This window comes from Amblyraja radiata, chromosome 37 (assembly GCF_010909765.2).
Source record: "Amblyraja radiata isolate CabotCenter1 chromosome 37, sAmbRad1.1.pri, whole genome shotgun sequence".
NCBI lineage: Eukaryota > Metazoa > Chordata > Chondrichthyes > Rajiformes > Rajidae > Amblyraja > Amblyraja radiata.
This window is the reverse complement of record NC_045992.1, coordinates 1,117,188-1,189,276: the sequence shown is the minus strand read 5'-3', so window position 1 is coordinate 1,189,276 and position 72,089 is coordinate 1,117,188. Positions and strand designations below refer to the sequence as shown.

The window sequence follows — 72,089 nt, the reverse complement described above, 5'->3', positions numbered from 1 at the left end:
TATGAACTGACTTGTATCAGCTGATTGTCACATGTTGATTGTAAATTGACAATCGCGGCTCATTCAAGGCTTTGGTTTGTATTTGCACTGAAGATGATGTCGCTGTGCTGGGAGGCTCACTCCACCCTCTCCAACAGAGTGACAACTCTACATCACTGAGGATTAGTGATTGAAGGGACATTGTGAACAGTAGAATGACATGCACACTCCCAACACTGGACGTCACTATAAAATCTGACATTGACACCAAACTAATTACATTCTATCAAGGTAACATTAGAACAAGGGGTGTCTTTAATTCTGTGAATTGTCATAACATCTTACCCGTTAAATCGTTTTCATAGATGTGCTTCTTAATCATGTAAATCTTTATTACGAGAAATGTGACAACTAGAAAAATTCCTATTCCCGCTCCCATCAGCGCATACTTGAGGTCTGGAAAAGAGGAGAAAGCTGTGAGTGCTCATAAACTGTGAACCGGGAGACACTATTCCAATCACGGAGGGAGCTTTAAACACACAGGTCACCAAGGAGACAGACATTTGTACAGCACCGAAACTGGCCTTTCTGTCTGTCCTCTCCACGCTGACTGTTGGCCTTTTGGGAAGCTCCCATTTACCCACATTTGGCACATATCCCGAGAAAGCCTTCCTGTCCACATATCTGTCTTAAAATGTTTTCAGAAAGTCATTATAGCATCCGCTTCTATGAGGTGGGAGATTGCAATCTTCATGTGGTCCGCCCTGTTTCGACGAATGCAATCAACCCGGCGTGCACAATCAAATAAGATCAAATAGAACAAGTTGTCCTACAACTTTAGGCTGTGCACGCCATACGCAAGCTTCCCCTGGCAGCTCATTGCAGATACGGACGGCCCTCTGAGTGAAACATTCGCCTCTTACATCCCTCTTAATTCCGTTCCCTCTCACCTTATGCCTCTGCCCTCTAGTTTTAGAATCCTCTACCCTGAGAAAAAGACTGTGATCGTTCACTTTATCTATGGCCCTTATACAGCTCAGTAAGGTCACCCCTCAGCAGCAGGCTTGGAAGTTCATCAGCCTCTGTAAATTGTTCTTAGTTTATTGGGAATGGGGGAGGGAGTAGGATACCATAGAGCTGGTGTGAGCAGGTAATTGATGGGAGACGTGGACTTGATGGGGCGAAGGGCCTGTTTCCATGCAAAACATAAACTGAAAATATCTGTGCACAAATTTTGGACTCAGAAAGATTCTGACCCTCGAACACTTGTACAAAATGCACAAACCCACAATAAACCTGGAGGTGCAGCTCGGAAGCTGAACAGATCAAACATTACCCACCAACTTCATCTCCATCTGTTCCAGTGGCAGATACCTTTGTCGTAAAATAATCTGCAAAACAAATGTGAAGACATTGATTGAATCACAGTGTAACGCACACACAGTGAAGCCCCTGTCCCACTGTACGAGGTAATTCAAGAGTTCTCCCGAGTTTTCCCCTGATTCGAACTCGGAGAATGTCCGTAGCGGGTTGGTAGGAGTTCGTGGATGTCTTGTAGCGGCTCGTAATGCTAACGGGACATCCGGTAAACACGTGACTTTTTTCATCCATGTAAAAAATGTCCATGAGTAAAACAATACTCGTGATGAAAAACATTGTTACTTTTTAAGGTACACACAATTGCTGGGGAAACTCAGCGGGTGCAGCAGCATCTATGGAGCGAAGGAAATAGGCGACGTTTCGGGCCGAAACCCTTCTTCAGACTGATGGGGGGTGGGGAAAAAAAGAAGGAAAAGGGGAGGAGGAGGAGGAGCCCGAGGGCGGATGGGAGGGTGGGAGGAGACAGCTAGAGGGTTAAGGAAGGGGAGGGGACAGCACGGGCTAGCCAAATTGGGAGAATTCAATGTTAATGCCATAAGGACGCAAGGACCCCAGACGGAATTTTTACTCTTTACTTTTTACTCGTACGAGCCGCTATAAGACATCCACGAACTCCTACGCATCCTACGGACATTCTCCGAGTTCCAATCAGGGGAAAACTCGGGAGAACTCGTGAATTACCTCGTACAGTGGGACAGGGGCTTAAGTACAAGGGCTAAAGATAGACGCAGCGTGCTGGAGAAACTCAGCGGCTCAGGTAGCATCTCCAGAGAAAAAGAATGGGTGATGTTTAGGGTGGGGACCCTTCTACATACCCTGGGGTGACATGAAAATCCAACGACACAAATTCTACCTTACGTTTAAAAATCTTTATTCAAGCTAGTAATATTAATAATAAAACGATTCCTGGTATTCTAGACTGATACAGTATATATTCCATTAGTTTAATTATAGATAGTTAGGATGAATATTCAATGAGACATAAGAATTGGAGCGTGTGTGTTGAATGATATGAAATGGACAGCTATAAAAACGGATGTTTCTGACTTACAGACAAAGCATGGATAAAGTGACAATAATGCTGGAGAGATGCAGGGGGTGAGGCAGTATCTATACTTACTTACTGCCTATTATTGCCTCCCGGCATGTAGGGCAGCAACGAAGGTCCTCCACTCAGTGTTGACTCCTTCAGTTGCTGTTTCCGTAACATATGTGTTTTACGAGCCAGAGTTGTTAGCCCTGTGCTCAACCCCCAACCTGGAGGACCAGTGGATTGCTCTTCGTCTCGCCTCTACCCTTAGACCTGTTCAGCATGGGAGACCCTAACAGGAGACGAATCTCCCGCTGGCATAGCTCTAGGGGTCACTGAGACACACAAGCACCCCGACCACGACAAGCTTGCAATCCAACTGGGAGGAGGCAGCATCTATGGAGCGAAGGAATGGGGATGTTTCGGGAAGGGACTCACCCAGAAAATAATCCTACACCTTCGCTCCATAGATGCTGCCTCACCCACTGAGTTTCTCCAGCATTTTTGTCCACCTTCGATTTTTCCAGCATCTGCAGTTCTTTCTTAAACATGGATAAAATGATGCTCACAGTCTTTTTCCCATTGTAGATGATTCTAAACCTAGGCTTAAGATAAGATGGGAGAAATTTAAAAGGGAGTTCAAGGGCAACTTTGTCACTCAGAGAGGCACCTGTACCTGGAATGAGCTGGGAGAGGAAGCTATAAAATGGGTAGAATTATGACTGGAAAGACATGTGGACAGATGTATGAATGGGACGGGTGCAGAGGGATGTTGGCCAAATACAGGCACAAGACCCTAGCCCATTGCACCAACTTGTTTGTGTGGACAAGGTGGACCGAAGGGCCTGTTTCTGTGCTGCACAGCTCGATGACTATGATCCAAGTTAGCTTATGGAGAGGAATCTGTTTATAATAAACTGCTTGTATTCATTCATCATTTTCTTGACAACGATAACACTGCAGCTTAGAGTCTCTAACATGCGACGTCATTGTACAGCACCAGGAAGTCTAAACAAGTATCCAATTTAATGAGTTTGAGAAATCCTCACAGGCAATAATCGGACCCACGGTCTGTATCGGACAGCACGGTGGCACGGCAGTGGAGTTACAGCCTTACAGCGCTTACAATACCAGAGACCCATGTTCAATCCTGACCACGGGTGTTGTTTGTACGGAGTTTGTACGTTCTCCCCGTGACCGCGTGGGTTTTCGCCAGGATCTTCACTTTCCTCCCACGAGGTTTGTAGGTCAATTGGCTTGGTATAAGTGTAAATTGTTCCAGGTGTGTTAATGTGCGGTGATTGCTGGTCAGTGTGGTCTTGGTGGGCCAAAGGGCCTGTTTCCGCACTGTATCTCTAAACCAAACTAAAAACATCCAGACTGGGCGGTACCGTCCACAATAACCCTAGTAACGTCGCGGTGGGAGCTGATAATGAAACTGCTGTCACAGAACAGTCAGACCTGCTTCACTGCTACTCAAAGGAGACCAAACCAGACCAGTCTGAAATCTGGACCCTCCTGTAGTTACCCACCACCCACCTACAATATTCAGGGACAGTGTCTTCCCGGCTGTTATCTGGCACCTGAACCATCCTATCACCCACTAGAGAGTGATCCTGAAATACTATCTACTTCAATGGAGACCTTCGGACTACCATTGATCGGAAAGGGTTTCGGCCCGAAACGTTACCTATGTCCTTCGCTCCATAGATGCTGCCTCACCCGCTGTGTTTCTCCAGCAAGACTGTTAACATTGTTGTACAGAGGGATCTTAGAATCCAAGTCTATAACTCACTGAAAGTGGAAATACAAGTAAAGAAGGCATATGGTATACTTGCCTTCATCAGTCAGGGTATTGAGTATAAGAAGGGTCTCGACCCAAAATGGCATCTATCTTATTCCTGCAGAGATGCTGCCTGACCCGTTGAGTTACTCCAGCACTTTGTGTCTATCTGCAGTTCCTTGCCTACTTCCTTGCATTCACTCTGCTAGTTTACCAGTTCTGGCTCTGCAGAACACTCACATTTTTTACTCGGAGAATGGCAACCAGTTGGAACCTTCCATGTCACCCCAACCCCCAACCATGATCCGGCTGACAACGCACATTCACAGCCTCTGAAATCTGACTGAAGAATCAGTGAAAACTTTGGACACATTTTAATTCTCACCTCAGGTTAAATGTGCCGAGATATTTGTAGACTTCTAACACAACATGACACCTGGGCTTTGTCTTGGGTCACAGCAGGAGACGTGGCAGGGAGCCAGCTACTTTCCTATGCACTGACCTCTTTAGTGAGAACCCAGCATTGTTCACAGTGCTGGCAACCAGGGATGAATGCTTCCTCAGGGGGGACTATGCACTGGACAATTCCATGGCATGAAGTGCAGATGCTGGACTCATGCCTGAACACCAAGTGCTGCAGTAACTGTATGAGATATTCTCCACGTGATGCCCCCAATCTGAGCCATAACCCAGAGGTTGACTGGACCCCACGCGCAAGCCAGAGTCAGGGTGCAAGTAAAGCTCTCGTTTCTCTCCTATCCTCTCCATCATCTTTACTAGCTCTGTCAGTTATTGCAGCATCAGCAGTTGTATGACCCTGGGATGGTCCGCAGTTGATTTCATGGTCAAGGGCAACAAGGTCAAGGTTTAGTACTGTATTCGCAGTATACTCTCATAGCATGGAAACAGGCCCTTCGGCCCAACTTGCCCACACTGACCAACACGTCCCATCTACCTGCTTTTGGCCCATATCCCTCTAAACCTGACCAAATGTTTCTTAAACTTTGTGATATTACCTTCCTCAACTACCTCCTCTGGCAGCTCATTCCATGCACCCACCACCCTTTTGTGTGAAAAACTTACCCCTCAAGTTCCTATTAAATATTCCCCCTCCCCCCCACCTTGAACCCATGTCCTCTGGTTCTCGATTACCCTACTCTGGACAAGAGACTCTGTGCATCTACCCGGTCTATTCCTCTCATGATTTTGCTACAAGGACTGGTGCTGCAAGTATGGTCAAGTTCTTCTTCACTGTAGAAAGGTCCTAACCCAAAACGTCACCTATCCATGTTCTCCACAGATGCTGCCTGACCCACTGAGTTACTCCAGCACTCTGTGAAACATCACCTATCCATGTTCTCCACAGATGCTGCCTGACCCGCTGAGTTACTCCAGCACTCTGTGAAATGTCACCTATCCATGTTCTCCACAGATGTTGCCTGACCCGCTGAGTTACTCCAGCACTCTGTGAAACGTCACCTATCCATGTTCTCCACAGATGCTGCCTGACCCGCTGAGTTACTCCAGCACTTTGTGAAACATCACCTATCCATGTTCTCCACAGATGCTGCCTGATCCACTGAGTTACTCCAACACTCTGTGAAACGTCACCTATCCATGTTCTCCACAGATGCTGCCTGACCCGCTGAGTTATTCCAGCACTTTTGGACTTTCCATGTCAAGAAGCTTGTGAGCTCTGAACAAGCTGAATTTCTCAAATGTTATGAAATTCCTTTGCCAAATTGATTATCTTTAGTTTTCTTTTCCTAATTTGACCATCAATTTACTCTCCAGTTGCCAAAGTTAGGAAGCAACGCTAATTGGTTGTTTTCCACCTGAAGGTAATACAGGTGAGGTGACTGCACTCACCTCATCTGGAGATGATTCACCAGCATGTCCATAGCACCACCGTATTCAGGAGCAGCTTCTACCCCACTGTTATCTGGCTACTGAACTGTCCTCTCATAAGATATGGATGTAGTTCCGATCTTCCAACCTCGGCTAGTCTCCCCCATCTGTGGGAAGATGTTTCCCACTAGTGGGAGAGTCTAGGACCAGAGGGCACAGCCTCAGAATTAAAGGATGCATCTTTAGAAAGGAGAAGGGATTTCTTTATAGTCAGATGGTGGTGAATCTATGGAGTTCACTGCCACAGAAGGCTGTGGAGGCCATTTCAATGGATATTTTTAAGGCAGAGATTGATAGATTCTTGACTACCCATCTACCTTTATAGAGACCTTTGGACTGTCTTTGATTAGACGTTACTGGACTTTGTCTTGCTCTAAATATAATTTCCTTTATCCTGTATAAGTACACTGTGGGTGTCTTGATTGTAATAATGCCCAGTCTTTCTGCTGACTGGATAGCACACAACAAAGCAGTTTTTCACTGTACCTCGGTACACATAGCAATAAACTCAACTAAACTAGCATCATATAAACTCAGATTTAAAAGACTATCTCTGTCACTTAGAAGACAAAGTTATTAAATAAATGAAATATGTTTTTAAGGTAAATAAATTAAACAAGAACATATAACAGAAAATACAATGTATGATGAATGCAAATTCCAGTATTCCTGACCATCGTTTATCCTTCCGCTAATTCCACCATAATTAAAACCCTTGAATAGTTTATAGAAATACAAATAGCTTCCATTGGTTGAAGGTCTAATGAGGAGGGATTTACTGTCCTTGGCAAAAGAACGTGAGGCGAGATGAGGAAAATATTCTTCACATCGCCTGTGGTTAGGATTTGGAATGAACTGTAAAATAGACCTTGGCAGTAGATTTAAAACTAAGTCATTAAACAATTGTGATAACTACTTGGAAGAAACATAGCAGAGGTTTCGGGATGGACGGGAAGGCTTGTTGTGTGCGGACATTGAAAGAGGCAACAGACTCAGTGGGTTGAATGGTTTTCTCCATTGCCGTTCTTTGGTTCAATGGTTCTAACACTCACTGACTAAGGTCATAAGGAATAGGAGTAGAATTAGGCCATTCGGCCCGTCAAATCTTCTCCGCCATTCAATCATAACTGATCTATCTCTCCCTCCCAACCCTATTCTCCTGCCTTCTCCCCATAACCTCTGACACCCGTACTAATCAAGAATCTATCTATTTTTGCTTTAAAAATATCCACTGACTTGACCTCCACAGCCTTCTGTGGCAAAGAATTCCACAGATTCACCACCCTCTGACTAAAGAAATTTCTCCTCATCTCCTTCCTAAAAAAATGTCCTTTGATTTTGAGGCTGTGGCCTCTAGTCCTAGACTCTCCCACTAGTGGAAACATTCTCTCCACATCCACTCTATCCAAGCCTTTCACTATTCTGTAGGTTTCAATTAGGTCCCCACTCATTCTTCTAAACTCCAGCGAGTACAGGCCCAGTGCCGACAAACGCTCATCATAGTTTAACCAAGGTTGCTGAAGGGTTGGCTCCAGAAGTGATGCAGGCTAAATCTATAAGGTATTCAGTGGCCATTCACCCCAACCAATGTCTGGCTCTTCCGGGCAATATTGTCCATCAGTGAGATCCTGGGGCAACAATGTCCTAGTTCATTGTAATGTCCCCTTTGCATTATAGTGCTGGTGATGAAAAGCCAGCAGTCAAAGTGCTGAGTCATCTCCCATTACCAGTCTGTTGCCTAAACAGGAAGTCCGAGCATTTAATTAGAGGCATGGCTGACCTTCAAGAGTCTTCAGATTCCTGTCCACATGTCATTGCTAAACTACAAGGATTCCTGATTGGGAAAGCAAGTTCTGTTTTTATAAACAACTACAGGCCTTGTGTGTTTGTTGCAGGCTGTTGCTGTCATTATTTTAAGACTGCTCTTGCAATGATGCTGGGGATTCTCACAGATCATCACAAGATATAGTGTCCACGCACTGGACCCTGGTAGGAGGGAGACACAAAGATGGTGTACGCTCACAGGAAGAATGATTTGCATCTGTGTCGCATTTTTCTCATTGCCTTCAATCACCTTTTAAAATCTTGAAGGGTCATGTTGAGGTGAAACTATTTCCGCATTTAATAACTAGGTCGGGGCGGGAGATTGCAACCTTCACGTGGTCCGCCCTGTTTTGACGAATGCAATCAACCCGGCGTGCACAATCAAATAAGATCAAATACAACCAGTTGTCCTACAACTTTAGGCTGTGCACGCCTTATGCAAGAAGAAAATAACTGGGATTTAAAAAAGGTCGACACAAAATGCTGGAGCAACTCAGCGGGTCAGGCAGCATCTCTGGAGAAAAGGAATAGGTGATGTTTTGGGTTGGAACCCTTCTTCGGACTGACTGTAGTAAAGGGGAGAACTCTTTACTACAAAGGGGAGTAACAGAAACAGGCCCTTCAGCCCAACTTGCCCATGCTGACCAACCAAGTCTGAAGAAGGGTCTCGCCCCGAAACGTCACCCATTTGCACGTTCTCCCTGTGACTGCGTGGGTTTCCTCCGGGTGCTCCGGTTTCCTCCCACATCCCAAAGACGTGCGGGTTTGTAGGTTAATTGGCCCCCCGTAAACCGTGAGTTGATGAGAAAGTGGGATCACATAGAATTAGTGTGATTGGCAGTCGGCTTGGACTGGGTGGGATGAAGGGCCTGTATCCATGCTGAATCGCTGAACCAAAACTAAACTAAAACACAAGGGAGGCTGTTGTTCAAAACCACATCAAGACCAGTCTGGTCATCACAGGTTCTACAGGGCACATGCCGAAGGAAAGTGACAATAGGAAGAGGCCAAGCGGGAAATACTTGAGTAACAGGAACTGAAATGTATGTTTCACTGCCCGGCAGATCCATTGCACAAGAACAGCAACCAATGTCTTCTTGCGTACAGCGTGCACAGCCTAAAGTTGTCGGTCAACTTGTTCTATTTGATCTTTTGTTTGTGCACGTTGCGTTGATTGCATAAAGGCCCTGTCCCACTGTACGAAGTCATTCAAGAACTCTCCCGAGTTAAAAAAAAAAAATCAAACTCGTGGTAAGCACGTAGAATGTACGTAGCGGGTACGTCGGAGCTCGGGGACGTCTCTTAGTGGCTCGTAACGCTAATGGCAGGTACTCGGGAAACGCGGTAAGCTCGTGAAGATTTTTCTACATGTTGAAAAATGTCCACGAGAGCCCCGAGTACCTACGAGCGGCCATTACCGTAATTCTCCAAGTTTGAATCAGGGGAAACTTGGTAGAACTCTTGAATTAGCTCGTACAGTGGGACAGCCCCATTAGTCGAAACAGGGTGGACCACATGAAGGTTGCAATCTCCCACCCCGAGGCCAACCGTATAATTAAAGGAGTCAAGGTCAGAGATTCTTTAGTGGTTATAGGGTGTCGGCGTACGTATCTATTAAAGAGTAAGCTACATTTTTTCAACAATATTTTTTCCAGCTACCGGGTGACACAGGAATGCAGCGGTAGAGTTGCTGCCTCACAGCGCCAGAGACCCGGGTTCAATCCTAACTACGGGCGCTGTTCTCCCCGTGACCGAGTGGGTTTTCTCCGAGATCTTCAGTTTCCTCCCACACTCCAAAGACATGCAGGTGTGTAGATTAATTGGCTTGGTATAATTGTAAATTGTCCTTGGTGTGTGCAGGATAGTGTTAATGTGTGGGGATCGATGGTCAGCGTAGACCCGGTGGGCTAAAGGGCCTGTATCCACGCTGTATCTCTAAACTAAACTAAACTAAATATCCATAATGTTGGGGACACTTTAAGGGCATGAAGAATAGGAATAGAATTAGGATATTTGGCCCATCAAGACTACTCCGCCATTCAATCATGGTTGATCTATCTATCCCTCCTAACCCCATTCTCCTGCCCTCTCCCCAAATGAGTGGAGAAGCCGGGGATTGAACCCAGGGCTTCATACATGCAAAGCGTACACTCTAGCACTGAGCTACATCCCCTGCCCATAGCTTGCAATGTAATAACTGAACTCCAAGTTTAAACCAGTACATTTTCTCATTCATTCACTTAAGTTATTCATTAGCTAAGCACGATTAATAGGGATGAGCACACAAGCTGAGCTTGATGAGGTGATGCTGTTGAACGCTGAGCTGTAGTCAATAGGCTGACGTACTTGTTGCTCTTGTCCAAGTGGTCCAGCTTAAAGTGGGGGGCCAGCGAGATCGCACCCGCTATTGATGGTTGTTGTGGTCAAGAGTGTTTGATTGTCATATCTCCCAGATAGAACAAGAAAATTCTTACTTGAAATGATAACTGAAGTGGGTTCAGATCTTTAATAAGGCAAGTTGACTTGTGTTGTAACAAACCTCTCAAAGCACTTCATCACAGTGGAGATGAGTGGTCATTGAGGCTTGTCACCTTACTCCTGGCCACCGGTATTATCAATAACTTTTCTAAAGTAGGCAGGAACCTTGAACCGTGGCAGTAAGAGGTTGAGGATGTCCGCAAAAACTCCAGACCAATTGCTCTGCAAATGTTTAACATCAGAATTTGGGAGATCCAAATATAACAAAAGTCTGCAGGAAACAGGAAGCCAAGATGTAGATGGTTTGTCCTGATGTTTTAAATGTATGTTCAGCCCCGACACAAAACTGCAAGAATTGGCATGGTAAAAGAAAACACAAAGAAAGCGCTGGAGTAACTCAACGGGTTCGGCAGCATCTCTGGAGGACATGCATAGATGACATTTTGGGTCGGGACCATTCTTCAGATTTGGCAGAGTCCTTCTCTAACCCAGTGGAGGTCTAGACTTTCAAATGTGCGAGGTTCCTCAGGAGTCCCCCGTTAATTCTAAACATGTTTGAGTACAACTACTTAAAACTTTATTTTTTCTCTGTGCAAAAGTTCTCAATTAATCTCAGTCTGTTACTGGGAAGTAAGTGGCTGATTGCGGAAAGTGCTGAGCCATCGGAATAGTGTTACTGATCCCAAGTGGGCAATTAGGACCACGTGTCTGTACCCAGGGCCGAGAGAATATTTGACTCTGGGCTGAATCCCGAGAGATTGCCATTTGGTGTTTTTCCTTTGTGCAGCGCTGATCGTAACAGAGTGAGCAGTGAACATTTCTAGCCCCGCTGTTTAATTTGGCAAACTTATTCAACTTAAACATCCAATTCTACAATTCCGTACAAAAGCCTCCTGTGATCATTTGACATCTGGTGAGGTTACAAATCCCAGCATCAACTAAATCATACAAAATGTTCTCCACAATGCATGCCTTTTGACATGTCGATCAGATTTATCTATTCCATGTGTACTGCCTAATTCCCATTCCCACACACAACAGCAATCACACATTTGGCAGCATAAATATTCTCAATGCAGACCCCCCTCCCCCTGCTCTCTGTACCATATGCACCAGGCAGCTGTGGAGGCCAAGTCAGTGGATATTTTTAAAGCAGAGAAAAATAGATTCTTGATTAGTACGGGTGTCAGAGGTTATGGGGAGAAGGCAGGAGAATGGGGTTAGGAGGGAGAGATAGACCAGTCATGATTGAATGGCAGAATGGACTTGATGGGCCGAATGGCCTAATTCTACTCCTATCACTTAGACCTTATGACCGTTTGTAACAAAACCATCTCCTTATCTCTCCATCACATTATTAAAGCTTTCTTTAGTTAGATGAAATATACATTAAGCAACTTGATTTGCTCAGCCTCTCTCTGTTTTCTCATCGATAGATTTCTAACTCCCCCTAGTTATAGAATTCCTTTAAATAGCGTTCATGCAAATTTTGCATCTTGTCTGAAGCCTTAGTGTTAAATTTCACCTGAAGAAACAGCACCTGGTATCTCCACAGCAAAACGTTCAACATGGTTGTGAAGCAGTTTGTTTAGGCACACAATATTACTTGTGGATAGGACTGTGTAGGAAGGAACTGCAGATGCTGGTTTAAACTGAAGATAGACACAAAATGCTGGAGTAACTCAGCGGGCCAGGCAGCATCTCTGGAGAGAGGAATGGGTGACGTTTCGGGTCGAGACCCTTCTTCAGACTTGTTTGGTCAGCATGGGCAAGTTGGGCTGAAGGGCCTGTTTCTGTTACTCCCCTTTGTAGTAAAGAGTTCTCCCCTTTACTACAATCAGTCTGAAGAAGGGTCCCGACCCGAAACATCACCTCTGCACATCCTCCAGAGATGCTTCCAGACTTGCTAAGTTACTACAGTGCTTTGTGACTTTGTGTGTGATGCATCTTCTGCTGTTCCTTGTGTCTGCAATGATGATAGAGTAGTCTACACACCACACACTTGAAATAAATATATTCTAACTGCTGGTTAAATCCAAACCAATGATATTGAATGCTACTTCATGAGTAAAAAATCCTTTATTTATCTAACGTCTTTCAGCACATTACTCTTTCTTGTTCTTGGCTCTTATCTTTCTGCAAGGTATCTACAGAAGAATTCCTCTCCACGTCACTGACATTTTGTTTGTTGAATAAGTGGTTCATCAATGTGCCAGGCTTACTTCCCTTAAAAACAACTTCTGTATTTACACAAGCACTCTGAGAGATTTACTCCAAGCTGTCAGGAATATTCCCTTTTTCAAGATTTTATTTTTTGGCAAGATCTGTCAGGAGTATACTAGTTCCAACTAAGTGCAGTGTCGTCTGGAGTTAGGGGTGTCTGCCAACATTCCGTGGTTTGGTTTAGTTGAGCCCAACCTAGACAAACCCAGCCAAACCAAATGATAGCAACATTGCTGGTCGATGAGAGGAGGCTGCATACTTGCAAGAAATCCAATATGGGATCTTTTCCTTCAAGATTACAGGGCAAAGCACCGGCAATGCATCGCTGAATAGCTTGCCTCTGCAAAAAATAGTCCTGGCTGAATTATGGCTGTATCAGCAAAGGTTCACCCTGACTAAGCTCCTCAAATCTGGGCTGGCTCTGAGTGCTGATTGTCAAGGATTAAAGGCCCAGACTTAATTCTGTCAGCAGCTTTTCATCACTTGGCAGGATCATACTAGTACTCCCCGAATAACGGCAGGCTCAAGGCAAGCTCTATTCTACCTGCACTCATCTAAAAGTAACACTGAGAAGCTCTCATTTCTACGTTGTGTTTGGGACATCCCATGCAGTTCAAACAGCTAAAGAACGTTCATAGTGTAAATCACTGGTATAACACAGGACATAAAGCCAGCTGCCACTGCAAACCAAACTGCTCCAAGCAGTGGAGGTTGGCCCAGTGGAGAGATGATTTGCTGAGTTCTTCCTGCTATTCACAAGCAGCATCATTTTGCTTCTTAAACCTTCAGGAACCATCGAGATAGGTGAATTACCCCAATATTGGAAGGACGTGGAGACATTGGAGAGGGTGCAGAAGAGGTTTGCCAAAATGCTGTATGTGTAGGAAGGAACTGCAGATGCTGGTTTAAACCGAAGATAGACACAACATACTGGAGTAACTCAGCGGGTCAGGCAGCATCTCTGGAGAAAAGGAATAGGTGACGTTTCGGGTCGAGACCTTTCTGAAGAAGGGCCCTATTCCTTTTCTCCAGAGATGCTGTCTGACCCACTGAGTTACTCCAGTATTCTCTGGTGAGTCAGAGGTTAAGGGAAGACCTGATAGAAGTAGGAAGAGTCATGAGCAGCAGAGAGAGGGCAAACAGTCAGAACCTTTTTCTCAGGGTGGAAATAACAAAGACCAGAGGGCGTAGTTTTAGGGCCAGAGCAGGAAAGGTTGATAGAAAATGTGCACAGCAAGTTTTGTATACGGAGAGAGGTGGGTGCCAGGGTTTAATCATGGCAGAGACTGATGCAATAGTGGTGTTTAAGAGGCTATTAGATAGGTACATGTATATGCAGGGTATGGAGGGATGTTGATGATAAGAGTTGGTCTTGGCATTGTGTTCAACACAGACATTGTGGGCTGAAGGGCCTGTTCCTGTGCTGTCCTGTTGTACATTCTGGGTGATTTTATCCGTGCTGGAAGAACAGGAGGTGGTGCTGTTCCCCTGATTTGTTTGTTGCCCATGGAGATGAATGGATGGATGGAACTCCAGAAAGGAGATGTGAATGTTCCCCAAATGTTTCACACATGCTGTCACTGTGCAGCGGAGCACGTTGTGTGTGTGACTGGAAGCAAAGTCTAATGTGTCAATGTAATACCTGCTCACATCGGCACGATGTTACATACATGTCGTGCTAAAGAAAGAAGGCATAACATGCTGGAGTAACACAGTGGATCAGGCAGCATCCCTGAAGAACAGGGATAGGTGACGTTTCAGGTCGGGACCCTTCCTTGGATTTTGTGTTTTGTACATTTTATGTTGCTTATTTAAAGAACATGCACTGACATATTTTCTGAGATGCTTTTTCATCCATATCATCTGTAACTCTCACTAAGTTCATTGTTCATTCATTTAATTGGTTTGATTATTTTTGGTTTTACTTTTTTTTGTAGTAACTCTAACTATTGAACATCCACTATACTGTGCAGCTGGAATTTCCACTTGATTGTGCCGGTCTTTTACATAGGTACATAGATACATAGACAATAGGTGCAGGAGTAGACCATTCGGCCCTTCGAGCCAGCACCTTCCTTCACTGTGATCATGGCTGATCATCCACAATCAGTACCCCGTTCCTGCCTTCTCCCATATCCCCTGACTCCGCTAGCTCTAAGACATCCAGGGTTGTAGGTAACTTGCCCTCTGAATTTGCCCTTGCATTTAAGGCAGAACTAATGTATGAGTGATCGCTGGTCGGCGCGGGCTTGGTGGGCCGAAGGGCTTGTTTCCATGCTGTATCTAAACTAAACTAAAACACTCTCAAATATGATCCACCATGCACCTGGCTCAGGCTGTACTATGACCTTCAGTTTTGCACCATTATGGTCTGGTTACTGAATATTGATGATTATTAAGTGATTGTATTCTAGATTAAGAATAAGGAGTAAGCCGTTGATAACGGAGATGACGAAATACCTTTTCACGCAGAGAGTTGTGAGTCTGTGGAATTCTCTGGAGGCCGGTTCTCTGGATACTTTCAAGAGAGAGCTAGATAGGGCTCTTAAAGATAGCGGAGTCAGGGGATATGGGGAGAAGGCAGGAACGGGGTACTGATTGGGGATGATCAGCCGTGATCACATTGAATGGCGGTGCTGGCTCGAAGGGCCGAATGGCCTACTACTGCACCTTGTCTATTATTGTGTATTTATCTGTATGCTATTACATTAATGGGACTGTAAAGATGCTGCAACCAAGAATATAATTGTTCCACTCGCACTGTAAGTGACTATTATACACTCTTGACTTTTGGTCATGATAAAACCATGCTCAGACATATTACAAAGTCTTTACTAAGACAGACCACACCAATTCAAATATCAACATTAAAAATTAAATTTTAAATTGCCGACTTCCTTTATCAATTACACGTAGATTTTGCATTTGGTGATGTGTGAACTGGAAAGAAAAAATGTTTTAAATTACAATTTCGAAAACCAAAGTACTGGAGGAACTCGCTGGGTCGGGCAGCATCTATGGAGGGAGTGATGTCTATTCCCTCCACAGTTACTGCCTGGTCCGCTGAGTTTCTCCAACACTTTGTTTTTTTACTCAGGACTGCAGCATCTGCAGGTGCTATGTCTACAGTGCGGATATGACCACTCCGATCAAAGCAACCACATCATGTGCCACGCCCCTGCCCACCCCATCTCAGGCTTCTCAGAAACCAGCTCACATTCATTGGTTTATTATAGAACTCCATGGCATCTGGTAAAGCTCATGGTAATTAATAAGATGCCATTTTGATATATTTTTGTAATGTTCTGTTACATTTCTAAACCAACATGATTTTATCTAACCAATTGTGCCATTTAGATTGGTTTAATTGAGCTAACTACCTCCTTACAATTATTAAATGAAACTATTACAACTTTCCATTGCAATTCAAGCATGTAATCTGAAGCAGTAATCCACAGAAAATGTAAAAACGTAATTATGGTTGAATGAAGATTTAACAGCAATTGTTAATTTTGGTGTTGGCTTCCTATCAACTTTACTAAATCAATCCTCGTATCACAGCAGGGCTGTTGAACGTAAAGGTATGTTCAGAAGACAGGAGAATTCTCCATGGTGTAGACTAGAGGGTCAGACCCAAACAATAGCTAACAAGCAATATTTAGTGTTTAAGAAGGAACTGCAGATGCTGGAAAATCGAAGGTACACAAAAATGCTGGAGAAACTCAGCGGGTGCAGCAGTATCTATGGAGCGAAGGAAATAGGCAACGTTTCGTCCCGAAACCCTTCCGGGTTTCGGCCCGAAACGTTGCCTATTTCCTTCAGGGTTTTGGCCCGAAACGTTGCCCATTTCCTTCGCTCCATAGATGCTGCTGCACCCACTGAGTTTCTCCAGCATTTTTGTGTACAAGCAATATTTAGTGTGTACCACGGATTTCATCTCACCAATTCTACAATATGTTTCTTTTGAATTTGTATTTAAGAATGTGAACCATACTGTGATGGCCATGGTGGGGTTAGTTACATCAGAGAAACTTGGTTGTTCATTTCACAAAGTGCTGGTGACATTGGAATTCAGAACATAGAAACATAGATAGAAACATAGAAATTAGGTGCAGGAGTAGGCCATTCGGCCCTTCGAGCCTGCACCGCCATTCAATATGATCATGGCTGATCATCCAACTCAGTATCCCGTACCTGCCTTCTCTCCATACCCTCTGATCCCCTTAGCCACAAGGGCCACATGGAACGGTATACCCTCTCCCCTGACTCTCTGCCTGAAGAAGGGTCTCGATCCAAAACAACACCTATTCCTTTTGCCCAGAGATGTGGCCAGACACACTGAGTTACTCCAGCATTTTGTGTCTATCTTCGGTGTAAAACCAGCATCTGTAGTTCTTTCCCACACATACCAGAAGGTCAATAGGTTGTGCCCTGTAATTCAGATGAAATAATAGAATAGAATAGAATAGATAGAATTTATTTGTTATCATTTGAACCTCTTGAGGTTCAAACGAAATGTGGTTTCTGCAGTCATACACACAAGAAAAAGAACCAAGACACAACACAATTGACACAAACATCCATCATAGTGAATCTCCTCCTCACTGTGATGGAAGGCAAAGTCTTATCTCTCCCCTGCACTCCTCCCGATGTCAGAGTCAAAGCTCCCTGAGTCAATCTGATGAAGCAAGATAAAGTCCGATTACAGGCCCCCAAAGAGGTAGATGGGAGGTCAGGACTGGATTCTAGCAGGTCCGATGGTTCAGTTGCCTGATAACAGCTGGGAAGAAACTGTCCCTGAATCTGGAGGTGTGCGTTTTCACACCTCTGTACCTTTTGCCCAATGGGAGTGGGGAAAAAAGGGAATGGCTGGGGTGAGACTGGTCCTTGATGATGCTGCTGGCCTTGCCGAGGCAGCGTGAGGTGTAGATGGAGATAACGGCAGGGAGGTTGGTTTGTGTGATGGTCTGGGCCGTGACCACACACTCGATTATTACTTGCGGTCTTGGATGGAGCTGTTCCAAAACCGTGTTGTGATGCATCCTGATAAAATGCTTTCTACAATGCATCTGTAGAAGATCTTTGGGTTGGGGTTGGGGGTGGGGGGGGGGGGGGGGAGGGGGGATGGGTGTGGGAGTGGGGGGTGGGAGTGGGGGGTGGGGTGGGGGATGAGTGGGGGGATGAGCGGGGGGGGGGAGGGGGATGAGCAAGCTGAGACGAGGTAGTCAGTGTCAGCCTGAGTCATTCTGAAAGACTTGCATCCTCACATCAACAAAGCTGGTGAACCAATAGTACGAGTCTCTTACACAAGACTTTGTACAGACATTCCATAATCCTGTGCCGGGCAAGAACATGTTTAGCTGAGTTACAGCTGACATTTACATGAACACATTTGGAGGATTGTGTACAGTTCTGGTTGCCCTGGTGTAGGAAGGATATCAGTAAAGTGGAAAGGGTGCAAAGAAGACTTAGAAGGATGCCACCAGGTCTGGAGGATTTGAGTTATTGGGAGAGACTGGATAGGTCAGTACTATTTCCCTGGAGCATTGGAGCTGTGGTGTGACATTGTAGATGTTCATGAATCGTCACATTCTTTTAACCATTGTAGGGGAGTCTAAAGCTGGAGAGGGTAGTGGTGAGGGGGGAAAGATTTAAAAGGGAGTTGGGAGGCAACTTTTTCATACAGAGGATGGTGGGTATACGGCGCCAGCTGTCAGAAGAGGCAGCAGCAATGGACACAGTTACGACATTTGGAAGATATTTGGGCAGGTACATGGTGGGAAAGGTTTGGAGTGAGTTGGACCAGACACAGGCAAGTGAGATGAGCACAGTTAGGTTGGGATAGGCGAGTTATACTGAAGGACTTGCTTCCATGCTGTATGACTCTATGTCTGCATGTGTGAGCTTGCCGGGCTGGCGATAGAAACAGTGGGCATCTGGAAACATGTTGGAGATGTTACTGCTGCTGGATGTAACAGGTTTATTCCTCATTCTCAGACAGGAGGGGAGAAGGTCAAACACAGAAACAGCTTGCCCCTCTGAACAAGAACCAAAGAGAGGTGTAAGAACCGACGGACTTTCTCGGCGATATCAAGTCTCAAGACTCAGCTGATTGGAAACGTTCAGGGCCTGAACGAGAACTTTAAAGATGCTCAAGAAGACACTGCTGCCAGAACCAGGAACCGACAAGAGTACGTTTGCAGATTTGGGAGATCTTGCTCCTCACAAGGATCTGTTGGTCTCCCTGATGGTCACCAATTTACCAGGACACTGTCCTATATCCTGCAAGGCCACGGACAGGCAACGTAGAGTGGACGCTGTCCGGCGCTGAAGAATTGCTGAGCAAGACATTACAGCATGGACACCGGCCCTTCGCCCACCAGTTCCACACTGACCTTCGATGACCCCGTTCACACTAATTCCATGTTATTCCACTGTCTCATCCACTCCCTACACACTAGGGGCAATTTACAGAGGGCCAACTAACCTACAAACCCGCACGTCTTTGGGATGTGGGAGGAAAGTGGAACATGTGGAGGAATCCCACACGGTCACAGGGAGAACGTGCAAACTCCACACGGACAGTACCCGAGGTCAGGATCAAACTCGGGTCCCTGGCGCAGTGAGGCAGCGGCTCTACCTGCTGCACCAGTGTGCCGCTCCATATAAACAGATTATTTCACAGATCATTGGGTGTTGGCACCTTCTTTTGCAAAGGGATTACGTGGCCTCTAACAAAGATGGGGCTTGCAACAGAAAATAAGGTGTGAAATCCTCGGCCAACACTGGACCTTCTCTTGTGACACCCACTGCACTTCTCCTTCAGTGATTCACATCATCTAAGACAACTGATTATATTTAATTAATGGAAAGGCAATGCAGTTAAACAAAGTTGCTGTCTGAGCTGAGACTGTGAATACTGCCTCAGTGGACTGCTACTACACACATGTACGGTATCCCAGATGATAATCTAATATGTATCTAAGTACCTATTTATAGTGATACTTGTACTGAACTGTATACAAAAATGAATTTCACTGTCCCTGTGACAAATAGACAATAGACAATAGGTGCAGGAGTAGGCCATTCGGCCCTTCGAGCCAGCACCGCCATTCAATGTGATCATGGCTGATCATCCACAATCAGTACCCCGTTCCTGCCTTCTCCCCATATCCCCTGACTCTGCTATCTTTAAGAACCCTATCTAGCTCCCTCTTGAAAGTATCCAGAGAACCGGCCTCCAACGCCCTCTGAGGCAGAGAATTCCACGGACTCACAACTCTCTGTGAGAAAAAGTGTTTCCTCGTCTCCGTTCTAAATAGCGTTACCCCTTATTCTTAAATAAGGTACAATACTTAATTTCTTCCATTCCAATGTTCAATATAAACTGTTCACCAAGAACTGAAACTTTATTTGAGGTGCAGTGGGGAAAGTCTCTCGGGTTATCATAGACTCTGCTGAGTCCGCTTACAGGAGAGAGGGTGAACAGCTGATTGTGTGGTGTTGCAACAACAAGCTCTCACTCATTGTAAGGAACTAAGCATTGACCAGAAAGGGGAGGCTGGTTTTCATTGTTGAGTTAGTGGAGGAGAGAGTTAGCCGCTTCATATTGCTGGATGTTAACATCGCAGTTGACCTGTCCTGAGCCCAGCATAGAGAGGTAGAAGATGTAACCATGAAGTTGTATTCAGTCTCTCTACTTCCTTAAAGTTTACATATATCCTGTATGCCTCTGAATAACAAACTTTAACTGATTGTTTGCAGGTTAATTAGCCTCTGTAAATTGCCCCTAGTGTGTAGGGAGTGGATGTGAACGTGGGATAGCATAGAACTAGTGGGTCAAAGGGTCTGTTTCCATGCTGTAGTATCTTTAAATCAAATCTAAATGTCTGAGTTACATGTTGATGTGCAAACAAGTCTTCCAATAGAACTAGTAAACTACAGCTGTTCAACAAACATGAATAGTTTCCAACAACAAACAGCATTTATTTATTTTATATGAATATTTTTTACACTTACCAAGTGAGAGGATGATGGTTGGTAATATCTTAATCCAGCTGAAATCGTGAAGCATTTTCGTTGCACATTCGAGTAGCTGCCCGACAAGATGACTTTTAGACTTACAGTGAAATATAACATACTCAAAAGGAAGCAGAACCCACATCCTGTAAAGAATCGAGCTGTTCCTTTTAATCTGGAACTAAGTGATTTGTTCATGATTAGTGAATAATGCACGTTATGCTTCTTGAAAACATTTTATTTGGAAAATAATATCTGACTTTTCATCTCATTCAATTAACCAGTCCTTGTTAATCTTCTCAGTAACTGCTGCATACATTAGGTAGACAATGATTGACACTGCTGTGCAATGCAGTACACCAGCACACTTTACAGGCTATCTTTCTGGCTGATGTTGATGTTAACAGGAGCTTGGTACAATGTCCTTCATGTGACAAGCAATGACAAGTGGTGTAATCCAACAAACAGGCTCCAATCTAAAGATTCGTTTTAGTTTTGTTTAGGAAAAATATTAGAAAACTGGCCCTGAAGTTATATCGAATACGCAGGTTTTATGCAAACTGATAAAAGGGGGAAGGTGTTGGTATTGGTTTATTATAGGCACGTGCTCCACAATGCAGTAAAACACTTTGTTTTGTGTACATTCTAGGCAAATGATACCATTGATGAGTATGGCCATTCCACGCACAGTACATTGGTGGTACAAAACGATGAAAGGGTACATAGTGTAGAGTACAATGCTACAGAGACATAGACCATGCAGATGTGAAGGAACGCAACAAGGTAGGTTGGAAGATTGGGAATACATCTTTCGGGCGGCATGGTGGCACAGCGGTAGAGTTGCTGCCTTACAGCGTCACGGGCCCGGGTTCGATCCTGACAACGGGTGCTGTCTGTATGGAGTTTGCACGTTCTCCCTGAGACCGCGTGGGTTTTCTCTGCGTGCTCTGGTTTCCACCCACATTCCAAAGACATGCAGGTTTGTAGGGTAATTGGTTTCTGTAAAGTGTCCCTAATGTGTAAGATAGAACTAGTGTACGGGTGATTGCTGGTCAGCATGAACTCGATGGGCCAAAGGGCCTGTTAGGGATATGGGCCAAATGCAGGCAACTGGGACTAGCTCAGTTAGGTAATTTGGCTGGCATGAGCGAGTTGGGCTGAAGGGCCTGTCTCTGTGTGGTATTTATCATGTAGCATTTCATCTTGTCTATGTTTTGAGGAGGAATTGTTCACCCCTGAACTCTTGGTAATGTCCTACAGTGAGAAGCAGCATTCCACTTCTCACTTTTCACTTCTCTGTCTGAACGGAGTTTGTAAGTTCTTCCTGTGACTGCGTGGGTGTCCTCCGGGTGCTCAGGTTTCCTCCCACACATCAAAGAAGTTCAGGTTTGTAGGTTAGAAACATAGAAACATAGAAAATAGGTGCAGGAGTAGGCCATTCGGCCCTTCGAGCCTGCACCGCCATTCAATATGATCAAGGCTGATCATCCAAATCAATATCCCATACCTGCCTTCTCTCCATACCCCCTGATCCCTTTAGCCACAAGGGCCACATCTAACTCACTCTTAAATATAGCCAATGAACTGGCCTCAACTACCTTCTGTGGCAGAGAATTCCACAGATTCACTATTTACTCTCTGTGTAAAATATGATTTTCTCATCTCGATACTAAAAGACTTCCCTCTTATCCTTAAACTGTGACCCCTTGTTCTGGACTTCCCCAACATCGTGAATAATCTTCCTGCATCTAGCCTGTCCAAGTTTCTATAAGATCCCCCCTCAATCTTCTAAATTCTAGCATGTACAAGCCGAGTCTATTCAGTCTTTCTTCATATGTAAGTCCCAGGAATCAGTCTGGTGAACCTTCTCTGTACTCTCTCTATGGCAAGAATGTCTTTCCTCAGATTAGGAGACCAAAACTGTACGCAATACTCCAGGTGTGGTCTCACCAAGACCCTGTACAACTGTTAATTGGCTTCTGTAAATTGCAAATTGTCCCTAGCGTTTAGGACAGTTAGTGGGTTAGTGGGCAGGGATCGCTGGTGGGTGCGGACTCGATGGGCTGAAGGGCCTATTTCTGTGCTCTATCTCTAAACTAAACTAAATGAAACTAAACTTCCCAGCTTTGTATGCTCTCTCAATGTTTGCACGGCCATATTTTTTTTATTTGTGTTGCTCACATCAGTAATAATTAATTCCATTTTCAAAACATGTTATTTATAATATTACAACATGTGCGTGAATGTGTATGAAAAGAAAGATGGCAAATTGGCCAACTACAGTTCTAGCAATTACTCATTATTAAAATAAGTGATAAACTGCTCCATCATAGCCCACTCTTTAATTATTCCTGTTTAAGTGCCCCTGAACAGCGAGGTGTAATTAACGTAGAGCCTGAGGCTTGTGTGGAACTTGTGGTTGAGTGGTTCAGGGGTACGTACGGCCGTGGTATACAGCCTCCGTGTCTGTGCGGGCAGCTTCATCACCACCCGTGGTAGCCTTGTTGGTTGGGGACACAAAGCAGCCTGAGGATTGTGAGCTGAAGAGGCATTTGCACCGTGGGACATCACAGAGAGATCTCCAAATCAGTGGTTATTGATAGACGACTATCGACTTTGATTGATGTCAGTTGTATAGGTGCAGGGAGGAACTGCAGATGCTGGTTTAAATCGGACAAGCACACAGTGCTGGAGTAAATCAGTGGGTCAGGCGGCATCTCTGGGGATAGGAATAGGTGACGTTTCACATAGAGTTCCTTCTTCAGACCTATTCCTGATCGTCACCCATTACTTTTCTCCAGAGATGCTGCCTGACCCGCTGAGTTACTCCAGCTTTTTGTGTCTGTCTTCAAGTCTTGGCAACATTCTCATACATCTTCTCTGTACTCTTTCTGGTTTAAAGACATGCCTCCTATAGCAGGGTGACCGGAACTAAGCACAGTATGTGTGGACTCACCAACATCTTGTGCAACTGTAACATAATGGTGCAATTTCTGTACTCAACACCCTGACTAATGAAGACCAATGTACCAAAAGCCTTCTTGACCACCGTATCTTCCTGTGACACTACTTTCAGGGAACTCTGTACCTGCGCCCCTAGATCCCTCTGCTCTACAACACTCCCCAGAGTCCTGTCGTTTACTATGAAGGTCCTGCCCTGGCTTGACTTACCAACATGCAACACCTGACACTGATCTGCATCTACAGTCCTCAGCACATTGATCCAAACTGATCAAGAACCTGCTGTAATGTTTAATAATCATCTTCACCATCTACGATACCACCCACTTTAGTGCCATCTGCAAACTTACCAATCATGCCTTCTACATTCTCATCCAAATCATTGATATAACCCACAAACAACAATGGGCCCAATCCATGAGGCACACCACTAGTCACAGGCCTCCTGTGTGTAAAACAACCTTTTCCATCAATGTAGTCAATCCTCTATCCAGTCAGCTAGCTCCCCATGGATCCCATGCAATCTAACCTTCCAGAGCAGACGACCATGTTGAACCTTATCAAAGATCTTGCTGACGTTCACATGGACAACATCTTCAGCTTTGCCCTCATCAACCTTCTTGGTTACCTCTTGCAAAACCTCAATCAAATTTGTTACACAATCTCTCACGTGCAAATCCATGCTGACTATCCTGAATCAGCCCCTGTCTATCCAAATGTACAGTATAGGAAGGATCTGCAGATGCTGGTTTACACCGAAGATAGATACAAATTGCTGGAGTTACTCTGCAGGTCAGGCAGCATCTCTGGAGAGAGGGAATGGGTGATGTTTCAGGCTGAGACCCTTCTAGTCCAGGTGCATGTATGCTTAATCCCTCAGAATCCTTTAAACTTTCTCCCGCTGACCATATGCCTTCTGGTCATTGGCATTTCCACCCTGGGGAAAAGGTTCTGACCGTCTACCCTAGATTAACTTTCTCTTGTGTAGGAAGGAACTGCAGATGCTGGTCTAAACTGAAGATAGACACAAAATGCTGGAGTAACTCAGTGGGCCAGGCAGTGTCTCTGTAGAAAAGGAACAGGTGACGTTTTGGGTCGAGACCCTTCTCTTGTTCCTTTACTATTCATTATCAGTTTCATCACAGCAAATCTTCTTGAATCATAGTACTTCCAGCACAGTAGGTTATTATGTACAATTCATCCATTTAAACAGATAGTCCACTATAATTTACCTATTCTGTAATATTCAAGAAGTAGTTAAATTGGTTTAGGATTTGCAGATACAAAGACAACAACACTATCATCATTTGTCATCATTATATTGTGAAATTAATAACAGCTCTGGAGTACAGTAAGATAGAGCACAGAGTGTACAAGACGATGTTTATAACTAATAAAAAATGATTCCATAATTAAAATCTGTGACGGTAAGCAATGGAGGGATATAGATCACGTGTAGGCAGAATGGACTAGTTTATTTTGGCATCGGTTTGGCATGGACTTAGTGGGTTGAATGGTGTGCTCCGATGCAGCACCGTTCTATGTTCTATGTTCCATGGTTTTGTTTCTGTTACATTTCCCGGAGTAATAACCAACACAACCAAATAAATGACTAGAACGTCAGGACATAGTGCTGCATAAATCTCAGAAATATTTCCATTTTGTTGCATTGAGCTGAAGTAACTGTTTAGTAGCATGACTAACATCAAACACGGTGTCATCTCTAAATCATCATTGTTACACTTCACTCTGACAGGGCTCGATGTGTACGCAGGGACTGAAGGGCCTGTTTGACTCAAGAAAACTATTTTATACATGTACATTGTAATTCCACATGTAATAGATTGTAATAAATAAATATTTAAATTTACAATGTATTGCAATTGTTTTCTTGTTACAAAAGCATTTCATGCAATTTTCACACGTTACAATTTGATCTTTACCTTGTGCAGAGTTGAATGTTTAACATATCCATTGGCAGCTACATTTAAAGATATTACAATTAAGCATTTTTTTTAATCATTCACCTAAAATAAAAAAAACACTAAGAGATAATTAAGAAAGGCTATTCACTATAGAAGTATGTAAATTATCTAACAAGTTCCTCCTCCTAACCTTTGATGGACACAAAATGCTGGAGTAACTCGGTGGGACAGGCAGCATCTCTGGAGAACAAGAAGGGGTGATGTTTCGGGTCGAGACCTTTCTTCAGACTGAGAACCCTATGGGGTGGGAGATTGCAACCTTCACGTGGTCCGCCCTGTTTCAACGAATGCAATCAACCCGGCGTGCACAATCAAATAAGATCAAATAGAACAAGGTAGACAAAATTGCTGGAGAAACTCAGTGGGTGAGGCAGCATCTATGGAGCGAAGGAAATAGGCAACATTTCGGGCCGAAACCCTTCTTCAGATAGAACAAGTTGTCCTACAACTTTAGGCTGTGCATGCCTTACGCAAGAAGGAGTAACCTTTTGCAGGTTGAGAACTGTACAACAGATACCTGTCGGACAGGTGATGCAGTCTGAAGAAGGGTCACCCCTTCCTTCTCTCCAGAGATACTGTCTGTCCCACTGAGTTACTCCAGCATTTTGAGTCTATCTTCAGGAAGGTAAAGAGGTTTGTGTTCACACAGGACTCCTGAACATCCAGACATTTATACCATGAAAGACACAAAGTGCTGGAGTAACTCAATGAGTCAGGCTTCATCTCTGGAGAACATGGGTAGATCCGTTGGGTCCAGACCAACTACCTGATCTGACAGCTCGTTCCACGTACACACCACCCTCTGTGTGGAAGAGTTGCCCCTCATGGGGGAGTTGTACAAAGATGAGAGACCACCAGTTTAATTGGGCGGGGGCAGTTGTACCATGTAAGGTGAATGACCACCAGCATAACACAGGGCGGCTGCTGAAGCAGATAGCAGCTTCATTCTGCCGGGGAGCTGTACCGGTTCATCCCGGGACAGGTTGACCGGGGTAGCATCCCGCCGGGATTGGCAGGGAAAAATCTCCTGCCCTCCCTCCCTCCCTCCCCCCCGCACCACGCAAGTCTCCGCTACATCGCCGCAAGCTGACGCGGGTGTACGAGGCGAGCGGTTCCCGGGCGGTGCCGCCTGTACAGCCGGGCCCGGAGCAGCGGATTCCGGGGCTGCAGGTGAGCGTTGTCCGCACTGGCGACAACCGGGCTGGCTTTGCACAATTTGCTGCTCCATGCGGGGAAATGTTCACTGCACCTGCGCCGACGCGAGAAAAATATCTTGCGGTGTTTATTTGCAGTGGTGATAATAATAATATTATTGTTGCATTTTTCTTCGAGCTGCGCCAGGTTATGTGGCAATTGTGCAAATTGTTGAAACCGTCTCCGTGCAGAAGCTGTTTAAGAAAGAGCCGCAGATGCTGGAAAAATCGAAGGTGGACAGAAATGCTGGAGAAACTCAGCGGGCGAGGCAGCATCTATGGAGCAAAGGAATAGGTGAAGGTCTCTCACCATGGTACAACTGTCCCCATTGCAGAAGACGTGTCGGGAGGATCTACAGATGCTGGTTTAAACCAAGTCAGTCTGAAGAAGGGTCTCGACCTGAAACATCACCCATTCCTCCTCTCCAGAGACACTGCCTGGCCCGCTGAGTTACTCCAGCATTTTGTGTCAATCCGTGCAGAAGCTGACCGGTTTGTGACACATTGTTGTCGGGTTAGTCTCGATGCAAGGTCAATAGACAATAGGTGCAGGAGTAGGCCATTCGGCCCTTCGAGCCAGCACCAGTCACAAGCGCTGGAGCTGCCCAAAGAACCAAACCTTATCTGAACCTTATCGAGGGCTGGCATGGACCCAGCCAGTAACGCCTCGGGGACCACAGGGTTACTGTTTTCCAAGTGACCCCTCCCACGCCCCCCCCCCCCCCCCCCCACCTCACCCCCAATCCCAAGAGGCTGGAAGGTTAAAAACACAGTGTGCTGGAAGATCTCAGTGGGTCAGGCAGCATCTGTGGTGGGACTGATGTCAGGGGTTACGGGGAGAAGGCAGGAGAATGGTGTGGAGAGGGAAAGATAGATCAGCCATGATTGAATGGTGGAGTAGACTTGATGGGCCGAATAGTCTAATTCTGCTCCTAACCCTTATGAACGTTTCATGCCTGAACCCTTCTTCGGACCGATGTCCACTCCCTCCACAGATGCTGCCTGGCCTCCTCCAGCAGTTTGCATTTTGTTCCAGATTGCAGCATCTGCAGTTCCTTGTGCCTCCTGAACAGACCCTCCATAAGCTAGGGCACTGTCCAATTCACCTCTACCCCATTGCGGACATTGGACTTTGTCTGTGGAGCAGATGCGCTACAATGCTGAGAATTATATTCTGCACTCTGTATCTTCCCCTACCTGTTGTACTGGAGTTTGACTTGATTGTATTTATGTATAGTATTATCTGATTAGATTGGATAGCATGCAAAACAAAGCTTTTCACCATACCTCTGTACAGCTGATAGCACGAAACCTAAACCTCTACTTCCCTGTCAACTGTTGCCTGGATTAGCTACAGCGGGTATTAGCTACAGGGAGAGGTTAGACTGGCTTGGATTGTTTTCTCTTGAACGCCAGAGGTTGCAGAGAGACCTGACAAAAGTAGGCAAAATTATATGAGGCATAGATGGGGTAGACAGTCAGAACCCTTTCCCCATGTTAGAGCAGTGCAACACTAGAGACCACAGCTTTAAGATGAGAGAGAGGAGCAAAGTTTAAAGATGTATGGCACATGTTTTTTTACACAGAGGGTGGTGAGTCCCTGGAACGTGCTGCCAGGGGTGGTGGTGGAGGGGGACTTGTTATGTGGCTTTTAATAGATTTTTGGATAGGCTTATGTAGGGGATGGAGGATTATGGCTAATGTGCAGGTGGATGTGATGGTCTTGGCATCATGTTTGGCACAGAGATAGTGGGCTGAAGGGCCTATTCTATGTTCTGAATGTTGACCAGTCTCACCCCTCCTCCACTCTTGCCTTCATGTCTACAGTTCCCAGCCCTTTTAATCCCCGGTTTGTTTACATGTGTCCAACCTGGTTGAGTTTGCATTGCACTAAGGCTCGTGTGCCTTGCTCCTGCTGCTAATATTATTCTGCACTGGGATACAGAGAGGACCAAACTAGCGACACCTTCCAGCGCAGCTGGTAGAGCCACTGCCTCATGGCACCAGAGACCCTGGTTCGATCCTGACCTTGGGTACTGCCTGTGTGGAGTTGGCATGTTCTCCCTGTGACTGCGCAGATTTCTTCTGGGTGCTCTGGTTCCTCTCGCATCCCAGAGATGTGCGGGTTTGTAGGCTAATTCACCCTCTGTAAATTGCCCCTAGTGTGTAGGGAGTGGACCTTCTTCTTCTGGCGTATGGCGTGCACAGCCTAAAGTTGTAGGACAACTTGTTCTATTTGATCTTATTTGATTGTGCACGCCGGGTTGATTGCATTTGTCGAAACAGGGCGGACCACATGATGGTTGCAATCTCCCACCGCAGGGAGTGGATGAGAAAGTGAGATAACAGAACTAGTGTCAATGGGTGATCGATGGTTGGCAAGGACTCGGTGGGCCGAAGGGCCTGTTTCCATTCTGTTTTTCTGAAGCTAATTCTAAACCCATGAGAAAGGTAACGGACCAAGGTTCGGGTATTTTGTGCTGCCTGGAACAGGTTTCTGTACGTTACTGCTAGCAAGTACAGGAAGCTGATGAATCAGTACTGATAGGTCTCATCTTTGGTAAAATCTCCACAGTGGTTTGTGATGAATGAATGAACGAGAGGGGAAACAGTTTGGAGAACGAAGGTACAAGGAACTGCAGAGGCTGCACTCTTGAGCAGAACACAAAGTGAAGAGGAGCTCAGTGGGTCTGCAGCATCTGTGGAGCGAATGGACGGTTGACGTTTTGGGTTGAGACCATCGGAGAGTGAATTTGCCCTGAGTGATGCTGGTGGATTGTGTTGGCATTCAGATGTTTAGCTGCATTGATCAGGAGAGTTATAGAGATGTATAGCACAGAACCAGGCCATTTGGCCCATCTTGTCCATGCCAACCAAGTTGGCATATTGGGCTAGATTGCCTTTATTTGGCCCACAGAACTTTATGTTTCCTATCCATAGATCTGTCCAAATTTCTACTTATTTATCATAATTGTATCCACTTATATAGCTTCATCTGGCAGCGCGTTCCAGATACAGACTATCCTCCTGGTGAAAAAGGTGCCTCGGGGGAAGTGGAAATGCTGGGGGAGGCAGGGGAATGGTGGAATCTTACGTTGGGGAATGGGTTGCATTTGGGGACCAGGCCTCCCGTGGGGGCTATGGGTGAGTGGTGGAATATTACGTTGGGGGAATGGGTGAGTGGTGGAATATTACGTTGGGGGAACGGGATGCGTTGGGGGACCAGGCCTCCCATGGGGGCTATGGGTGAGTGGTGGAATATTACGTTGGGGGAACGGGTGAGTGGTGGAATATTACATTGGAGGAACGGGTGAGTGGTGGAATATTACGTTGGGGGAATGGGTGAGTGGTGGAATATTATATTGTGGGAACGGGGCCCAATGGGTCCCACTTGGTCTAGTGCCTTTATAAAAAGCACCGACATGTGACAATAATAATAAATCAAACCAAGCAAGTCCAGCAATCCCTAGACTGGCTTAAAGCTGCCTGTCATCAGAGCTCGGTTCTACTCTCCACAGATGCTGCCTGACCCACTGAGTTCCTCCAGCACTTTGTGTTTTGCTCAAGATTCCGGCATCTGCAGTTTTGGGTCATGCTCCTACAGTAGATGTTTCCCTCGTTTCTTGACAAAGGCCCTCGGGACATATTTCCAAAGTTGTTGCTATGTAAATGCACGTATAGTTTAATATTATCACCCACTCGATGTTAGACTTTAAAGATGCAGGCTGGAAACAGGGCCTTCAGTCCATGGGTCCACGCCAACCAGCATCAACCTGTACATTATCTAACGCACATTAGGGACAATTTTACAACTTACCAAAGGCAATGAATCTACAAACCGGTACGTCTTTGGAGTGAGGGAAGAAACTGGAGAAAACCAACATAGTCAAGGAGAGAACAAGGAGAGCATACTGACCGGTTGCATCGTGGCTTGGTTCGGCAATTTGAGCGCCCTGGAGAGGAAAAGACTACAAAAAGTAGTAAACACTGCCCAGTCCATCATCGGCTCTGACCTTCCTTCCATCGAGGGGATTTATCGCAGTCGCTGCCTCAAAAAGGCTGGCAGTATCATCAAGGACCCACACCATCCTGGCCACACACTCATCTCCCTGCTACCTTCAGGTAGAAGGTACAGGAGCCTGAAGACTGCAACAACCAGGTTCAGGAATAGCTACTTCCCCTCAGCCATCAGGCTATTAAACCTGGCTCAGACAAAACTCTGATTATTAGCAACCACTTTCTGTTATTTGCACTACCAGTTTATTTATTCATGTGTGTATATATTTATATCATGGTATATGGACACATTTATCTGTTTTGTAGTAAATGCCTACTATTTTCTGTGTGCTTAAGCAAAGCAAGAATTTCATTGTCCTATACAGGGACACATGACAATAAACTCACTTGAACTTGAACTTGCACTTGAACATACAAACTCTGTACAGACAGCACCCATAGTCAGGATTGAACCCGGGTCTCTGGCGCTGTGAGGTAGTAACTCTACCGCTGCACCACCGTGCCTGCAATGAACCCTGAGCAGCTATCAATGTTGTGCGGACCAAGCTGTCTGTGATTCTGTGGAGTGGCAGTGCACTGGTTAATGTCTGCCTTCCTTCCTGAATCAGTAGCTGGTGTCTGATCCTTTCCCCGTCACCCTCCCTCCCTGCCTCCCCAACCCACCGCATGTGTTAATGTCCATCACACACAACTGTGAGGTCACTGCACAGAAGGCTCCTGGGAACCTAGCCACAGAATCCATCACCTATTATAGTATTGCTTGCATGTAAGCCTAGAGGGGTTTACTCCAGTGAGCAGAGGGCTGGGAAACCTGCTGTTCCCTTGCTAGAGATATCCTCAACGCATCTTCTGGCGTTATTTATCGAGAAGCAAGTGTCTGGATTTCTTAAAAGAGAAATGCCCCATAAATATTTACCTGGCCCAGTTGCCAGCAGTTACGGTGGCCAATCGCCTTGAGATCCAAATCTGAAGAACAGGGAGGGTTCATGACGGAAAACAGCTTTCTGTAATAAAAAATACATGTTTGTTCATTTGCTTGAAAGCCAGGGTCTTTAAACTGCAGTGACTTATTACTGGAGTTAGTGGAAGACTGAACCTCCCTTCCATCTACACCTCTCGCTGCCTTGGCAAGGCCAGCAGCATAACCAGTCTCACCCTAGTCACTCCCTCTTCTCCCCTCTCCCATCAGGCAAGAGGTACAGAAGTGTGAAAACACACACCTCCAGATTCAGGGACAGTTTCTTCCCAGCTGTTATCAGGCCACTGAACCATCCCACCAATAACTAGAGAGCGGTCCTGAGCTACTATCTACCTCATTGGAGACCCTCGGACTACATTCGATCGGACTTTACTAGCTTTATCTTGCACTAAGAACATTATTTACATAATTCCCTTTCTCATGTATCTGTACACTGTGGACGGCTCGATTGTAATCATGTATAGTCTTTCTGCTGGTACACAAAAATGCTGGAGAAACTCAGCAGGTGCAGCAGCATCTATGGAGCAAAGGAAATAGGCAACGTTTCGGGCCAAAACCCTTCTTCAGACTGGTTGACTGGGTAGTACGCGACAAAAGCTTTTCACTGTACCTCAGTACACGTGACAATAAACTAAACTGAACTAGGGTAGACTTGAAGCATCTGGAAGGGCACAAGCCCCTTGCATTCACTCAGCGAGGTGATGAGATGGAGTACTGTACTGGAAAGCTCAGACCTGGTCTCGGCTGATGACTGTTACTCAGCCCATGGTGTGACCAAACTTATTTTGACCCGATGATGGAAGCGTTCTATTTATGGTGCAGAGATGTGCCCAGGGATCATATGCTGCTTGTGTGGGAAGCCTGGGCTCACTTTAAAGAGCACAAAAACTAATTATTAGGAAAGAAACCACGTCTGAGGCAGGGGTTTAATGTTTGATTCAATCCGAGGCTTTCATTCTAATAGGGTAAGTAGGTCGTCAAAATAGTTGTCCAAATATAAAAATAGCTGACCATGGTGTTTGTTTCATCTGTGTGATACTCAACCCCTACAGTACTGCTCACTCGCATTGGCTCCCGCGTCTGATCAACTCTTTTTGGTTTCTGCTTTCAGGAGATCTATTTTGGTTCCCTTTCCTGAAGCTACCTCCCCCTTGCAATCTTTCACTCCCTACTGCTAGATCACCCAAGAACTTCGAGAAGTTTGGCAAGAACCTTCCTTTCAAATTGTCTTTAGTGTGGTAAGATGGCACAGCCATAGTAACAAGAAATCACTTGCTCTCAACACAGTCGCCCCGAACTGAATGAAAAGTCAAACAACACCCCAGAAAACCAATGCCGAGGAAGGATTAGGAATTAAGGCACTTTAACTATTAATGGGAAGGAAGCTCTGATGGTAAGTTTCTCTCTCTGTCATTTTTAGGTACAGTTTTATTTTTGAAATTCCAATTCTCCACTAGACTTTGGCACTCATGCATAAACCTTTCACTGCAGATAGAAAACAAAATACTCCAGTACAAGTAGTCTGATTTCTAATCTGTCGTGGATTAAGTTTGGTATTTAAGATGAATTTGCTTAAAATGTTTCCCTTCACCATGGGAGTGGAGGGTCAGTGTACCGCAGGATGTAACAAATTTAGAATCGCACAGATTGAGGCAAGAACAGGAATGATCGTAGCAGCAGGTGGCAGCTACAGTAGGTGCTGGTTAGCTGAAGTAATCTTTGTGACATTTGATTAAATATTGTGCGTTTGTGTAATTATTTTGGTGTATTTGTGTTGGTGTCACTTATGCTATCACAGTGAAGTATGGACACTTTAAAACAGGTTTTCAGTTTGTACTAAGCTTTTATGTGGCAACGAATGTGAGGTGCAGGCTAACTAACGACAGAGTTTACTCTGGGGTGAAGAACATACAGGGTGATGTTGGACTTTGATAGAAACATGTGTGAGCTCTCATTAGACTCAAGCTTTGCAGCAAACTGAAAACTGTTGCTTTGACAAGTGATGAAGAATTCATGCTGTCGTAAATTTTACTCAAAGTGCCTGAATTAGGTCAAATAGCAGAAAATACTCCTTGTGGCTTGGTGCCAGACGGCAATGTTGGACCAAGAGGTGCATGGCCACGTGGCGGAAGTGGAGGACAAGGATACGCCCTGACCTCCATGTTAGTCCACAACAAGCGTAATATTAGACAAGTCTCCATGTATCTGTTTTTATCCCACAATGGGCTTGTATCCACTTGAGTTCAGAGGAGAGAAAGGAGACTTTTGATTGAAACATAGAATCCTACATGGTTCTGTCATTGTGGGGAGGATGTTCTTCTTGTTGGGGAAGTCTCGAACTTGATGTCATTGCTTGAAAATAAGGGTCTGTCCATTTAAGAACAAGATTAAACTTTTGTTTTCCTCTCTGAGGGTCAAGAGTCTTCGGAACTCCCTTCCCATAGGGTTGTGGAATACTTTAAAGAAAAATGGTAATCACCAAATATGTAGAAGATTACTGTGATAGAGAGGGATAGGGTGTTTAAATTATATTGGGAATAACCATGATATTAATAAATAGCAGAGGAATCTCAATGAGCTGCATATTCTCTCCCTCTACATAATTATACATTTATACACCCTATGGCTTCACAGACTATAATGGAACCTTTTCCAATTTTAAGTGATTATTATGTTTTTATTTACTTTCCTCGTCTACGTGATAGATCCTTGATTGTATGGTTACTTATCTAACAATGTTATATTGTTCCCATGGATGTGTCTGGGACATGAGTTAAATATCAGTGATAATGTCCTAAGTTTCAATGGTTCCATGATACGTTATTGGCACGTGTACCAGGCTACTGTAGGGACAGTGAATGCTTTGTTTTGTGTACAACTCGGTAAAATCATACATCAAACTCACCTAGACAGTACACGAGAGTCACCACGTGTCTGATGCCAACAAGGTTGCAGAATGGGCAACAAAATTCCCTTCACGTCCTCTGTCATAATAACCTTTGAATGTTTGCAGTCTGGACGTGAGCGAGGGCAATGACTCCAGAGTCTTAAAGCTGAACAGGAATTACAACCTCTGCCTCTGACTTTGATGCCTAGCAGCCAACTGCAAAGGCCGAGCAAAATCATTACTTGTTGGGAACAAGTCCAAGGCCACGTTGGTTGAATAACGCTCGCTGCCCTGTTTCGGTTGGAGTTGAGAATCCTTTTATTGACCTGCCGCGAGTGGTCTGTTGATCAGGAAGTTAAGATCTGGTGTGAGACCTGTTGGTCAAGGAGACAACAGGGCAGTGGATGTAATGTCTAATTTTGCCATTAATTTTTAGGATCTACGTTAGATACATAATCACAAGGGGGACATTGTTTGAAATGTAATTTTTTAATACAAGATGGAATTGATTGCTTGGAAGATGCACCAATTGTATACATTCAACAGTTGAATCTAATGCTATAATATGACAAACATATTAAATCCATGCATGTGTCAGAACAATGAGCAGCTCAAACTAAAAGCAGCAAATCTAGAGATTGTGGTTGGTGCTTCTTGTTCTTGTTGTTATCATTAGAGTCATAGAGTGATACAGTGTGAAAACAGGCCCTTCGGCCCAACTTGCCCACACCGGCCAACATGTCCCAGCTACACTAGCCCCACCTGCCAGCATTTGGTCCATATCCCTCCAAACCTGTCCTGTCCAACTACCTATCTAACTGTTTCTTAAATGTTGGGATAGCCCCAGCCTCAACTACCTCCTCTGGCAGCTGGTTCCATACACCCACCACCCTCTGTGTGAAAAAGTTACCCCTCAGATTCCTATTAAATCTTTTCCCCTTCACCTTGAACCTATGACCTCTGGTCCTTGATTCACCTACTCTGGGCGAGAAACTCTCTATAAGATCACCCCTCATTCTCCTACGCTCCAAGGAATGGAGACCCGAGCCTCCTCAACCTCTGCCTATAGCTCCGACCCTCTAGTCCTGGCAACACCCTCGTAAATGTTCTCTGTGCCCTTTCAGCTTGACAACATCTTTCCTATAACACAGTGTCCATAACTGAACTCACCAACATCTTATACAACTGCAACATGACTTCCCAACTTCTCTACTCAATACTCTGGCTGATGAAGGACAATGTGCCAAAAGCTTTTTTGACCACCCGATCTACTGTACCTGTGACTCCACCTTCAAGGAACCATGCACCTGTACTCCTAGATCCCTCTGCTCTACAACACCACCCAGAGCCCTACCATTCACTGTGTAGGCCCTGCCCAGGTTAGACTTCCCAAAATGCAACACCTCACATTTTTCTGCATTACATTCCATCAACCATTCCTCAGCCCACTTGCCTAATCGATCCAGATCCTGCTGCAATTTTTCACAACCATCTTCACTTATCTGCAAAACCACTCATTTTTGTATCATCTGCAAACTTGCTAATCTTGCCCTGTATGTTCTCATCCAAATGATTGATAAAGATGACAAACAGTAATGGGCCCAGCACTGAACCCTGAGGCGCACCAGATTCTTTAGACTTTAGAGGTATCGTAAGGAAACACGCGCTTCAGCTCACCAAGTCCACGCCGACCAGTGATCGCACCCGTACACGAACGCTATCCTACACACTAGGGAGAATTTATAATTTTACCGAAGCCAATTAACCTACAAACCTGTGTGGCTTTGGAGTGTGGGAGGAAACTGGAGAACCGAAGAAAATGGGTGACGATTCGGGTTAGGACCCTTCTACAGACTTTCTGGACCTCACTTGTCAGGTTTTCTTCCCCCCCCCCTCACTTCCATTTTCCAGCTTTCTCTCCCACTCCATCAGTCAGAAGAAGGGTCCAGACCTGAAACATCGCCTCTCCATACCCTACAGAGATGCTGCCTGACCTGTTCCTCCAGTACTTTGTGTTTTGCTCAAGTTTCCAGCATCTGCAGTTCATTGTGTCTCCATTACTTGAAGCCAAATGAGTTCTCGTAGCTTTGATGCAGCGTGTATCTGAAGGTGAACTTGTTCAGTATCAGAATAAGTTCACCCAGGCGATGGTTGAATGGACCTCTGCTCAATTTGATTGGTTAACCCAAAGAGGTGATTATTTCACCCAGAGAGTTGTGAATCTGTGGAATTCTCTGCCACAGAAGGCAGTGGAGGCCGATTAGAGCTAACGGAATCAAGGGATATGGGGAGAAAGCAGGAACTTCTGGATGATCAGCCATGATCATATTGAATGGTGGTGCTGGCTCGAAGGGCCGAATGGCCTACTCCTGCACCTATTGTCTATGTTTCAATGATTGACACTTTATTGTCACTTGTAGTTGGTACAGTGAGGTTCTTTGTTTGCAAGTAAAGGGTGGCAATAAAGTTACAAAAGTGTTAAATATAGCCCCTCTTCCTTCCCCCCCCACCCCACCACCAGTCTCTCTCTGTTCTCACTGCACCCCCCCCCCCCCACCCCCCCCCCTCTGCACCCCCATGCCGGGTCCCTCTTTGTTCTTTGTTCAAGGAAGACTCCTCAGACAATCTGGTGTGGGATAGAATCTCATGGGTCTAACTAAACCGTGTCAAAAATAAGTGAGTCTGTTTTATCAATGTTGGTTAAAAGATAATAGACCAGGGGGTACTGGCATGGGCTTTTATATGCAGAGGGCTTTGCCTTAATGTCTCAATATTGGAAGAGATAGGGTGAATGCAGTCTTTGACCTAGGCTAGGAGAAATCAAGAACCAGAGGTCATAGGTTTAAGGTGAGTGGGGAAAGTTTTAATAAGAGCCTGAGGGGCAACTTTTTTACACAGAGGGTGGTGGGTACATGGAAGAGGTAGTTGAGGCAGGCATTATTACTGCTTCTAAAAGACACTTGGACAGGTACAGGGATAGGGAAGGCTTAGAGGGATGGGAATGCAGGAAGGTGTGAATTGTGTAGATGGAGCATCTTGGGCAACATGGGTGAGTTGGGCTGAAAGGCCTGTTTCTGTGCTGGATGACTATAACCCCTCAAAGAACAGCAAAAATACACAAGGGGCCCTCTCTTCTGAAATGATGAATTGTTCAAATCTCCTAAATGTTTTAGTCATTGTAAATTGTTCTGTAGATATATAGAGTATCAGTTGACTAATTGTCCAAATTTAGGCCAGGCAGCTGCCTCACCCGCTGTGCATGAATCTGTCTCTCTCATAGCTCAGATGGTCGCATTCTCACCTCTCAGTCGAAAGTCACAGAGACTTGTTTTTCAGCCGGTCTTGTCTTGTCTGTGTTGCATTTGACACGCTGGGCTTCAGCAGACAGCGAATTGAGTACAGAAGGGATGTGATGTTTGATATACAAGATGCTGGTGGGGCTGCACGTGGAGTATTGCCTTCAGTTCTGGTCACCCTGCTACAGAAAGGATCTCATTACGCAGGAGAGAATGCAGAGGAGATTTACGAGGATGTTGCCAAGACATGAGACCATGAACAACAGCGAGAGTTTGGGTTAGCTGGAACTTCATTCCTTGGGGCACAGGAGGATGAGGGGTGATCTTATAGAAGGGTTTAAAATCTGAAAGGAAATGCATGGAGCGAATGCAGTGTCTTTTTCCGAAGGGAGGGGATTCATAAACGATAGAGAATAGTTTAAGGTGAAAGTAAGGTGAGAGACTAATGCCAATACACTTCAGTACCAACTTGTGGGAATTAGATGCACCACCTCTTCATTTAGCAGAGAGCAAGTGTTCCCACAGAATATTGGGAAAGATTAGAGGAGTCATAGAGTCTCAGTGGAAATCCCTCAATTATTCAATACTGTATCAGTCCTCATGCAGTGTGATGTATCTGTATACCTATTGGCTGTCTGAGGAAGGGTCTCGACCTGAAACGTCACCATTCATTCTCTCCAGAGATGCTTCCTGTCCCGCTGAGTTACTCCAGCTTTTTGTTGATACTTAGTGGTTGCAGTGTTTCCACTGTACATTCGTCAGTGCTCCATTGGTTTTAAGATGCATTGGATATCTTGAGGTCGTGGTTTGGTGTTATGTAGATGCAAGGCTTTGTATGTTGCCCTGCACAGAGGGAGAGCGTGGTTCTTGGTTCTTCTTGGTTCTTGGTTTCTTGGTCCTCCAAAATATTCCAAATGGAATTTCAACTGGAGGTGGTGAAGGGAGGGCGTGGCTGGGCTTCTGCCATGAGTTATGCCCCCGTCCCACTTAGGAAACCTGAACGGAAACCTCTGGAGACTTTGCGCCCCACCCAAGGTTTCCGTGCGGTTCCCGGAGGTTGCAGGTGGTTGCCGGAGGTTGCAGGTAGTGGAAGCGGGTAGGGAGACTGACCAAAAACCTCCGGGAACCGCACGGAAACCTTGGGTGGGGCGCAAAGTCTCCAGAGGTTTCCGTTCAGGTTTCCTAAGTGGGACAGGGGCATAAGTGAGTGTAGCTGTGTGGGATTTCCACCCTAGATTGTCCTCACTAAGTGCTCTGTTCTTGCTGCAGAGAGTTTGCCATGGCAACTGGTGTCGCTCCCTCAGCTCCACATCAGGAAGAACATAAGTGAAACTAATAAATGTAACAATTCAATCCCATTTGATTATGATTTAAATAATTGAGGAGTTTAGCTCATGGAAACGCGATCATAATAGAACGGGATTGATTTTCTTTCTCTTGATCTTCTCCTGGGTTACGTCTCAGAATTCTACACACCATTGGACCTTGTCTCTGGAACTGGTGCACTACAATGCTGAGAACTATATCCTGCACTCTGTATCTTCCCCTCTGCTCTACCTATTGTACTTGTGTTTGACTCAGAGATATCAGAGATTTTTTTCGTCTAATTGTAGTCTTGTAGGTCTGTGTCCAAGATGGCTGCCGTGAAGAGAGAGTGAACGCTGGCGCGCTTTGGCTGCCGCTGCTCCCTCTTCACACTGTGTTTTTGATTTTCTGTTTTTGGATTGAATCCTGTTTTTAATTTGTGTCTCTGTGATGTCTTTATTACTTGTTATATTCCGATTATATGTTATTCCGATATACTATGTAAGGTGTCCTTGAGATGTTTGAAAGGCGCCCATTAAATAAAATTTATTATTATTATTATTATCAGAGCTACCACAGATAGATACTGTAGATTCTTGATTAGTGGAGGTGTCAGTGGTTACGGGGAGAAGGCAGCAGAATGGGGTTAGGAATGAGAGATAGATCTGCCATGATTGAGCCATGATCAGACTTGATGGGCTGAATGGCCTAATTCTACTCCTATCCCTTATGATCTTATGACATGACTTGGTTATATTTATATATAGTATTATTTGATTTCTGTGGATAGCGTGCAAAACCCATGGAGCAATTGTGGATTGATAGATGTGGATTGAAGAAAAAACTAGCCAGGAAATGATTAACGTTTAGGAAGTAAGTCTTTAACAAAACCATTGCCATCTACAGTTAATTCGATATTTATAGTTTTGGGTGGCACGGTGGCGCAGCGGTAGAGTTGCTGCCTCACAGCATCAGTGACCCGGGTTCAATCCTGACTACGGGTGCTGTCTGTACGGAGTTTGTACATTTTCCCAGTGAACATGTAGGTTTTCTCCAGGATCTCCAGTTTCCTCCCACACTCCAAAGACGTACAGGTTTGGCGGCTTAATGGCTTTGGTAAAATTGTAAATTCTCCCTAGTGCGTGTAGGATAGTCTTAGTGTGCGGGGATCACTGGTCGGCACGGACCCGGTGGGCCGAAGGGCCTGTATCCGCGCTGTATCTCTAAAACTATAGTTAACTACTTTATCTAAATGTCAGTCTGCTTGGATACAAATATAGTTGGAAGGCGTTGCTGTAATGAGGCCATTGTGACTGCTACAGGGTGGAGATAGATGGAGAGATTGGGCAAATAGCTGACAATTTACAGAGGATAAGAGAAATCAAAAGCTGGATGATGGAGAGAGACTGCAGATTTGTGAAGGTCAGAGGGATTGAGATGTTCCAATACATGAATCACCAAATGTTAGCAGGCAGGGGCCCCATAGCAAAAGCGTCCATGTCGTGGGGCTGGAAGCTGCAAGTATCCTGAGCTAATTCTGCTACCAATCATCATCTATTTCAACAAGTGATGGCTCCCACTGATTGTCACCGGAAGCTTGCATCCTTTTCAGGACGGACAATGACAGCCATGTCAACATTTGAAACATGGAAGGTGGACACAAATGAAGAAACAGGCAGGTCCAACAAGTAGTTCGGGGGGAAAGGGGCATGTGGACGTTAATTGTAGAGGATGCAGCTGAAGCATAGGGAAGGTTAGTTCCAGTTGCATGTAGCATTGGTGAGGCCACACCTGGAATACCATGCACAGTAGGGTGCCCTTACCTAAGACAATACAGTAGCATTAGAAGCAGTCCAAAGGAGAATCCCCACGCTAATTCCTGGGATCACAGGATTGTCCGACCAAGAATGGCACTTTGTATTTCTTGGAGTTTAGAAGAATGAGGGGTGACCTACTCAATGTATAAGATCCCAAGGAGGCTTGACAGGGTATTTACATTGAACAACTCTGACGGTCGACTCTATCTTTGCCTCTCATAATATGATACACTTCTAACACGTCTCCTCGCAACCTCCAGTATTCCAGAGAAAACAATCCAAGTCTGTCCAACTTCTCCCTGAAGTTAGCAGCTTTGTGTCTGTCTAAACTTTGAAGTAAAGAAAGACACAGAGTGCTGGAGTAACTCAGCGGGTCAGGCAGCATCTGTGGAGAACATGGATAGGTGACGTTTCACAGAGTGCTGGAGTAACTCAGCGGGTCAGGCAGCATCTGTGGAGAACATGGATAGGTGACGTTTCACAGAGTGCTGGAGTAACTCAGCGGGTCAGGCAGCATCTGTGGAGAACGTGGATAGGTGACGTTTCACAGAGTGCTGGAGTAACTCAGCGGGTCAGGCAGCATCTGTGGAGAACATGGATAGGTGACGTTTCAGATCGGGACTCTTCTTCAGATTGTGGTGGTGGGTCAGAGTGGTGTTGTGGGGGGGGGGGGATTAAGCTGGAAGAGAGGTGAGTCAGGACAAAGTCTGGAGAGTGATAGGTGGATACAGGTGAGGGGGGGAGGGGTTGATAGGCAGATGGTTGGACAGAAGCCAGAGAAGTGTGAGAAAAGGCTAGCAGAGTTGGGATTGTGAAGCCTGAGGAATGAATAGAGGTGGAAGGGAAGAAATGAGGTGATTTGTGCATCCCTGGGTACTGTCTTCTCTCTGTTCTCGCCTGCACCAATCAGGTGTTGATGGGTTGGCATAGCTTCAAGTTCCAGAGCTTTGCTACACTTCAACAACTCTTTACACTCATTCACTAATCCTAATTTATCCTCTTCACCAGAGGCACTCCGTCCCCACCATGGTCCTCTGCCCTTCACCTTGGATTCTCAATGAATATAGCAGATGCCGTGCCAGAGATGCTGCAAATAGCGGCAATGAAATCATCTGCTCTGTCGAGGTGCAACATCTCACTCTTTCCAGCCCTTGGTGATCAGAGCTGCGATTCGCTTTTTGCTTCAAGGACTCCATTTAGAGCTCTCTCCTGCGTAGCTCTGCGGATCTGAGACACACAATCTTTTCAAATGTCCTGATTATTTATTTTAATAATAATCTGCCCACTCACCTGAACTCCTGGGGAACTGAGCTGAATGTTATAATCAATAACAGAATAGAATCACTCTCTTTGAAATAGTTATACCCTAACCCATTACATACCTTGAACATTAGTGCCTGCATAGTGTCTGCCTTAATTGAGACACCTTCCTTATTAAGTGTCGAAGAGTCTCGAGTATTTAAATGATCATACACACCAGCCATGGAACAATTAAATCATTTTTTGCTGTATCTTTACTGGCCTTTAAGCACAAGAACACAAACAACTAAATGTATAATAATCAGTAAAATAATAAGTAAATATTCAGCAATGAGAGATAGCTTTGCTCAGTCCGCCTGGGCCTATCTTCATCTCCCGGTTGCCAAACACTTTAAGTCCCCCTCCCACTCCCACACTGACCTTTCTGTCCTGGGCCTCCTCCATTGTCAGAGCAAATTGGAGGAACCGCATCTCATATTTCGCTTGGGCAGCTTACACCCCAGTGGTATGATAATTGATTTCTCTAACTTGAAGTATCAAGTTCTCCAGGGATACTGCCTGGCCCGTGGAGTTACTCCACCATGTTTCCTTGTTCCTCCAGCCCACCTCATTGCGGACATTGGACTTTTTCTCTGGAATTGTTATGTTATAATACCGAGAACTGTATTCTGCACTCTATCCCTTCTCTCTACTTGTTGTACTGGAGTTTACCTTGATTGTATTCATGGAGAGTACAAGCAAAACCAAAGCTTTACACTCTATCTCATTACATGCCAACAATAATAAAGCTAAATTAAACCTAGGTGGTCAAAACTGCATGCGGTCCTTCAGATGTGGCCCGACCAACGTATTATTAAACTGCAATGTCCCCTTGCAACCAGTGCTGCAGGATAATGAGTCAGAACGAAAAATAATTAATGCATTTTGCCAGGATGCATCACAGCTTTGTCTGGGACCTGCTCCATCCAAGACGGCAAGAAATTGCAGTGAATTGTGGATGCAGCCCAGACCGTCACACAAACCAACCTCCCTTCTATTGACTTGATTTATACCTCACGCTGCCTCGGCAAGACCAGCAGCATAATCAAGGACCAGTTGCACGCTGGCCACTCCCTCTTCTCCCCTCTCCCATCAGGCAAAAGGTACAGAAGTGTGAAAACGCACACACTGCCAGATTCAGGGTCAGTTTCTTCCCATCTGTTATTAGGCAACTGGACCATCCTACCACAACCAGAGGGCAGTGCTGAACTATTATCTACCTCATTGGTGACTCTCGGACTATCTTTGATCGGACTTTGCTGTCTTTACATTGCACTAAACGTTATTCCCATAGCATGTATCTGTACACTGTAAATGGCTCGATTGTAATCATGTATTGTCTTTCCACTGACTGGTTAGCACGCAACAAAAGCTTTTCACTGTACCTCGGTACACGTGACAATGAACTAAACTGAATGGGAGAAGATGGAATGTTCTGGGAAATATCAGCAGGTCAGTCAGTTTGTGCTGAGGGAACAGAGCAGTTTGAGCTGTAGAAGTCAGCTCTGCCAATTTGTAAGATCTCAATTAATCCCTTGCCTAAAGCCCAGCCTGATTCCCAAGTGTACATTCTCCAGCATCTGCAAAATTCTGCCCATCAGGCAGCATCTCTGGGGAAAAGTAATAGATGACGTTGAGGGTCTCGACCCGAAACAGGAATAAAAACCTGCTATGTTACTCCAGCATTTTGTGTCTATCTTCAACCTACAAACCTGTATGGATTTGGAGTGTGGGAGGAAACCGGAGCACCCTGAGAAAACCCACGTGGTCACAGGGAGAACGTGCAAACTCCTAACAGGTGGGGTGATCCAAGACTCCAGCAACGCCAATACCTGCCTGATTTACATTCACATCTTTCAGTCCCGAGCGCGATCATTCCGGGATCAAAGAGCCGGGAGAACATTCTCCCTTTATGATGCATCATAATGTTTGCACTATGTGTGTGTGTGTGTCATGCTGTGAATTGATAGCTCGGGTTTCTATATGTGCATCAGCCACCCCTGTTTGCATCACTGGTGTGGGTTTCTGCAGCGGATGAAGCAATGTTGTGAATTTGCACATGGCTCCAATTGTAAACTGCTGGTTGCGTTATTCAGCTTGGAAACACCAGCCTTTGTTGGATGACATCAATGATAACTAATAAGCAGAGCTTCAGTTCTGCGAATATAAAAAACAAATTGCAATATGTGGCCCGTTCCTATTTCTGTGCATGTTTTTGAAGCTAAATGAGGCAACAGTGGGGGGGGCGGGGAGATAATTCTAGACGGGATTTAGTGTTCCGCTTAGTCTTTCCTTGGACAGCGAAAAGAATCCTCAACATAATCTGTCCATAAAAGGTGCCAGCAAGCCCTGCTCTCCCCAGCAGCAAACAGACAGGGTCTGGAAATTCACACCAGGAATTATATCAGTGTGAGGAAAAGTCCTGATCTGAAACGTCACCTATCCATGTTCTCCACAGATGCTGCCTGACCCGCTGAGTTACTCCAGCACTCTGTGAAACGTTACCTATCCATGTTCTCCACAGATGCTGCCTGACCCGCTGAGTTACTCCAGCACTCTGTGAAACGTTACCTATCCATGTTCTCCACAGATGCTGCCTGACCCGCTGAGTTACTCCAGCACTCTGTGAAACGTTACCTATCCATGTTCTCCACAGATGCTGCCTGACCCGCTGAGTTACTCCAACACTCTGTGAAACGTCACCTATCCATGTTCTCCACAGATGCTGCCTGATCCGCTGAGTTACTCCAGCACTCTGTGTCCCTTTGATATTGTAACAATTGCTGTAAAATAGACTATGGTGCAGCTCAATATTTTATTGCAGAATTGACACCCCAATATCAATGCATCAAAAGCAGAATTGCCAAAAGTCTGGAGCTGCACAGCTGGTATTCAAATGCAAGCTGAGTTATGGTGGGAGTGTTTAATAGAGGAAGAAAAAAGAAGTGCTGGAGGTTTATGTTTATAATTGGCACGTATACCGAGGTGTAGCAAATCAGCTTTGTCTTGCATGGGATCCAAGCAGATCAGATAATACCATGCATAAATTAAATGAGGCCAAACCCAAGTACCATAGAATAGAGGGGAAGATACAGAGTGCAGAACATAGTTCTCAGCATTGTCGAGCATTAGATCCATAGACAAAGTCTAATGTCTGCAATGGGGTAGAGGTGAATCAAATAGCACCTTAGCTTATGGAAGCACTGTCCAGAAGCTTCATAGCAATTCAATGGGTCAGGCAGAGTCTGTGGAGGGAAAAGACAGAGGAGGTTTCAAGTTGGAACCCTTCCTCGGACTTCTGTACCGACCCAAAATATCCTCGGCACATTCTCTTCACACATGCCCGTGATCGCATTGGTTTTCTCCAGGTGCTCCAGTTTCCTCCTACACTCCAAAGACATGCAGATTTGCAGGTTAATTGTCTTGGTAAAATTGTACATTGTCCCCAGTGTATGGGGTCATTGGGTTACGGGGGGCCCCTTCCCTAGTGTGTGTAGTGTACGGGGTGATCACTGGTCAGCATGGACTCGGTGGGCCTAACTCGCTGAGTTTCAGCATTTTGTTCTGCAGACCTCTACCCCATTGCAGACATTTTGTTTTTTGTATATATTGAATATCTGCATTGGCTCCACCTCCACAACTTCTGTAGTAGAGAGCTCCAAAAGCTCACAACCCTCTGGCAGAAGACATTCGTTTTTACTTCTGTGTAAAATGGTTAGCTATTTATATTGTAAAACTTTTCTCCTAGTTGTAGATGTAAACTCCACAAGCATCCTTCTCTCTGTCATGCCCCATCACATATAGTTGGTCTGAATGGGAACATGGCTCGGAGGGTGACCAGCCTCCTGAGTCGGGGGTTTGTGAGTTAAACCTCAGCATGGAGTTGTCCTGGGAGGCATGCAGTCCAGAGGGAACACTGACCATCACAGGTATCCATGGGAAGGTCATTTTTTGCTGGATATTTTGGTTTTCATTTATTTGTTTGCTTCTGTATCTAACAGCAACTGTTAGCAAGTGTTACATTCCCTCCACAGATGCTGCTTGACCTGTTGGGTTCCTGCAGCATTTTGTGTTCTGCTCTCCAGTCCCTTGTGTCTCATCTTAAAGAAATGTTAGGTTTAGTTTAGTCGACACGTGTACCAAGGTACAGTGAAAAGCTTTTTGCAGTGTGCAATCCAATCAGCGGAAAGACTATACATGATTACAATTAATGTGTAGGAAAGAACTGCAGATGCTGGTTTAAATCGAAGGTAGACACAAAATGCTGGAGTAACTCAGCGGGTGAGGCAGCATCTCTGGAGAGAAGGAATGGGCGACGTTTCGGGTCGAGATTTCGAACAGGTTGTTTGATGGGATTTAGTTGAGTTTAGAAATACAGAGCAGAAATAGAACCTTTGGCCCACTGAGTCCAAGCTGACCAGTGATCACCCTGTACACTACACACACACTAGGGACAGTGGCCTTCAACCCCAATGACCCCACACTACACTGACTGGGGACAATGTACAATTTTACCAAGACCATTAACCTACAAACCTGCATGTCTTTGGAGTGCGGAAGGAAACCGGAGCAAACGCACGCGGTCACGGAGAGAACGTACAAACTCCGTACAGACAGCACCCGTAGTCGGGATTGAACCCGGGTCTCTGGTGCTGTGAGGCAGCAACTCTACCGCTGTCCAAATGAAATGCACCCAATGGTTGCAGACACCTTTGTTTCACCCCTTATTGAAGCATCATTCTGACCAAACCTCCATGCAAGGGTTGACTGACCTACAGGCATTGGCTATGCAGTCATTTCACAGTGGGGAGTTATATAAGCCAGCAGCATGCATGAATGGATTTGTGCATTTCAGCAATAAATCCCTGATACTGAGTATCGAGCAATCTGTGGGTTTCTGACCTCATGGTTAAATATATACAGTGATGTAACATACCAGAGATCTGACTTTTAAATGTAAAGAACACCTCTCTGTGGCAGATGGTGTCCTGTTCCCTGTGGCTGTGACATAACCCAGCGGTGAGGGATAATTTAGCTTTCCAGCTGAGAAAGATTAACTCATGAGTACTTCTTGAGAAGCAGTCTGGTTTGGGATGTCATTCTTGGGCCATGGGTAACATGCTCAGACCAGCATTTATTGGGCTTGTTGGGGTCAAGGAAAGAGCGTTCACGTTGCGCCCCTGTTTCCACCAATCTTCCCACCACCACGCACAAGAAGCGACAAGACAGACACCATTGTGTGCAGATGCCCAGCTCTGGCTGAACAACTTCTAACCTTGTATGCGGACTCCATAAGAAGAAGGTTGGGCTTGTTAAAGTCTGGCTGGATTGCTGTTTTGGCCCACTGCTGTCATACAACACGGAAACAGGCCCTTCGGCCCCACCTGTCAATACTGACAAAGATGCCCCATTTAAGCTAGTCCCATTTGCCCGTATTTGGACGATATCCCTCTAGATCTTTCCTGTCCATGCACCTATCCAAATGTCTTTAAAATGTTGTTGTTGTACCCACCTCAACTACTTCCCCCGGTAGCTCGTTCCTTATACCAACCTCTCTCCGAGTGAGAAGGTTACCTCTCTGCTTTCTATACATCTTTCTCCTCTCACCTTAACCATGCTACCTGTGTGACCATGTTCAGGGAACTATTCTCTCTACAGCTCTCCTGGTTCCTTCTGCTTCATTTGGAGAGATCTATTTGTGATAGGATTTGATTGATTGAAAGATACAGCAGGGAAACAGGCCCTTCGGCCCACCGACTCCACACTGACCATTAATCGGCCGTTCACACTAGTTTTGCATCCACTCCCTACACACTAGGGGCAATTTACAGAAGTCAATCAACCCACAGACCTGTATGTCTTTGGGATGTGGGAGGAAACTGGAGCACCCGGAGGAAACCCACGTGGTCACAGGGAGAAGGTACAAACTACACACAGACAGCACCCGAGGTCAGGATCGAACCCCGGTCTCTGGCTCTACAAGGCAGCAGCTGTACCACTCTGCAGCTTGTATTTAGGCCATTTCTCACTGCTATATATTCTGCACATCACTGAACTCTTCCAGGTTTGGAGAAATGACATTTACTGGAGCTCAGATCAGATGCAGTTAATTTGCAAATTACAAGCACATGTAGTTATCTTTTATTGGCCTCAGTGAATGCAGACAGATAACCTGATATGGTTTCAGCAGCAGACTTATTGACAGCTAATTTATCATCCAATCACTGATGTGTGTCTCGAATTATACCATGGAAGGGAATACACCTTGTAGCAACCGGGTGGATTTAACATCGTAAAACCTCAGTAGACCAGGCGAACCCAACACCAATAAACCTCCAGCTTCACAACTGCCTGAACCCAGCTGGGTCACTCTAGCTGGGAAATATAGCCACTAATGTACTACAGACATGCTATACCAGGCAAAAAGCTCAGCCCACAGGCCCATCCAGTCATTCATGGTGCAGTGCATCAGTAAGGCAGGAAGCATTACCGAGGATGCCCGCTAACCCCGGCCTTTCCCCTTTACTCTCTCATTCCTTCTGGGAGAAGATGCAGGAGCTTGAAAGCCCAAACATCTAGACTTAACAAGAGCATCTTCCACCTGCTAACAGACCCTGAACCAATTACCTTGTTCCCACCCTCATCATCGAGACCCTGTCACAAACTCTCACTTTACTTTGCTCGTTGTGCTTTAATATTCTTTGCATTACTTGGATGTTGCATCAGCATCTTGCACTATTGTACTAGGTTGGTATTGTACTAGTGTGAACGGCCGATTAATGGTCAGTGTGGAGTCGGTGGGCCGAAGGGCCTGTTGTACTCAGCATTGTATTTATTGCCATATTTATCATTCCTGTGTATATAGTGTTTAGTCTATGAACTTCATGTGTACAAGGAATTTCAAGGTACCCTCGTGCATATGACAATACATTGGTCTATACTAGTACTGTAGACATAAGGAACTGCAGTTGCTGGAATCAAGAAGGGTCCTGACCCAAAACATCTGCCCATTCCCACCACAGATGCTGTCTGATCCACTGAGTCACTCCGGTACTTTGTGCTTTAATCTAATACAGTTCTTTGAGGACTCTGGGCTCCCATCAGGCAGAAGGTACAGAAGCTTGAAAGCGGGCACCACCAGACCCAGGAACAGCTTCTTCCCCTCTGTTATCAGGCTTCTGAACGGTCCTTCCATAAACTTGTTTGATTCACCTCTACCCCATTGCGGACATTGGACTTAGACTCTGGAACTGATGCGCTACAATGCTGAGAACTATATTCTGCACTCTGTATCTTCCCCTTTCTCTACCTGTTGTATGAGTTTGAACTGATTGTGGCCATGAATGGTGCATCTGATCTGTTTCGCTAGCGTGCTAAAGAAAGCTTTGCTCTGTACCTTGGTACATGTGATAATAATAAATCTGTAATACTGCCCTCCAGTGGCTTTCCAATTGCCCCATGTGTTAGCCAGATCTTTAGCTTAGCTACTAAACTCTGGAATTACCTGTAAACACCTTGATCTCTCTTCCATTGAAGCCTCCCTCAAAGCCCACCTCTTTAACTAAGCCTTGGCTTCCTCCCTTTATATAGCTGAGTCTGAATGTTTCTTTAATTCTACTTTTGTGGTATTTTAACAAGTTAAATCCAAGATATTGTTACACGGTGCTTTCACTTCCTGTTCAACAACCTGGAGCCACACACCAATGATTAGGAGATAAATAAGTCTACTGTGGAAACCATACCAGGTTATCAGCCTGAAACATCTAACGCATGCACTTGTATTTGCAAAGCTAGCTGCGTCTGATGTGCCCGTTAGTTGCAAGCTCCACTGACATGGCACATGGCAGCACTTTAAACAGGCTGAGCAGTCGTAGTTTGGTGTGAAGATTGACAGGGCATTCGTAGCTCTGAAATGATTTCTGCCATCATCCTTTACAAGTCTAACTTCTGCACCATCTCTGGTAAGGTGTGAGCCTCATAAAGAGAACGTTAGCTCACAGGAAGTGGCACATGATTATTAATGTTAGAAGACAACTGATGTCGTGATAAACCCTCCACCACATCTAATTATTTACATATTTCACGCTGTTAACTGCTTTCTTCCCAGCTGTGATCAGGCAACAGAACCATCCCATCGCCAACTAAAGACCGGTCCTGCCTTGCCATCCGCCTCATTGGAGACTCTCGGATTATCTTGAATCGCACTTTACTGGACTTTGTCTTGCGTTAAACATTATCCCATTCATCCTATATCTGTACACTGTGGAAGGCTTGGCTATAATCTTGTATAGTCTTTGAGCTGACTTGATAGCATGCGACAGAAAAGCTTTTCACAGTACCTCGGTAAACATGACAATAACAAACTAAACTAATCTATGCGTGACTTTGCCGAGTGCAATGTGTATCGCTGATCAATGGCATTAATTGGATAACCACCCAACTACTCCTTTCCCCCCCCGTCGGGACTGGCCCCTATTTCTATCCCCTCACCCTTCAACCACAATCCTTTCTCAGGCTTCACCATTCTCAACTCTTCAACCCTTTTCTCACAATCTTCAATTTCAATATCTGACCTTTGTTCCAGCCATCTGCCTATCAGCCCACAACGCCCCCCCCCCCCCACACCCCCACACCCCACAACGCTCCCCCCCCCCCACAACGCCCCCCCCACACCCCCCCCCCACAACGCTCCCCCCCCACAACGCTCCCCCCCCCCCCACAACGCTCCCCCCCCCCCACACCCCCTCTCCTCTCGCATGTGTCTACCTGTCGCCTGCCGCTCTTTGATCTGTCTCTCCCCTCTCCCAGCTTTCCTCCCCCTTCCCCCCCCCCCCCCCCCCCCACCACAATCAGTCTGAAGAAAGGTCCTGGCCCAAAACGTCACCTATCCATGTTCTCCTGAGATACAGCCTGACCTGCTGAGTTACTCCAGCACCTTGTCCTTTAATGTAAACCAGGATCTGTGGTTTGTTGTTTCTGTATTAATATATGTGTCAGGGTCAGGGTCAAGGTCAGTGCTTGTTGCTTCTAGAATCATTGCATGAGTTGGGATCTCAGTGACAACTTCCATAGTGGATTGCTTTGTACTTGGGTTCCTGAGAATTTCAGCATAGCTTAGTGCTGCTCTGTACTAGTGTCATTAATACCTGAGTGTGTCAGAAAATATTTGAATACTGGATTATGTGAGATGCTCAGGTGCCTAGGTATTTCATGGTATTTCTTTAACTGAATACCTGACGTGTACATGAGGTACCTGAGCTTCCTTCATTCCTGGGTTTGGAAATACAGCGTGGAAGTAGTCTCTTCGACCCACTGAGTCCACGTTGACCACCGATCACACATCCACTCCCCGCACACTAGAGGCAATATCTAGAGGCCAAATAACCTGCGAACCCGCACTTCTTTGTGGGCGGAAGCCAGAGCACCCACAGGAAATCCACATAATTTCCCACAGGGTGAACATGCAAACTCCACACACACAGCACCCGAGGTCAGGATCGAACCCAGGTCTGTGACTGTGAGGTGGCAGAAATGCCAGCTGCACCACTCTGTGCCATTCTCAGTGTTCTCTGTGTATTCAGAGAGTTTGTGTCCTGCCAAAGTGACTGAAGGTCACAGCTATGTTTCATCAAATTTTTACAAGCTGAGGATCTTGTTCATTGAACTAAATTTAACCTCTCCCTCTAGATGGGCAGCAATGAGACCAAATGACGGTGCAGCGAGAGGCTTTAAGTGTACACGGACCTGGGCGGAATGCACACAAGCCCAGCTGCTTCAGCTGACAAAGCAGGTATGTTGAAAACCAATGCTGGGGCTCGTTCATAGAGGGTGCACCGTTGACATTGTATGGGCAAGGTTTCAGGTCGAGAAGATCAAAAACATCACCGATCCCTGTCCTCCACAGATGCTGCCTGACCCGCTGAGTTACTCCAGCACTCTGTGAAACATCACATGTCCATGTTCTCCACAGATGCTGCCTGACCCGCTGAGTTACTCCAGCACTCTGTGAAATGTCACCTATCCATGTTCTCCACAGATGCTGCCTGACCCGCTGAGTTACTCCAGCACTCTGTGAAACGTCACCTATCCATGTTCTCCACAGATGCTGCCTGACCCGCTGAGTTACTCCAGCATTTTGTGTCTATCTTAGATAGATATTCATTCGGATTTGAAAAAGAATTGGATAAATCTGTATATTTCTTGCCATGGAGCCCACTGGCCATGGTTCATTATCTACATCTGGAATGTCTGTGACATAGAATGTAGAACAGAGAACATTACAGCTCAGTAACGGGCCCTCCGCCCACAATGTTTCTGCTGAACACAATGCCATGATCCATATCTCTCCATTCCCTGCATATCCTTGTCTCTATCTAAAAGCCTCTTCAAGAGTGAGTGGTAGAATCATGCAGCCTATGATGGGCCTGTTTCCAAGCTGGTGGAAACCCATGGGCCCACCCTGTCCACACTGACCCACACTGACCCACACATCCCACTACACAAGCCCCAGCTGCCTGCCGGCCTCCACCACCACCAACTCTGGCAGCACATTCCAGCCTCTCACCACCCTCTGTGAAAATTCTTTCCTTGCACAGCTCCTTTACATGTTGCCTCTGTCACCTTTGAGCCATGCCTTCTAGTCTGTGATTTTTCACCCCCTGGGACAAGTATTCTGACTCTATGACTCTCATAATTGTATATTCTTCTGCCTGGTCTCCCTTCAACCTCCGATGCTTTGGAGAAGACAATCCAAGTTTGTTCCACTTCTCCACATAGCTTTCTGTGATGCTAGGACTCTTATTTACACATTGGTACACTTTCTCCAAATAGTTCCTGATATAGTTGCCCCTGCTGTATGTTGTGATGCATGTAGGATTCATGGGAGGTTGGTCTTGGAGTGGGGGGGGGTTCTCCTCAAACTGTGGAGCATCCTGGACAATACAGCTCACCCCCTCCATGACAAACTGGTCAACCTGAGGAGTTCCGCCAAGATGCAGGACAGAACACCACAGGAGATCCTTCTTCCCTGTGGCTACCAAACTGTACAACTCCTCCCCTTCTGTCATGGGGTAGACTGAGGCTGAGACTGACTCCCCTCCCCACCCCCCTCCCCCCAATCTTTGACCATTCCACAATCCTTTCCACTCGGTACTTTAATTTCATGTTTCATGTATTTTGTGTTTTGTGACTGTCGGCCGATCAATTTCCCTGCTGGGATAAATAAAGTTCTATCGTATCGTATGGTGTCGATGGCAAATATACAAGCCAAGTCGGGACGTAAAGTTCTATCCATTATATTAACATTACAAAGCTACAGCAAAAACACTGTTCCCAGCGTGGGGCAGCTTTGGAGTTTCTATGTGGTCCTGGTCTTGTAGAATGTCTCCAGTTCTCCATGAGTCCACTGGGGGGCAGCCAGCAAGACAAGGGGGGGGGGGAGCACAATCTAACCCTCTAACCCTCCCAGGAGGATGGTCTGAAGTTGGGCAGCTAAATAAGACAGTGTGTGGAACTTGAAACACCTGTTACAGACTGTGTTAATAACGTGCACTGTGTCCACGTTACTGCCAATGAAGGAGTTCAGTTTCAGTGATTAACATGCTCTTAAAATGTTTTAATAGGTTGCGTTGGATGGGGAGATCCTTCACTTTATGGAGCAGGCTGCCTCCTACTGGCAGCTCACTTGTCAGCAGACTAGCTGCCACAAAGAGTTTCAATGAAAACCACTCCGTTTATTCATTCTCCCTTTATCAAGAATAACGAGATAATTAAATCCAAGGATATTTTTTCAAAACATTGGAGAATGCAAGCGAGCATTGTAAATTAAGTATATTATATATTACAAACATAGCTAACTGGAAAAGGAAGTTTATTCCAAAAATAACAGATACATACTGATGACTGCATCTATTGCGTATGTTAATATCAAATGTCATCAGGCAATTTGTTCATCAATTAACTTTAAAGTGCTTTTTATGCAAAAATCAACATAAAAAACATCAACACAAAATAAAAATTATCCAATTCCATCACAATTCAGATTGGACTATCTGTTGGTCATGTTGGTGAGGGAGCAATTGGAGTATTGTGCCCTGATGTGGTCACCCTGCAATAGGAAGGATGTCATTAAACTAGGAAGGATGCAGAGAAGATTTATGAGGCTGGGGAGATGGTGCAGATGAGGTTTATGAGGCTGCGTAGATTACAGGGAATGAACTGGAAGGAGAGGTTGGACGAGCTTGTGTTCCTTCGTTGGAGCACTGGAGGCAGAAGGGAAACCTTATAGAATTATATAAAATTATGAGAGGCATTGATAGAGTAGACGAAAATACTGGAGGATCTCAGCGGGTGAGGCTGCATCTATGGACACAAGGAATAGGCAACGTTTCGGGTCGAGACCCTTCTTCAGACTGAAGAATACAGATGCTGCCTCAGCCGCTGAGTTCCTCCAGCATTTTTGTCTACCTCTGATTTTTCCAGCATCTGCAGTTCTTTCTTAAACCAATAGATAGAGAAGACAGTCAAATACAAGAGACTGCAGATGCCGGAGTCTTGAGTAGAAAGTGCTGAAGGAACTCAATGGTCAGGCAGTATCTGTGAAAGGTCTGAAGAAGGGTTTTGATCTGAAATGTCATCTTTCCATTCTGTGCACAGATACTTCTTGACCTGCTGAGTGCTTCCCTGACTTTGCCTTTTGTTATGGATAGAGTCAAGCAGGTCTCATACATCCCACCTCACCTGGAGATTTAAACACCATTTGTTGCTAAGTTTCAGCATGCGTACACCTGGGTGACCAGTAGCTCTGAAACTATACACTGGCAATTGAGGAGGTTTTGATTCAGGACCCTTCTTCAAACTGCGTTTTACACGAGATTCCAGCATCTGTCATTTCTGGTGTCTCCAAAGGGAAGTTTGCAGAGTTTCCCAGGCTCTTCCCAAACTTTCCTGCGTATACATGGGAGCACAGATCATTAGTGATAGGAGCAGATAGGCCATTCGGCCCATCAAGTCTACTCTGCCATTAAATCATGGCTGATCTATCTTTCCGTCTCAACCCCATTCTCCTGCCTTCTCCCCATAACCCCTGACACCCGTGCCAATCAAGAATCTGTCGATCTCTGCCTTAAAAATATCCATTGACTTGATCTCAACAACCATCTGTGGCGATGAATTCCACAGATTCACCATCCTCTGACTAAATAAATTCCTCCTCATGTCCTTCCTGGAACATCCTTTAATTCTGAGGTGATGACCTCTGGTCCCAGACTCTCCCACTAGTGGATACATCCTCTTCACATCCACTCTATCCGGGCCTTTCGCTGTTCAACGTTAAACAATATTTGATCAGGTCAGATTATCAATAAGATCAATTATTCTGATCCTAATTTTAAGCTAAAATCCATGTTAATATCACCTGATCTATGAAATCAATCATTTCCAGTCAGTGAATACAAATGTTATTTTATTTGTGTGAACTTAATTCTAAGGTAAACATAGACCGAGGTTTCTGCTCTGTTTATTAATTAAATAAGAGAAGAGAAAATGGATTATGGTACTGAACACAAATGAAAAATTAAACATGTTTACTGTAATTTAAATCAGGGTCTGTGTGATTGACAGCAAGCCTTGAATTATATTTCTCAGTAAGATGACCACAGAAAGCCGAACATTAATTCCACAACAACAGGGGAATGGATAAAGTGAATGCTCACAGTCTTTTCCCCAGAGTACACAATGCTAAAACTAAAGGGTACAGGCTTATTGTGAGAGGACATGGATTGAAGAGGGTCCCCCTCTGGGGAATTATGTTCATTCAGAAGGTTTGCGAATCTAGAATGAGCTGCCAGAGGAAGCTATAGAAGTGGATTCAATTATTATTATTTTTTTAAAGGCATACAGTATAGGAAGGGTTCAGAGGACTACGAGCCAAATGCAGCAAACTGGGACTAGCCCAATATGCCAACTTGATCAGCGTGATCAAGGTGTGTTTCCATGTTGTACGGCCCCATGAGTCTTTAACATCAGCTTTATACAACAATGCAACATTTCTTTTAATTTCAACAACTCGTTAATTTTATTAAACATTTTAGCATTGCCATATACACCATGTTTTCCTCGTAACCATTAGAATTTAACAATGAGTTAATTAGCAATATAGAACAGAAACAGACCCTTTGGCCCACCTTATTCCTGCTGACCAAGTTGACATATTGGGCTAGTCCTATTTGCCTGCATTTGGCCCATAGCCCTCTGAACCGGTCCTATCCATATATATCTCTGTAAATCCTTTCCAAAAGTTGTCAAATATTATAATTCCTTTCTGTTCACCATTAGACTTTTGCCCAAACTGAATTAAGGCAGGTTATGAAGCTATGAAGGTCATCACTTTTGAGGAATTTTCTCGTTTCTCAAATGTCTTTATTGGAGATTTTACCACCTATTACCAACCTGCAGCTCCACAGTCAGGGAAGGATATGGAAAGTAAAATGTTTGAGGTTCGGGAGCAGAGCAGAGAAATATTATATAAATAGATGGTTTAAGTGGCGTTTTAATTTGTTTGGCAATGCCAAAATGCAGGGAATGGAGGGATATGGGTCACATGCAGATGGAGGAGGTTAGTTTAATTTGGCATTGTGTTTGGACTGACATTGTGGGCCGAAGGGCCTATTCCTGTGCTGTATTGTTCTATGTTCTAAAAGATGATGTTGGTAATTAAGAGGTACCACCCTATCAACACTCATCGTTCCATTCTTGGTCGATCTCCATGTTGTAACTAGGAGTGTCTACAATAAGCAGCACTGGTGGTAACCATCAATAAAATCCACCTGCTGGAAGGAACTGCAGATGCTGGTTTACACCGTAGACACAAAATGCTGGAGTAACTCAACGGGACAGGCCGCATCTCTGGAGAGAAGGAAGGGTCTCAACCTGAAACATCACCCATTTATTTTTCTCCAGAGATGCTGCTTGTCCCGCTGAATAAAGCAAACCTTTCAGGTATTTAACTTAAAGTAAAATATTTTTTAATCTTTACACAGGAAAGAAATCCTTGTTTGATGACCCGGTACGTGAATGGGTGAAGGATGAAGGAACCTCAAAGAGCTTAAGCACAAAGCAAAGCATTGTAGAAACACAGAGGGAAGAACTCCGGGACAGAAGCACCTCGACAAAGCCGGCACTGTGAAGCAGACCCGAGCCATGGACTCGTTCAAGAACAGAGGTGCAGCTAAAACAAGAAAAATGCAGGGACATTCTAAAGTGGTGGATGGTTTTAGTGATACGTCAAGTGCTGGGAGCTTTTTGGATGAAGCAGATAGAGAAGTAAGTAGTCTTACAGAGCGTGCTTTTAAGAGCTTGTGTGTTGTAGAAGAAGCTGTGTGTAGTGAGTTTGATGCACACAGTTCACCATCACTGGCCAATGTGAACCGGGCCGCCCCAGGGCCAGGCGGGAAGAAGCATTCTGCTGGAGAATTGAAAAACTGTAAGATGCCGCCAAAACTAATCAAGAAACGAGCAAAGGATTTGCCCGAGACATTCCAGGAATCCGCCGGACAGTATTGTGTTGGAGGAGAGAAAGGGAACTTGGGAAATGGCTTCCTGGTTGAAACCAAGGAGCAGAAGGCAAAGGGTTCTTCTCTGCCCAGAGATGTTGATCACAAGAAGAGGGACTTCACAGGAACCGATGCGATCAATGCAAAAGCCGCTTCAGGCGTTCACCCTGAGCCAGCAGGGGAAGATGGTGTCAAAGACATCGCGCAGTTCGATGTCTCATCCATCATCAACTTGCACCGAGAGAAATCAAGCTTTTCTGCCGCTTGCCAGGAGAGCTATTGGGTAAATAAAACACATCTCCCTCAGGCGAAAGGCAGCAAAACCAACATTTTAGGGTATCTGAAAGCCTCACAGTGTCACAACCCCACTGACTTGAAGAATCTTAACCCCACTGGTAAAAAGTTAGACAAGGTCCTTTCTGACAAGGTCAGCAGAGTGAAGAAAGCTGACATAGCGAGCAGCTTCCTCCACAGTGAATGCAGTGCATTCAAATCCTGGCGCGATCACAGTAAGTCTCTGTCTGAAGAGGATAATCCGCCTGAAACCCACTACCCCACCAGTCTTCAGTCCAATGTTCCTTTGCAGGGATCCGATGAAGATGTCATTGTTCAGATACAGGCCCCATCTTTGGCGCAAGTAAAGTCTCCACACAAAGTCATAGCCAGCATGATGCAGAATCCAGGGAACCGCTCTCCCTGCAACAAAGATGCTGCACAGCTTCATGCATCGGTACCTGAAGAAAATCACTACATTGTCAAAGAAAGTCAAGATCCAGATGATCATTTGCAGGGGACTAAATGTGAAGAGGGCGGTGGTGGGTCAGTGGAAAATGGAGTTGAGGAGAAAGGCTTCCAGCTGTGGAGAAACTCACGGTTCCCGCTACATAAAAAGCAAATGGAGGCAGAGTTAGTGAGTGAGGAGGTCCCTGCCACAAGATGTCCACCAGTGGCTGAAGCTGCAGCATCTGATGCAGCGATTCCTCAGGAGGCCACCTCTCTGTGCATCTCCAAGCTCCTCACGCCCAACTTGATGCCCAATGTCAATGGAATAGAAACGTCCAAAAACCAGCCAGTCATAGTGACTCCTCCCCTCTTCATCCAGCCCGCGGCCAACCAGAGTGATGAGATGAAAGGGGACAACCAGTCACAATTGGGCTACAGAGCCAAGGCGTCAAGTCTGTTGTACAACTTGAAGGACGTGAGGAAGAGGGTGAAGTCCACCTACTCAACAGCTGCGGCGCCACAAAACATCGCCGAGCCTGCAAGGGACAAGTATGTTTTCCAGAACATACATCAAACTAGTGCAAGAACTTCTTCTGCTCCTGTCAGGCTACGAGTCAGGGAGAACTGTGCGACGGACGCCAATGACCAGGGGAAACTGGACACGATGTCCCATGCTGACGGTACAAGACCCACCGCTGCCCGCCTCAACGCTGCTGAGATACCTCCGGCTGAGTTAGACCCGTGGAAAGATGATGACTATCTGAACCTACGGTCGCCACAGACGGTGAGGGAAGCTGGGGGCTATCCCAGGTGGAGGACGAGGGGCTCAAGACCACAGTCCGCAATAACGTCGTTGGAGGTCCATGCGGGCAGATGTCGGGACAGAAGGAGCTCTCAGCAGCTGAATAACCCCAATGCAAAGGTCAATGCAGATCTCCCAGCCAAAGCTGTCCAGTCTGCAAGGAACAGCCCAGAGGGGGTGACAATTGCACTAGAAAGAGAAGAGCAGAAGCAGAATAGATTGCATGTTGGCAGGAAGCCAGGGTGTGAGTTAGTCAGTCACATACAGCAAGATATACGGACACATGGAAGTCAGACTAGAAAGCAGGAGGGATTGTTGATGCAACAGAGAGTGGAGGATGGAGGTTCCTCAAGCATGGACCGGTGTGTGCCCAGTCACCAGGGGCCTTGCCATCCTGCAGGAGAAGGCAGAACTAGGCTCGATGTCAAGTCATCCGGTCAGTCCTACATCGACTTGGGTAACAGCTACACTCAGGGTCCTGAGCAAATGAATGACTTGAAGGAACAGAGCACTGGGTGTAATGCTGATGATTTGAAGGGTCGCCCTACACTTGAGAACGACAAGAGTTGTGAGAAGATTGAGCTGCAGTATTACGCACTGAGTGACCCCACCATAAACTCGGAGAGGGGAGGGGAGAAACAAAACGCACCTCTGGTGTTTCAAAGTCATTCCCAACCGGTAACGCCACGGGGTCTACCGGAGACTAGAACACAGGACAGTGCTTCTGTGGGCTTCTGTGAAGAAATGTTCGATAGCATTGTTTCCAAGCAGCAAGAACTCGGGCCAGGAAGTCACGTCCTGACTTCACCGAGACTTGGTTTATTTAAAGTCAAAGACAATGCACCAATAGTCCCCACAAAGCCCCTTCTCCCCAAAGGCGAGGGCCAGGATGCTGGCATCAACACTTTGAGAGAAAGACCAACCATGTTTACACCAAATGAGACGCGTGAGGAAGGTAAACGCGACTCAGGTAAGGTGTTGTTGGCCAGTTCCGTCACTCCCAATGCAAGGCCGGAGTCAACCTGTAGCATGGACTCGAAAGCAGCAGGAAAACCACCGGTGGTTCCCCCAAAGTCCGAGAAGGCTTTGCGTCGGGCCAAGAAGCTGGCAACCAGGAGGAAGCGGACGGAGAACAAGCAGGACAAGCAGAGTAGTGGTGGTACAGATATTGACATTGCCCTGTCCAACATGCCAGTGTGCGCCCTGAGTCAGCCCACCTCACCACTGCCCAGCGTTTGCCCGTCAACTCCCCCAGACCCATTCAACTCATGCGCTTCCCCAGCCATCGCCGACACCCCGGCAGGAACCAGCACCATGCCCTTCACATCTGCTCCATCGTTTCCATTAAGTCAGCGAAAAGTACTTCAAGATCCTGAATCTGGCCAATACTTTGTTGTAGATATCCCCATCCAAGTCCAGAGAAAGACTTTGTTTGACCCAGAAACTGGGAATTATTTCCAGGTGTCCATCCCCTCGGCCGGTCGGAAAACCACAATAGATTTCTTAAACACTTCCTACGTGTTGTATCCCGGTTTCCCGGCCTTGCCGCTGTTGTCCACGGTTAGACCCCCCTCCCAAATGTCGGCACCGGCCGTTCTGGACCTACACAAAGAGGAAGGGCCTTTCAACGAGCGGACTAACTTTGATTTGGGATACACGGAGGAGCAAGAAAACCAGCCGTATATTGAGACGTTTTATGATCCTTACACTGGGAGCAGGGCGGGGAGTGAAAAGGAGATTTGGTGCAGTCCAATGAGCAGTCAAACGCTAGCAGGTGACCATGATCTGGAATTAATATTCATGGGGGATCTGGAAGATATTGCCATGGAAAACAATTAGCGCGAAGGTGATCAAAAGCAGTGCTGGCCCTTCATTGGAGGGGCTAGCAGCCTGTTATAGACTTTATAGATGTCTCTTGGGCAAGTTAGATATGACATGTGGAGTGGTTCTTACATGTGCTGCTTTGTATGGTACTTCTTCACTGTTCAGATGTTCAATTAGATGTGGCCTCAGAGATTGGAAAATGAAATAAAGAAGCCAAACTCGTGTAAGAATGAATCATTTCCTAAACAAGCAAGAGGAGTCATTGATGGGGGAGTGGACAGGCTCGGGTCATCTGATTGTCCACGCAATGGAACCTGGCTTGTGTTTCACAGTGGCAGAGCATGTTTAAATGGGGACACGAGAATGCAGATGCTGGTTTAACAATGAAAATGACATAAAGTGCTGGAGTAACTCAGCAGGTCATGCAGAATCTCTGGAGAACGGAGAGGATACATTTCGGGTCGGGACCAGACGTGGTGGGGGGGTGGAAGCGAGGAGAAATGGGGATGGGACAAAGCCAAGCAAGTGATAGGTGGATACAGGAGAGGAGGGTTTTGATCTGCAGATGGTTGGAGATAAAGGCAAGAGATGAGAAAAGTAAAGGTGGTCAGGTGAGATATGGAGAGAAGAGAAGAGATGTGAAATGTGAAGACAGGGGAATGTTAAATGGGGCGGGGCAGAGAGAAGGTGTATCGTAGTTAGGTTCAGATTATCATACGGTGTGATCACAAGTGAAGAGTGTGGAATTGTCATGTACTGACCACGGGAACAATGGCATTCTTACTTGCTGCAGCTGAACAGGTGATGACACAATACACAGTGATCAATAAAATAATCAAAAATAATTCAGTAAATTAAGAACCATGCTAATAGTGCAAATAAAAAATGGTCTACAGTGCAACCAAAGAACAGTCTATATAGGTGTCTAGTTGCTGAGGTTAGTGTTGTGCAGTGTTCAAGAGCCTAATGGTTGCTGCAAACAAACTGTTCTTGAACGTGGAGCTCACAGTTTTCAGGCTCCTGTACCTTCTTCCCGATGGTAGCAGCGAGATGAGATTGTGACTAGCGTTGTGTGGAACATTGATGAAACTAGCTGCCTTTTTTGAGGCAGCGCCTCCTGTAGATCCCCTTGATGGTGGAGGGTCAGTATTGGCGATGGATCGGGCAATGTCCACCATTCTCCGTAGTCTTCTTTGTTCCTGGGGATTCGAGTTGCCATAACAGGCCGTGATGCAACCAGTCAGTCTGCTCTCTACCGCACACCGCATAGAGGTTGGTGAGTATTCATCGACATACCGAATCTTGCTCAACGTCATTCATTCCATTGTCCAGGATTGGCACTCTCCCAACTGTGTAGTGAGTGGATGAGAAAGCATAGAACATGTGAACGGGTGATCGATGGTCAGCGTGGACTCGATGGGCTGAAGGGTCTGTTTCCATACTGAGTCTCAATGGTTGGGCAGCTGACTGCCATCTATTGAGGCATCTTTCCAATTCATGGAATGGTTTACATCTCGCTGCGTTGTCCTGCTTGTGGAGCCAGGCCGGTGCCAACACCACTGGCAGAAACCCATCCTGGTCGCCTTGATTTGGCAGTGACTGGCCACTCAGGGAGCAGGGACTCGAGGCAAGTCCAGAGCTATGAGGGCTGGAGGGACCTTCAGACCATGTTGAATGGGAAGGTAAGAACTTGAAATTGGATGGAAAGATGAGCTGGACAACAGAGAAATACCATTGAGTGAAAAGAAGGAAGTGTGGTGTGAACAATGTGCTCTAGGAGCAGGCACTAGAGGTTGCTGTGTCCTGTAAAAGTGCAAAGAGAAAGCTAACATTTTAAAAAGTGTTGTAGATTCCAAATATTCCACTAGGATTGCTTCCTACTATTTGTCAGTAAAGGGCATGATTGGAATTATATGCAGCGTGAAATTTGCAAGATAGACACAAAATGCTGGTGTAACTCAGCAGGACAGGCAGCATCTCTGGATAGAAGGAATGGGCGACATTTCAGATCGAGACCTTTTTTCAGTCTGAAGAAGGGTCTCGACCCGAAACATCAGTCATTCCTTCTATCTAGAGATGCTGCCTTTCCTGTTCACTTACTCCAGCATGTTGTGTCTATCTTCGATGTAAACTAGCATCTGCAGTTCCATCCTACACATGAAATTTGCAAAGCCAGCCATGTTGTTGAAAGGTCATTTGCCCCGACAGTCAATTAATTCAATGATTATTGTCACACGTACCTAGGTACAGTGAAATGCTTTATTTTACATACAACCCGGTAAGGTCATACAGCAGAGCTCACCTACAGTAGGTAGTACACAAGTGTCGCACATGTCGGGCACCGACAAAGTTACAAAAGTAACAGTAAGCCTCCAGTGCAGAAGTCCTCACACATTCTCTCACCAACACAAGCTGAGATGGTGTTGACGCATCTTCAAGGAGGGTCATTTATTGGTGAGTTGACCCAGTGGGCTGAAGCAACATGGGGAATGTTACAGTTTCTACAAATCTTTTTTGATACCATTTTTGAAATGCATTTTGGTAAAAATTCAAGTATGAGAGGGCACAACTTTAAGGACCAAAGTTTAAAGGTGAAGTGCGGGGCAAATGGCCTTTCAACAATCCTCCAGTTACACCAAGGATGGTGAGTACCTGGAATGTGCTGCCAGGTGTGGTGGTGGAGGCGTGTACAATAGAGGCGTCTACAAGAGGCTTGGGTAGGCACATGGATATGGAGGGATACGGTCGTAGATAAATGGTATTGGCATCATGTACAGCACAGATATTATGGGCCGAAAGTCCTGTTCCTGTGCTGCACTGTTCTATGTTCTAACATCTCACTGAGGGTAACTGAGAGATCCAGTAGTGTGTGCTTTGTACTGACTATTAACAGCCAGCCTGGATTTCACCAGATCACTCATATTTATGCTGTAGAAGAGCTTTGGACCACGGTTATGATGCAAGCTGAGAATGCAGCCACTTAGATACCTCCGACTCCCCACATCGCACCCACAGAACACGGTCCTTAATGTTCTAAATGCTTCTTAAACGCACACAGGCAATGAGTTCCACATGTTTCTCAAAAGCCCTTTCTTCCACTGACTAACATAAATACAGGTCTCCTAGTGTTGACCTCTCTGCCAAGGGAAGTGTGCCCTTCCTGCTGAACCTCCTAAACATCCCATAATCATAAACACCTTTGTGAAGAATTCACTCTGCCTCCTGTGAACTGAGGGAAATGATCTGAGTCTTGCCAGCTTCCCCTGAAACCGTGATTCTCCCTCAACCTCCATTACCTTTCAATTTCCTGCTGAAAGTAGACATACAGTTTGCATCCTACCTTGAACAGTTCCAGACGTGACCAGCTTCTGACATCTCCGTAAATGAGCCTCATTCAAAACCCAGTTCCTGAACCAGCCACAAGTCCTTAGCTTTGTCAAATCTGTGGAATTAGTGAGACAATAAATCCCTCGGACCCATTTGTCTACAACCCAGAAAGGTCTAGATATTGTCTTCCAAAGTCCTACAGAACCTGGAATCATGCCACTCTGTAGGAAGGTGGCACCTTGTCCATTCTGATCATGTCGGCATTTTCGGTTGGTCCCATTTAACTGCATTTGGCCCATGGCCCTCTAAACTCTTCCATTACATATGTCTATAGAAAAACTATTAATAGTATCCCCTTCCTCTGCTTCCTCTAGCCCCTCAATCCAGATACAGACGACCTTCTGAATGTAGACACAACATGCTGGAGTAACTCAGTGGAACTGGCAGCATCTCTGGAGAGAAGGAATGGGCGACATTTCGTGTCGAGACTCTTCTTCAGACTACCTTCTGAGTGAACAGGTTTCACTGAGGTCCCTTTTAAATCTCACTCCTTCACCTTAAGCCTGTGAGCATTCACTATATCAACCCCCCTCATTACTGTATGTATTGTGTGTCAGCTTTTGTCTGATGTTGTATGCTTTTTGCTCACTGTGCTTAATATTGAACACCAGGAACACTCACTTCACGTAATCATTGATAGGATTTCAGAACTGCTTGTTCATAAATTCATGTCATAGGTGCAGAATCAGTCAATTCGGCCCATCAAGTCTACTCCGCCATTCAATCATGGCTGATCTATCTTTCGCTCTCAACCCATTCTCCTGCCTTCTCCCCATGACCTTCAACACCCTTACTAATCAAGAACCTGTCAATCTCCACTTTAAAAATACCCATTGACTTGGCCTCCACCGCCGTCTGTGGCAATGAACGCCACAGAGTCACCACCCTCTGGATAGAGAGATTCCTCCTCATCTACTTTCTAAAGGTACGTCCTTTTATTTAGAGCGCTCTTGTTCACAGTGAGCTCCGACTTGGCACATGGTCCGTGTGAAACATGCGGCTTTGTATCACCTACCTGCGGCACCAATATAATGACAAAAACAAACACCGCTCTCATCAGCTCTTGTGGCATCATTTATGACTGAGCACATGTCCTAAACCAACTAAAAGTAACAGGTCGCCAAGAGGCAAAGGATCGAAGCCAGGGAACATATTTTCTTTCTGTTTATTAAATGTATCATGACATGCAAATGTTACCATCAGCTGTGAAACTCCTGCCGCAAGGTGTTCCACTTGCAGATGTTCAGTGATACACTATCCATTCGTTAATTGCATGGTACCCTATTCTACAGATGTACAAGAGTATGTCCTTCAATAAGGTACCAGTTGGGATTAATTAACTGCTCATTATATGGAGCAACAGAGAATTGGATCTATCCCAAGAAAGGTTCCTTCAACACATTCTGGCATGATATTGTTTCTTTGCACAGCATCTTATGCATTATACAAACATCAGCCTCTGTCTCAGCCTCTCCCTCCCCTATCAAGCTCCATCTGTCCATGGTCACCACACCCACCCCTCACCTGGTTTCACCTGTGAGCCACCAGCCTTTCTCACCCCTCCCTACCTCTCACTTCCAGATGCTTGCCATCTTCCCTCTACACTCTCCGTCCTGATGCAAGGTCTCAACCTGATACGTTGACCATCCCTCTGCCAACACACACTCTGCCTGCCCTACAGAGTTCCCCCATCATTGTGTTTCTTTGCTCCAGATTCCAGCATCTGCCGTCTCTTGTACCTGTATGCCTTTTGACGGCAGGAACCAGGCATCTAATCCTACGTAGTCCACTGGGGGTCTTTTCATCTGAACCTGAACATAGAACAGTACAGCACAGGAACAGGCCCTTCGCCCCACAATGTATGTGCCCACATGATGCCAAGGTTAAACTTATCACTGTCTGCACCTGATCCACATCCCTCCATTCCCTGCATATCCATGTGCCTGTCTAAAAGCCTCATAAATGCCCCGATCATATCTGCCTCCACCACCACCACCCTTGCCTGAGCATTTCCACTCACCCACCACCCTCTGTATAAAAACACACGCCCCACACATTGCCTTTAAACTTTGCCCCTTACATCTTCAAGATATATCCTCCAGTCTTTTAATGCAAGATCATATTCTTGTTCTGTTAGTTTAAAATGTTTGTCCAAAAGACAGCCAGTACTAATACATAAAATCAATGACACCAAAGGTTGTGAAGCTGTAATGGAGGCTGTAGATGACCAGAAATCAATATCATTTCATTCTTGCTCCAGAGTACCGATAAACAATTAGTGTTCTTACAATAAGTATCATGCACCAACCTAAGGGCGGGTGAGCATAACCTGATGTTATAATGGAAATAGACACAAACAACTGGAGTAACTCAGCGGGTCAGGCAGCATCTCTGGAGAAAAGGAATAGGTGACGTTTTGGGTCGAGACCTTTCTTCAGACTGAGAGTCAGGGGAAAGTGAAACGAGAGATAGAGAGAGGTATAGAACAAATAACTGATAGATATGCAAAAATAGTTACGATGACAAAGGAAACATTCCATTGGAAGCTGACAGCTAGGTGAAAATTAGTTACTGACAATGAGACTCAACAAGACATCTTTGAAGCTGGTACGGCTTGGGTGTGGGTGATGTAGAGAGGGGGACGCAAGGGTTACTTGAAGTTAGAGAAATCAATATTCATACCGCTGGGTTGTAAACTGCCCAAGCGACATATGAGGTTCCTCCAATCTGTGTTTGGATATAACAGGCATGGTAAAAAAATACATTTTGCATAAATGAAATTTCAACAAAAATCATTCTGCTAAACAATGACTTAATGAAATGGCTTCTGTTCCTACTGCGTGTATAAGGTAAATGTAACCGTTTTGTTTCTGTGTGAGCGGGCTGTTAAAAGTACAGATTGAATTCCTGTCAAATAACCAAAGAGACAATATTCATTTTAAGAGCAATTTTGCATAAAATTCCATAAATATTATTTATTCACAGCTCCTATCCAGCAATTTCCCCACCCTTCAAAGGTATTTCAATTATATATGAACTACCAAGATCAAGACAAGTCCTGGGTTTTATGTTCAATTATCAGTGGGATGCTAAATCTCAGTCAGCATAGCAAGTGAGATGTTAGACAACTAACTGCTATCATCCAGCATGCAGTTGTTGAATCCCCATGGGTTGGCATTGGCCAAAAGGGATGCAAATGTGGTGTCCATCGGAACCGGGGTCCAGTGTGTGGGTAGGAGAGGGTCTGTACTCTGGGTGTGTGTGTGTGTGTGTGTGTGCGGACAGAACTAGAACCAGGGACATTAGGGGCAATCTAAAGCACACACACACACAACCAGAAACGTGCGTGGGTTCCATCACCTACTCCCTTTGAACACACTGAGTTCACTAGAACAATTATTATAAAACCGTGTAACATGGGGAAAGAGTGAAACAAACGTGTTATTTGGGTGTTGTATGGGGTAACCTCCAATGAACCAGAAAATAATGCTGTTTCCACGCTGTATCGCCAAACCAAACTAAACTAAACTGAACTAAGGAGAGTTTTCATGCGTGTGGCCCAACCATGGCATTGAGTGCAAAGGTAAATGTTTACTGATGCAGGTTCTGGACAGATAATGTCTCTGGTCAGGGCCCTTCGTCACTCCTTTTTACGTTGAAGGTGGTGGAATTAGAGTTATAGAGCTGGACATCATGGAAACAGGCCCTATGTCCACCTTGTCCATGCTGAACAAGTTGGCATATTGGGCTAGTCCCATTTGCCTGCACTTGAATCAGTCTTCTAATCCCTTCCCACCCCTAGATCTGTTCAAATGTCTTTTGAAAGTCATTATTGTATCTATTTCTGTAACTCCTTCTGGCATCTCATTCCAGATGTAGACTTCCCTCTGAGCAAAAAAGTTGCCCCTGAGGTCCCTCTTAAATATCCCCCCTCTCACCCTAAGCCAATGGCCACTTCTCTGTAGGAGAACAATGTGTGGGATGCAGAGGTTGGTGGGGTGAAAGGTGAGGATCAGGGGACTTTCTTCCTTATGGAGAAAGTGGAGCTAGAACAGAACGGTGGGATGCAGAGCCTGAAGAAATGTCCTGACCAGAATCGACATCTATCCATTTCCACCACGGATGCTGCCTGACCTGCCGAGGTTCTCCAGCAACTTATTTTTTGCTCAAGTTTCAAGGGGAAGGAGTGGAGTCAGATACAACAATGACATTTAAAATACATTTTGACAGGTACATGGTTGAGATGGGATTGGAGGGATATGGGCCAAACACAGGCAAATGGGACTAGCTTAGATGGGGCATTTGGACAAGTTAGACCAAAAGGCCTGTATTGTTGCTGTAACTTCTGCTTATGATTATTCTTACAATCGGTTTAATAACAATTTATTTGAAGCAACACTAGAGTTGCTTTAGAAGAACAATTTATGTACGTGTGTTTTTTTTTTAAAGAAACAAACCGGACAATATGTATCACACACAGATCTTTAAAAATCTCCTGTTCAAATACACGGCTAAGGAAGTGATCAGTGAATGGTGGTGATATTAAGCCTTAATTCACGGAACAGCTTTCTGCACAAGAATGAATCATTATGTTGAGAGCCCCCAGGCTAAAGTGTTCAAACTGACATGTAAATCTTAATAATTCTTCAGTGTATTGAATTGTATTTCACGATGATCTCATTCAGCGTGGAAATAATTTGATTATTGAGGTTGAAACATCAAATATAAATTTGAGTCACAAGGAACTGCAGGTGCTGGAATCTTGACTGCTGGTGAACTCGATGGGTCAGGCAGCATCTGCGGAGGGAATGGACAGACAACGTTTCTGGATGGGGCAGCAGTCAACATTAGTTGAGAGGTGTGAAAGGGAGAGTGGAACCAGGGCCAGAGTGGGTGAACAGGGTCCCCGGTGAATGGGCGGGGGGGAGTTATTGATGAATGAAAGGGTGTGTGAGGTGTCACGGATGTAGTCAGAAGGGACTGGGCAAGGGGGGGGGGGAGGGGCGGTATGATGGAATCAAGGTACTTGGAGATGTTCTGGGGCAGGAGCTGGCAGAAACAACGTGTCTGTCAGGAGAAGACAAAAATGCTGGAGACACTCAGCGGGTCAGGCAGCATCTATGGGGCGAAGGAATAGGTGACGTTTCGGGTCGAGACCCTTCTTCGATTTTTTCAGCATCTGCAGTTCTTTCTTAAACAACATGTCTGTCAGGGGAGTTCTGTTTGTGGATTTTGGGAAGAGAGAAGCAGGCAGGGCAGGGCTGGAGAACGATAAGGTTGGAGGCTGTGGAGGGAAGGTCGCCAAAGGTGAAGAGTTTGGATTGCAGGCCCGATGAGATGAGTTGCAGGTAAACAGTCCCGACTGTCCACCCGATCTATGCCTCTCATAATGTTATATATTTCTATCAGGTCTCGCCTCAGCCTCCAACTCTCAGCAAAAACAATCCAAGTTTGTTCAACCTCTCCATACAGTTAATACCTTCAAACCCAGCCAGCATTCTGGTAAATCTCTTCTGCACGCCCTCCAAAATATCCACATCCTTCTTGCAATGGGCCATCCAGAACTGCACACATGACTCCAAATGCAGACAACCAAAGCTTTATACAACGGCATTGTGATTTCTTGACTTTTATACTCAATGCCACAGCCAATGATGACGAACATACAAGACACCCTTACTGCTCAAACTACTTGTGCTGATTCTTTCAGTGAACTATGCACTTGGAGTTGCTCAATTATAGCAGAATAGTGACAGTGAATGGTACACTTGAGATGCTCTGACCTCTGGGCCAGTGTGATAAGCCATTATAAAATTGGGCTGTTAGTGCAAACTGGTGCACAAACACAATGTGTTTTTAAAAACTAGCATGTTATGCCATTGTGAATGTGCAGGCCGAGCTCGTTACTACCTTGCAAAAAAGCATGAACTCACATGGATTAATGCAACAATTATAAAACCACTCAGTCAACAGGATTGTCAGCAGACGATTACAACTAGCAATGGATATTCTCACAAGTGGAGGAAGCGGCAATCTGACTGAATGTTGAACAGAAACTCACCAAGGCTTCACAAGCAGATCTTCCCAATCTGCAATTCTCCATCAAATGGATTGGCCAGACCATCCGGCTCGTAGGAACGCACCATCTTCACCAGGGTTCACCGTCAATATTGTGTAGGAAGGAACTGCAGATGCTGGTTTAAACTGAAGATAGACACAAAAAGCTGGAGTAACTCAGTGGGACAGGCGGCATCTCTGGAGAGAAGGAATGGGTGACGTTTCAGGTCGAGAGCTTTCTTCAGTCTGAAGAAGGGTCTCGGCCCGAAACGTCTCCCATTCCTTCTCTCCACAGAAGCTGCCTGTCCCGCTGAGTCACGCCAGCTTTTTGTGTCTATCCACCATCAATATTGTTTCCTTTTTTTTGACAGTGGGTCAAGATCAGGGAACTATCTTGTTTTAAATACTGCAGGAACCTATAAATTCTGTCATCCTCCCCAGGACATTGAGGACAGGTGATCCATGGTGGCCATGCCGGTAAACACAATGTGCAAGGGTGAATTGACCTATTAATGGTAAGAATGGATGGATCCTCTGAGTCTGAAATCATAAAGCCATGACTGGGCAGGGATTAGTTCAACTCCCCACAGATGAACAAATGGGCACAATTCATGGGAATTACTCAATCATTTTATTTTACTTAGAATAATAAAGAGGAATATGAATACTTTATTGTCACATGTGACTAGGTACAGTGAGATTCTTTGCTTGCATACACAATGTATACAAATGTATAAAGAGGCCATTCAGCCCATTGAGTATAGCTCAAATCCCAACACAGCAATCACATCAGTCCCATTTCACCCCCTTTAATCCAATAATCCTGCAAATTACTTCCTCCCTTTGTACTCTAATTTACCTGCAGTCCGACTCATTTACAATGGCCAATGAAGCACCCAGCGGGTATTTAGGGTGCATGAGGAGGTCTAAACACCTGCACGATCCCCGTGGGGTCTTAAGCCATAAAAAATAACATCTTTCACATAGTTCATAATAATTTAAAATGTTGACTATTTTAATGCCTGTCAAAGTCGAAAGAGTTAACTAATAGGAGGATCCTAGTTTTGAGCAGGCACATCTCACAGACAAAGACCAAGGAATGGAGAGAACGGGAGACTGGGTGTATGATGGTAAAATCATCTCAGGAACCAGCGCTGCATAAAGTTAATGGCGACTGGAGAAGAAATGCCGAACAGAGTAGAATCAGGGCCCAGCATCGCTCTGTGACTTCATAACACCATGGGTGGAGCAGAAACAACATTCTTTCCCACTGACTCCATTTGCACTTCACGCTGCCGCAGAAAAGCAGGCAACCTCATCAAAGACTTATTTATCCACACTGGCCATTCCTTCTTCTCCCCGCTCCCGTAAGCCAGAAAATA

The 72,089-nt window shown here is 45.4% G+C and overlaps 2 protein-coding genes across 3 annotated transcripts in view; one reads left to right on the top strand and one right to left on the bottom strand.

Moving 5' to 3' along the window:
- Positions 1-20,735, bottom strand: part of tmem273 (transmembrane protein 273) — a 26,454-nt gene extending 5,719 nt beyond the window's left edge. The window contains exons 1-3 of the mRNA XM_033012617.1: positions 20,625-20,735; positions 1,320-1,370; positions 325-435 (exon numbers count right to left, since the gene is read on the bottom strand). Coding sequence (XP_032868508.1) covers positions 325-435; positions 1,320-1,370; positions 20,625-20,679 — 217 coding nt within the window. The 5' untranslated portion in view covers positions 20,680-20,735. The remainder of the gene's footprint in view (positions 1-324; positions 436-1,319; positions 1,371-20,624) is intronic.
- Positions 20,736-32,504: 11,769 nt separating this feature from the next.
- Positions 32,505-61,490, top strand: c37h10orf71 (chromosome 37 C10orf71 homolog). 2 transcript variants are annotated; one of them, XM_033012592.1, is made up of 4 exons: positions 32,505-32,724; positions 32,871-33,152; positions 52,051-52,153; positions 57,402-61,490. In XM_033012592.1, the coding sequence occupies exon 4, from the start codon at positions 57,562-57,564 to the stop codon at positions 61,276-61,278; it is 3,717 nt and encodes a 1,238-aa protein (XP_032868483.1). In that variant the 5' UTR covers positions 32,505-32,724; positions 32,871-33,152; positions 52,051-52,153; positions 57,402-57,561; the 3' UTR covers positions 61,279-61,490. The 2 variants fall into 2 exon arrangements, with proteins under 2 accessions (XP_032868483.1, XP_032868484.1); XM_033012593.1 differs by lacking the exon at positions 52,051-52,153.
- The last annotated feature ends 10,599 nt before the right edge of the window (positions 61,491-72,089 follow it).

What these genes read in the sequence shown, in the direction of transcription:
- c37h10orf71 (XM_033012593.1), top strand. Translation starts at nt 57,562, where the DNA reads ATGGACTCGTTCAAGAACAGAGGTGCAGCTAAAACAAGAAAAATGCAG.